The 71,445-nt window shown below is 43.7% G+C and overlaps 7 protein-coding genes across 7 annotated transcripts; 4 read left to right on the plus strand and 3 right to left on the minus strand.

Annotated features, from left to right (window-relative positions):
• Positions 1-2,083: 2,083 nt before the first annotated feature.
• On the minus strand, positions 2,084-2,464 carry LOC137356338 (histone H2B 7-like). Its single transcript, XM_068022219.1, has one exon. It carries the CDS (start codon positions 2,462-2,464, stop codon positions 2,084-2,086), a length of 381 nt encoding a protein of 126 aa, XP_067878320.1.
• Positions 2,465-26,957: 24,493 nt separating this feature from the next.
• LOC137356410 (histone H1-like) lies at positions 26,958-27,529 on the plus strand. Its single transcript, XM_068022299.1, has one exon. The coding sequence runs from the start codon at positions 27,005-27,007 to the stop codon at positions 27,527-27,529; it is 525 nt and encodes a 174-aa protein (XP_067878400.1). The 5' UTR covers positions 26,958-27,004.
• Positions 27,530-28,279: 750 nt separating this feature from the next.
• On the plus strand, positions 28,280-28,617 carry LOC137356216 (histone H4). Its single transcript, XM_068022068.1, has one exon. It carries the CDS (start codon positions 28,286-28,288, stop codon positions 28,595-28,597), a length of 312 nt encoding a protein of 103 aa, XP_067878169.1. The 5' UTR covers positions 28,280-28,285; the 3' UTR covers positions 28,598-28,617.
• Positions 28,618-28,774: 157 nt separating this feature from the next.
• Positions 28,775-30,640, minus strand: LOC137356411 (histone H2A-like). Its single transcript, XM_068022300.1, has 2 exons — positions 30,284-30,640; positions 28,775-28,876 (listed from the first exon to the last, which is right to left on the minus strand). Exons 1-2 carry the CDS (start codon positions 30,638-30,640, stop codon positions 28,775-28,777), a joined length of 459 nt encoding a protein of 152 aa, XP_067878401.1.
• Positions 30,641-31,529: 889 nt separating this feature from the next.
• On the minus strand, positions 31,530-31,946 carry LOC137356380 (histone H2B 7-like). The gene has a single exon (XM_068022265.1). It carries the CDS (start codon positions 31,944-31,946, stop codon positions 31,566-31,568), a length of 381 nt encoding a protein of 126 aa, XP_067878366.1. The 3' UTR covers positions 31,530-31,565.
• A 32,785-nt stretch (positions 31,947-64,731) lies between these two features.
• Positions 64,732-65,415, plus strand: LOC137356153 (histone H1-like). Its single transcript, XM_068021968.1, has one exon. The coding sequence runs from the start codon at positions 64,732-64,734 to the stop codon at positions 65,413-65,415; it is 684 nt and encodes a 227-aa protein (XP_067878069.1).
• A 765-nt stretch (positions 65,416-66,180) lies between these two features.
• Positions 66,181-66,498, plus strand: LOC137356235 (histone H4). The gene has a single exon (XM_068022108.1). The coding sequence runs from the start codon at positions 66,183-66,185 to the stop codon at positions 66,492-66,494; it is 312 nt and encodes a 103-aa protein (XP_067878209.1). The 5' UTR covers positions 66,181-66,182; the 3' UTR covers positions 66,495-66,498.
• The last annotated feature ends 4,947 nt before the right edge of the window (positions 66,499-71,445 follow it).

Genomic DNA, 71,445 nt, shown 5'->3' on the forward strand with positions numbered 1-71,445 from the left:
AGTTCTCCAAGTACGCCGCCTTGGCAGGGACAAATACACTGACGAAGTTTACAGGTCCTTGTAAATCTCCACAATGTACAGAAATAAAACACGAAACGCAACATCTCTTTTAAAATCAGCCGACAGCTTCTTTGAAACAACTGCCCTGAAAAAAAAAACTGACCCTGCCCGGAACTGAGTTTGAAATCAGATAACACAACGGCTCTTCAAAGAGACATCAAATTGGCAAAAGATAGAGCTGTTATCTCTTGTTGATTCCAGCACATAAACGTCTCAGAAGGATTTGACCACCCTCCTTACTGTCCACTGATAACTCTCGAAGCAGTGACCCAGATTCCTTTGTCTTCATATTGCAGCCGGGAATTTCAAGACCTTGCAGTTCTCAGTGTGAGAGCAGTGACACCATTGTATCCAAGTCATTTTATCAGAGTAGCTCATTTTAGAACTCAAGACACGCCTTACTGGTATATAAACGGTAGAATTGTGAAAAAAGCCTTACAAATATGGCAAGAGAAAATTAAAAGGCATTCCATCAGATGAGCAGATAAATGCTTGACTCCAGGACAATTCATAGCAACACAAAATAACGCGAACAGTATAACATTACCGTCTCTCAGACAGTAACCATCCCTTTCACAGATGAAGTGGGTGGCTCTGAAAAGAGCCTTTGGGTTGACAAATTCAGGTCTGGCAGCTTCACTTGCCCTTCGTGCTCGGAGTGCTGGTTTTCTTGGGCAGCAGCACGGCCTGGATATTAGGCAGCACACCGCCTTGTGCGATGGTCACCCCTCCCAGCAGCCTGTTGAGCTCCTCGTCGTTGCGGACGGCCAGCTGCAGGTGTCTGGGGATGATACGGGTCTTCTTGTTGTCCCGGGCCGCGTTGCCGGCCAGCTCGAGGATTTCAGCTGTCAGATACTCGAGCACAGCAGCCAGATAGACAGGGGCTCCGGCACCCACCCGCTCAGCATAGTTGCCCTTTTTAAGGAACCTGTGAACACGGCCCACCGGGAACTGCAGTCCAGCTCGGGAGGAGCGGGACTTGGCCTTGGACCGAGCTTTACCACTGGTCTTCCCTCTTCCAGACATTTCCACAATCTCACAAGCACTTTCACGAAGAATGTTGAGATCCGCCCACATTCCTCCTCCTTGTACCTTCTGGAGGAATGGAGTGGTGGGCACTGCTGATTGGTCACTCTGCTCTGTGCTCTTCATGTAACCAATCGGAGAGCTGCTGAATTCACCAATCAGGAGACGCCAAGGAGATGTGGGCGGAAAATAACGGCGCCAAATTGTCAGACTGCAGCCGATTTTTCAAATTTGAAAAGCCCGCCAATATATTGGGGCGGCTTCAATATAGAATATTACATTTATAGTTCTTTTTTTACGGTTAAATAAATAAAACCTTTTTCATATTGTGTTATTCTACATTTGGTAACAAGTTCCAGATTGGCTTTTACATTCTGACATCTATTCGGGTTTACTCTCTGTCCTTTTTAAAACCAGCGGGCAGAAAGTCTCTTTCACAGCATTCTCCAACCGGGCACATTTCATGTCAATTTTCATAATAATACCGCATCACTGATGAACGATTGTTTGTTATTCGTGGGAGACAACAGCGGAGTGTAGATTTTCAGTGTCAGGTGTCAGCGTGTGAGACGGAGGGTTCCGACACCACCCGGGGTTCGAGATAATGTAATTATTAATTTTTGAGGTCAAATTTGAACTAGGCAAATAAGTGACTGCGAACTGATGTATGTGCGTTAAATCAGCTTTTATTGCCGATTTACAAAAAAGGGGCCGAATATGAACAGGTCCGAGAAAAAACCTCACAAATGGTCAGTGGCCAGTAATTTATGTCCGGGACATTATTAGTTAGAGATAGAAAGATCGCACGGGCAGTGAAACTGCATTCACCAGAATCTATGGGAGTAAAACAGAGATCACAAAGGCAAGGACACTTGATATATAAATCAATAGAAGTCGATACTATACAGACAATGTTGTAGCTTTTTCAGAGGAGTTGTGGGTGGCTCTTAAAAGAGCCTTTTTGTGTTTTGGGTGTGTTTCAGTACATTGCGGATATTTACTTGGAGCTGGTGTACTTGGTGACCGCCTTTGTACCTTCCGACACGGCGTGTTTGGCCAGCTCCCCGGGCAGCAGCAGGCGCACGGCGGTCTGGATCTCCCGGGAGCTGATGGTGCTGCGTTTGTTGTAATGGGCCAGGCGGGAAGCCTCACGCGCGATTCGCTCGAAAATATCATTCACAAACGAATTCATGATGCTCATGGCCTTGGAGGAGATGCCGGTGTCAGGGTGAACCTGCTTCATCACTTTGTACACGTAGATGGAGTAACTTTCTTTCCTGGATCTTCTCCGTTTCTTGGTGCCCTTTGGTGGCGCCTTCTTCAGAACTTTCTTGGCGCCCTTCTTGGAAGGTGCTGCAGTTTTCTTCTCGTCAACCATGATCACGATCAACTTCAGACAAAGAATAACCGAAATTTCGCTCCAAGCTCGCATTTTATAGACATCCCCAGAACCCTATGCTAATGAAGGATGGGAGAAGGCCATGTTCATGATTGGCTGGTTTACAATGATGTCACTGCCTGATGTTCTGTATCTATCTGATTGGGTATCTAAAGTAACCAATCACATTTTGTGCTTCTCACAGCCACAAACTGTCGCAGCAGTCAGATCGTCCAAACCCCTTTGCCGGCCCTTATCCATCTGCATCAGTGACTTTCTGAGTCCCTCTTCCTCATCAACCATTTCTATTTTGCTAGTACGAACTCGTCTCTTTTTTCACTCTCCGTATAATTTCTCTATAGTTCCCTTCCTTATCAGGATGTAGCGCCCCTCCGCACTTCCGTCCATCAACAGGACCGAATCGTCCAGTTTAGTGAGGGTCAGAGTGGGACAAATGCGAGCATTGAAGTGCAAGTCCTTATCTCCATGTAGCGTGCCAAATAAGGTTGGTCAGCTGCAGTCACAAGTAACCACATGAAAGATTTATATGACAGCGCTTCTGATATGTCTTCCTTTTTCCTCAACCGAGGATAACCTTGTCCTCACTTTCCACCCCATCAGCCTCCACATCCAAAGAATCATCCTCCGCCATTTCTGCCACTTCCAGCGTGATGCCACTACCAAATACATCTTCCCCTCCCTTCCCCTGTCAGCATTCCGAAGGGATCGTTCCCTCTGCGACACCCTGGTCCACTCCTGCATTACTCCCACCACCTTGTCTCCTTCCCACGGCACCTTCCCCTGCAATCACAGGAGGTGTAATACCTGCCCCTTTACCTCCTCTCTTCTCACAATCCCAGGCCCCAAACACTCCTTTCGAGTGAAGCAGCGATTCACTAGTACTTCTTTCAATTTAGTACACTGTATTCGCTGCTCACAAAGTGGTCTCCTCTACATTGGGGAGACCAAACATATACTGGGTGACCGCTTTGCACAACACTTCTGCTCAGTCTGAAAGCATGACCCCGAGCTTCCGGTTGCTTGTCATTTCAACACTCCCCCCTGCTCTCATGCTCATATCTCTGTCCTGGGATTGCTGTAGTGTTCCAGGGAACATCAACGCAAGCTCGAGGAACAGCATCTCATTTACTGATCAGGCACAATACAACCTGCAAGACTGAACATTGAGTTCAATAATTTCAGAGCATGACGGGCCCCCCATTTTACTTTTATTTTTAGTTATTCTTTCTTATTTATATATATTTTTCTTGTTATTTTATTTTATATCATCTTAGTTGGTACAGTTTGCTTACCCACTTTTTTTTCCATGTTGGTACTTGTGGCTATTCAATTTTCATCCATTAACACCCTATCTGTACTAATGCTTTGTCTTTCAACACGCTATTAACATAATGTTTGCCTTTGCTCCATGACCTTCTGGTCAGATATTCTGTGACGTTGTCCTTTCTACACCTTCTCCTTTGTTATCTCGCGACCCACCCCCGCTTTACTTGCTTAAAACCTTTCACATTTCTAATATTTACCAGTTCTGAAGAAGGGTCACTGACGTGAAATGTTAACTCTGCTTCTCTCTCCACAGATGCTGCCAAACCAGCTGAGTATATCCAGCATTTCTTGTTTTCATTATGAAAGATTTATATAGTCGCAATTACATAATTCTGGCTGAAACTAGGCGAGGCAAGGGAACTTATTATTACTGGCGACAAATATTCAGGAAAGATAGGTCTGAAAAATATGGAGGATTGTGGAGTGGAAAAAAATGATCAAATAGAATATGATAACACTGGCAGGGATGATGTTTCTGAGATGTTAACAAAAGAATCTATTTGGTCATATATGTGGAATATGGCAGGAGGAAATGCATGGACATTCTGGGTCGTGAAATGTTTGTCCTTCCCTGCCGGACATGTGAGTGTGGGATTCATTCTGTGCCCATCAGTATGTGATATTTACCCATGGCTTTTACTCCGTATCTGTCAATCTATGGTCAATGATTTGGTCATTTCATTCAATAATTTCAATCTTCAATGGGTGATTCTGTTTTTTGTTTCTCTGTAACATTCAGTTTCTAAATGGGTGATTATAGGTTTTGTTCTGTACCAATGAGCTTCCACTGAGTGAGTGTGGGTTTTGTTATGCATCTGTTAATATCTGATTTTGGAGTCTGGGCATTTCTCTTTATCTGTTAATTTCTGAATTGTGAATTTGGATTTTAATCTGCACCTGTCAGTTTCTGGTATGAAAGGTTGTTTGATTTTGTCTCTGTACCTGTTAGTAAGTGGCATTTTTGTGTAGCTTTACACTGCACATGTTAATTGATGACACACCAGCGTTGTTTTCACTCGACATGTCAGTCTCTGGTTTGGAGACCTCAACTGTGTTCTGTATCCATCAGATGTCTACATATAAGGATAGGTTTTAAACTGTTCCTTTCAATCTGTTGTATGTAAGTACTGTTTATTATCTGTATCTGTAAGTTTCTGATGAATGAATGTGGACTGTATCGCGTCCCTGTCAGTGGTTCATTAAGAGATATTTTACAAGGTACCTGCCAGTTCTGATATGTGAGTGTGGGTTGTGATCTACATCTGGCCGTTTCTGGTACGGGAAATGAACAGTGTTTTCACTCTGTGTACATTAGCCTCAAGTGTCAGAAGCTGGGTTTAGTCATACATCTCATTCTCTGCTGTATGATTGTGGATTTACATCTGTACAAGTTAGTTTCGGGTACGGGCGTGTGAATTTTATTCTGTATGCCAATTTCTGGTATGTGAGTGTGTGTTCTTTCTGTCCTGTCACTTTCTGTTGAACTGTATGATGGATTTGCTTTGGATCTGTGAATTTCTGCTATGTGAATGTTGGCTTTCCTTTACATTTGTCATAGAGTTATACAGCACAGAAACAGGCCCTTTGGCCCATTGTGTCTCTGCCTCCCATCAAGCATGAATCTATTCGAATCACATTTTCCAGCACTTGGCCCATAGTCTTGTATGCTATGACGTTTCAAGTGTTCATCTAAATCCTTCTCAAATGCTATGAGGGGTCCTGACTCTACCAGCCCTTCAGGTAGTGTGTTCCAGATTCCAACCACAGTCTGGGTGAAATATTTTCTCCTCAAGTCCCCTCTAAACCTGCTGCCCATTACTTAAATCTATCTCCCCTGGTTGTTGATCCCTCCACTGAGGGAACGTTTTCTTCCTATCTGTACTATCAATGTCCCGTGTAATTTTGTATACCTCAATCAGTTCCCCCCTCAGCCTTCTCTGCTCCAAGGAAAACAACCCGAGCCTATCCAGTCTCTCTTCATAACTGAAATGCCACAGCCCAGGAAACATCCTGATGAATCTCCTCTGCACGCTCTCCATTGCAATCACGTCCTTCCTTTGCTGAGTTGACCAGAACTGTACACAGTACTCCAGCTGTGGCCTCACTAGCATTTCATTCAGCTCCCTCATAACCTCCCTGCTCTTATATTCTCATTCTCTGGTATTTGAGTTTGTGTCTTTTTATTCTGGTTAGCTGTCACACTCACTTCTCTGAAGAAAACATCTTATGAACCGTCTACAACACATTTACTTCCTTTATTAAATAAGGAGACCAAAACTGCACACAGTAATCTAGATGTGGTCTCACCAATGCCCTGTATAACTGAAGTATAACGTGATTATTTTCATTTTCAATTCCTCACGTAATACTGGATAGCATTCCATTTGCCTTCCTTCTGTCTTGCTGTAACGGCAAACTAACTTTTTTGACTCATGCACTAGAACACCTAGATCCCTCTCCAGAATTCTGCAGTCGCTCAGCACTGAAATATTTTTAAATCTTCCTGACAAAGTGAACAACTTCCCATTTTCTCACATTGTACATCATCTGCCAGATTCCTGCCCACTCACTCAACCTATCTATATTAGTCTTCAACTTCCTTATGTCCTCCTCACAACATACATTCCTACCTATCTTTGTTTCATCTGCAAATTTAGCTGCCATGTCATCACTCCCCTCATCTACGTCATTGATATAAATTGTAAAAAGTTGAGGCCCCAGCACTCGTCACATCCTGCCAATCAGAAAAGGACCCATTTCTGCATTCTGTGTGTTCTGCCAGCCAGTCAATCTTCTATCCATGCCAATATGTTACCCATGAGCTCCTACTTTGCACAATAACCTTTTATGTGGCACCTTGTCAAATGCCTTCTGGAAATCCAAGTACTGTATGTCAACCGGGTTCCCCTTTATCCACAGTGCATGTTAGTCCTTCAAGGAACTTCAATAAATAGGTTAAACATGATTTCCCCTTCACAAAACCATGCTGACTATTCCTGATGACCTTATGTTTCTCAAAATGCCCAGCTATAGCCTCCTCATTGATCAATTCTACCACCTTCCTCATGACAGGGGTTAAACTAACTGGCCTATAGTTAGTGTTAACTCTGCATCTCTCTCCACAGATGCTGCCAGACCTGCTGAGTATTTCCAGCATTTCTTCTTTTTGTTTCAAATTTCCAGCATCTGTAGTATTTTGCTTTTATATTACTATAGTTACTCTTTCTCTGCCTCCACACCTTCTCGAATAGAGGGGTTATATTTTCTACTTTCCAGTCTGATGTCACCTTTCCAGAATCTTACGAATTTTGAAAAATTAACACCACCTTCCGTAGCCACCATTTTGAAACTCCTAGGATGAAGCCCATCGGGATCTGTGGACTTGTCAGTCCGTTGCTCCATCACTTTACTCAGTACCACTTCCCTGGTGATTGTAATTTCAACAAGTTCCTCTCTTCCATCCACCTCCTGATTTACAGCTATGATGGGAATGTTTTTTGTATTTGCTACAGTGAAGATAGAAGCATTTTTTAATGTACATTTCTTCTGTCATTTCCTTATTCTCAACCTTTAACTCCTAATTTTCATTCTCTAGAGGACCAACACTCAATTCACTTACACTTTTCCTTTTCTAATACCTGTGGAAACTCTTGCTATCTGTTTTTAGATTTCTCACTAGCTTAAACCCATGCTCTAATTTATTTTTTTCCTGATTAACCTTTTAGTCATTCTCTGCCATTCTATATATTATGACCAATCATCTGACCTGCCACTCATCTTTGCTCAATTATATGCTTTTTCATTCAGTTTGATGCCTTCCTTAACTTCTTTAATCAACCATGGATGGGGGATCCTCCCCTTGGAATTTTCCTTTATAGTAGGGATATCCTTATTTTGAGTATTCTGAAATATCCACTTAAATGTCTGCCACTGCTTCTCTATTGAACTATCTCAAAGAACAAAGAACAAAGAAAATTACAGCACAGGAACAGGCCCTTCGGCCCTCCAAGCCTACGCCGATCCAAATCCTCTATCTAAACCTGTCGCCTGTTCTCTAAGGGTCTGTATCTCTTTACTTCCTGCCCGTTCATGTATCTGTCTAGATACATCTTAAAAGACGCTATCGTGCCCGCGTCTACCACCTCTGCTGGCAATGCGTTCCATGCACCCACCACCCTCTGCGTAAAGAACTTTCCAAGCATATCCCCCCTAAACTTTTCCCCTTTCACTTTGAACTCATGTCCCCTTGTAATTGAAACCCCCACTCTGGGAAAAAGCCTCTTGCTATCCACCCTGTCTATACCTCTCATGATTTTGTACACCTCAATCAGGTCCCCCCTCAACCTCCGTCTTTCTAATGAAAATAATCCTAATCTACTCAACCTCTCTTCATAGCTAGCGCCCTCTATACCAGGCAACATCCTGGTGAACCTCCTCTGCACCCTCTCCAAAGCATCCACATCCTTTTGGTAATGTGGCGACCAGAACTGCACGCAGTATTCCAAATGTGGCCGAACCAAAGTCCTATACAACTGTTACATGACCTGCCAACTTTTGTACTTAATACCCCGTCCGATGAAGGAAAGCATGCTGTGTGCCTTCTTGACCAGTCTATTGACCTGCGTTGCCACCTTCAGGGAACAATGGACCTGAACACCCAAATCTCTCTGCACATCAATTATCCCCAGGACTTTTCCATTTACTGTACAGTTTATTCTTGAATTGGATCTTCCAAAATGCATCACCTCGCATTTGCCCTGATTGAACTCCATCTGCCATTTCTCTGCCCAACTCTCCAGTCTATCTATATTGTGCTGTATTCTCTGACAGTCCCCTTCACTATCTGCTACTCCACCAATCTTAGTGTCGTCTGCAAACTTGCTAATCAGACCTCCTATACTTTCCTCCAAATCATTTATGTATATCACAAACAACAATGGTCCCAGCACGGATCCCTGTGGAACACCACTGGTCACACATCTCCATTTTGAGAAACTGCCTTCCACTGCTACTCTCTGTCTCCTGTTGTCCAGCCAGTTCTTTATCCATCTAGCTAGTACACCTTGGACCCCATGCGCCTTCACTTTCTCCATCAGCCTACCATGGGGAACCTTATCAAACGCCTTACTGAAGTCCATGTATACGACATCTACAGCCCTTCCCTCATCAATCAACTTTGTCACTTCCTCAAAGAATTCTATTAAGTTGGTAAGACATGACCTTCCCTGCACAAAACCATGTTGCCTATCACTGATAAGCCCATTTTCTTCCAGATGGGAATAGATCCTATCCCTCAGTATCTTCTCCAGCAGCTTTCCTACCACTGACGTCAGGCTCACTGGTCTATAATTACCTGGATTATCCCTGCTACCCTTCTTAAACAAGGGGACAACATTAGCAATTCTCCAGTCCTCTGGGACCTCACCCGTGTTTAAGGATGTTGCAAAGATATCTGTTAAGGCCCCAACTATTTCCTCTCTCGCTTCCCACAGCAACCTGTGATAGATCCCATCCGGACCTGGGGACTTGTCCACCTTAATGCCTTTTAGAATACCCAACATTTCCTCCCTCCTTGTGCCGACTTGACCGAGAGTAATCAAACATCTGTCCCTAACCTCAACATCCGTCATGTCCCTCTCCTCGGTGAATACCGATGCAAAGTACTCGTTTAGAATCTCACCCATTTTCTCTGACTCCACGCATAACTTTCCTCCTTTGTCCTTGAGTGGGCCAATCCTTTCTCTAGTTACCCTCTTGCTCCTTCTATATGAATAAAAGGCTTTGGGATTTTCCTTAACCCTGTTTGCTAAAGATATTTCATGACCCCTTTTAACCCTCTTAATTCCTCGTTTCAGATTGCGCCTACAATCCCGATATTCTTTCAAAGCTTCGTCTTTCTTCAGCCGCCTAGACCTTATGTATGCTTCCTTTTTCCTCTTCGCTAGTCTCACAATTTCACCTGTCATCCATGGTTCCCTAATCTTGCCATTTCTATCCCTCATTTTCACAGGAACATGTCTCTCCTGCATGCTAATCAACCTCTCTTTAAAAGCCTCCCACATCTCAAATGTGGATTTACCTTCAAACAGCTGCTCCCAATCTACATTCCCCAGCTCCTGCCGAATTTTGGTGTAGTTGGCCTTGCCCCAATTTAGCACTCTTCCTTTAGGACCACTCTCGTCTCCTGGCCCAGTAACCCAGTTCACTTCAGCCAGCTCAGCTTTCGTGCCCACATATCTGCCCTTATTTAAGTTTAAAATACTAGTCTTACATCCACTTCTCTCATTTTCAAACTGGATGCAAACCTCAATCATATTGTGATCATTGCTACCAAGAGGTGCATATACTCTGAGGTCATTAATTAATCCTGTCAAATTACACAGTACCAAGTCTAATATAACCTGCTCACTGGATGGTTCTAGAAGATACTGCTCAAAGAAACTACTTCGAAAGCATTCTATGAACTCCTCATACCGGCTTCTATTACCAATCTGATTTTTTCCAGTTTTTATGAAGATTAAAATCACCCATGATTATTTCCATCTCTTTATCACAAGCACCCATTAGTTATTCTTGTAGACTTCATCCTACATTGTGATTACTGTCTGCGGGCCTGTAGACTACTCCCACTAGTGCCTTTTTTCCCTGACTGTTCCTCATCTCCAGCCAAACCAATTCTACATCCTGATCTCCTGAACCAAGGACATGTCCAAATATTGCACTGATGCCAATCTTGATTAACAGTGCCACCCCTCCAACTTTACCTAGCTTCCTGTTCTTCTTGAATGTTTCACACCCCTCAATATTGAGGACACAATCCTTGTCATCCTGCAGCCATGTCTCCATAATGGCTATTAGATCATATTTATTTCCTTCAACATGTGCTATCAGTTTCTTTACTTTGTTATGAATGCTCTGTGCATTCACATACAGAGCCTTTAGTTTTATCTTTTTGTTATCTTTGTAACATCTAGTGTTGACTGTTGGTCAGCTCTTAGTTTTTTTTCCTCTGTGTCCCTTCCTGCCATTCTCTGGCCTTCATTTCCCCGGTTACTATTCTGTTTTCCTGCCTTGACTCTATCCCTTGATTTGTTACATCTGCTAAAGCTTGTTCCTCTACCCCTTTGTTTAGATCAAGTAACTCTCTACATCCCTAGTTATACGGTTTGCTCGAACACTGGTCCCAGTTTGGCTCAGGTATAAACTGTCCGAACGGTACAGCCTCCACTTTCCCTAGTACTGGTGCCAGTGCCCCACAAACTGAACCTGACTTCTCCCACACCAGTCTTGGTGGGTGTAAGTTTCACTGTATATCTCTCAATCCCTAGTCTACAATTTACCTCTGTCATTTTGGGATTTTGAGTGTGGCTTTATCTGTACCTGTCAGTTTGTTTTGTGTGAGTAACGTCTAATTCTGTACCTTTCAGCTTTTGGTGTGTGTGTGTTCTGGCTTGTACTTTGTCCCCATCAGTATATGGTATGTGAGTGTGGATTTGACACTTAATATTACATTCTTGTGTATATGAGTGGGAGTTCACACTTTATCTTTGATTGTCTAGTAGCCAATTTAAGGTTTAACCTGCGCCCTTAAATGTCTCATGTGTAGCTGTGGTTTTTAACCTGTCTCTGTCACTGTCTGATATAAGAGTAAGGGTTTCAGTCTGGTTTTTGAGTGTGGAATTTACACCACATCTCTACATTCTCTCGGATGTGAAGGTGAGTTTTAATCTGTACATGCCAGTTTCTGACATTTGGCTGTGAGGATTACTTTGTACATTGTCATTCTCTGATATGTGACTGCCAATTTTATTCTGAACTTGTCAGTTTATTTTCTGTCTGTGTGAGTTTTAACCTGTATCTGTCAGTGTCTGATATCTGAATCTTCTTAATTATGTGTGTGTTGTTCTGTATCTGTCAGTGTCTGAAGTGCAATTGTCAGGTTTACTTTGTACCTGTCAGTGTCTGTTGTGGATGAGAGAGTTTCACTCTCTAACTGTTAACTTCTTGCAATTCATTATGGATTTCACTCTGTGTCTGTCAGTCTCTGGTAGTTAAGTGCGGCATTTATACTGTATCTCCTCATTTCTGATATGTGAATGTAGATATTAATGTGTACCTGTTGGTTTCTCCTATGAGAGTCTGGGCTAAAATCAGTTTCTGCCAGTTTCTCATATGTGAGGGTGGCATTTATTCAGTACCTGTTACTGTCTGAATTGTGAGAAGGTTTTAATCTTTCTCTGTCAGTTGCTGGTGTGTGAAGGTGGGTTTATTTTGGATCTTTCAATTTTTGGAATTTGAGTCTGTGCTTTACCCTATATCTGTTTGTTTCTGTGAAGTGAATGAGGGATTAAATCTGTACCTGCACATTGATAGTAAATGAATGTAGTTTTTAGTCTGTACCTGTCAGTTTATGAAAAATGAAGGTGGTTTTATTTCTCTATCTGCCAGATTCTGATATGTGACTGTTGTTTTATTCTGTACCTGTTATTTTCTGGGATATGATTGCAGTTTTTGATCTGTATCTGTCAGTTTCTATTACTTGAGTAAGTTTTACTTTGCACCAGTTGTCTTCTGGTATGTGAGTGTTGCTTTTAAGCTGGACCCGTAAAGTTAAGGTAATATAGTGTGGTTTTATTCTGTATCTTTCAAACTCTAGTCTGTGACATGGGGCCTTTTTCTGAATCTGTCGATTTCAGCTCTGTAACTGTAAGTTTTAATCTGCAACTTACAGTTCCTGATAGGTGTGTGAGCACATTTTCTTTTCTTCTGCAGCTATCAATGTCTGGTACAGAGGATGTGTGTTATTCTTATCTTTCAATTTCTGTCATTGAAGAATTGCTTTTCCTTTGAACATCTCAGTCTCTGCAACGTGTCCATGGGTTTTACATGGTAACTGTCTCTGTTAAGTGACTCTGGTGTGATTCTCTATCCGACAGTCTCTTGCATGTGAGTGGTTTTATTTTCTTCTCTGTAACTGTCAGTTTCCCTTCAGTGGCTGGAGGTTTTAATCTTTACTTAAACTCTTTAATAATTTGTAAATGTGAATTTCACTCTGTGTCTGTCTGTTTACATTCTATGAATTTTGTAAACATCAGTTTCAGGTTTGTGAGGGTGAGATTCTCTGTCTCCAGGATGCGTCCCTCTTGTGAGATTGACAGAGTGCATTTTAATCTGATAGTGGGTTCTGCTTTTGAACTTTACCTAACTTTCAGCAGTATTGATTTGGAATTGATTGGATACAATGTCTCTCTCTTCTGTTTTGTTTGATTGCTGAATTGGAAATGTGTCTCTGAACTTGGGATCAGTGAGAGTTTGACTACATCTGCTCCTTGTGACTCTGGCATGAACTGAAGGCCTATGGGAGTGGTACTGTACCTTGTCTGTGATGGAAGGAGCCGACTGCACTTTCCCTTGTTCCTGGGAATCATCACATTCATTCTGCTCCCTTGAACTATTCACCGACAGTAAGGAAGAAAACTATGTATTGTAAGTCACGAGCAGTTGAGGTGGAAGCTAGAAAAGAGATTAATGTAACATTTCAATTAATAACCATTATGACTAATCACAAATGCTAACCAGAAATACAAAGAATATCACTGTCTGATTCCACTGCAGCTCTCAGCATCTGCTGACGAGGTGTCTTGGCAGTTTCACAGCAATTTTGGGACATCCAGAAACAAGCCAACATCTACACTGCTCCAAGGTTGGAACGACCTGATCGAGCAGGGATATTTGTGCAGGTCAGGTTTCTATTTCCATCTGGCATTATAATGTAATAACCTAAGAACTAGGAGCAGGAGTCAGCCATTCAGCCTCTCGCGCCTGATCCACCATTCAATAAAATCATGTCGGATTTGATCTTGGCTTCATTTCCATCATCCTGCCTGGCCAAAAACCCATTCCTCCCTTGTAGATCAAAAGTTTAACTCATCCTTGAATATATTTCATTTTCCAGCCTCCACTACTCTCTGGTGCAGAGAATTCCATAGATTAATGATGCTTTGAGAGAAGAAATTCTCCCTTACCTCTGTCTAAAATGGGAGACCCCTTATTCTAAAACTGTGCAACGTGGTTCTTGATTCCCTCAAGAGGGGAGATATCTTCTCAGCATCTACTCTATCAAGACCCCTCAGAATCTTACACTTTTCAATAAGATTAGCTCTGATTATTACTAATTCCAATGTTTGTAACACAAACTGCTCAACCTTTTGCTCATAAGACAGCCTCTTCATCTCAGGAACCAACTGAACGAATCTTGCCTGAACTGCATCCAATGCACGTATGCACGAAGGAGACCACAACTGTATCCACTATTCCAGGTAATGTCTCACCAACACCCCGCAAATTTGTAGCAAAACATTCCTCCATTTATATTCCAGCCCCCTTGCAGTTAATGCCAAAAGTCCAGCTCTGTTTTCACTATTCACTTTTCAATAACAACAAACAGCGTGAAACTGGAGCTAAACCAGGAACAAGCATTACAGGTTTGAGAAGCAATTTTTTTGTTCATTACTTCTGCCATTTCCTTATTACCAAACTTGAACTTCCAATTTTCATTCTCTCGAGGACCAACACTCACTTTACTTACACTTTTCCTTTTCAAATGCCTGCAGAAACCCTTGCTATCCGTTATTGCATTTCCAGCCAGCTTACTCCCATGCTCTAATTTCTTTTCTCCTGATTAAACTTTGGTCAGAATATATAGAATGGCACAGAATGACTCAATCATCTGACCTACCACTCATCTTTGCACAATTCTCTGCCTTTTCATTCAGGTTGATGCCTTCCTTAACTTCTTTAATCAACCTTGGATGGAGGATCCTCCCCTTGGAATTATTCTTTACAGTAGGGATATACTTATTTTAAAGTATTCTGAAATATCCACTTAAATGTCTGCCACTGCTTCTCAATTGATCAATTGATCCCAGTTCACTTCAGCTAGCTCAGCTTTCATGCCCACATAGTTGTCCTTATTTAAGCTTAAAATATTAGTCTTAGACCCACTCCTCTCACTTTCAAACTGGATGCAAACTTCAATCATATTGTGATCATTGCTACCAAGAGGTGCATTTACTCTGAGGTCATTAATTAATCCTGTCAAATTGCACAATGCCAAATCGAGCAAGTTCTAGAACATGCTGCTGGAAGAAACTATCTCGAAAGCACTCTGTGAACTCCTCATACAGGCTTCTATTACCAATCTCATTCTTTCCAGTTTATAATTATTTACTTCAGACATACAGCACTGAAACAGGCCCTTCAGTCCATCGAGTCTGTGCCAACCATCAACCACCCATTTAGACTAATCCTACATTAATCCCATATTCCTAACCCATCCCCACCTTTCCTCAATTCTCCTACCACCTACCGAAACTCGGGGCAATTTATAATAGCCAATTTACCTATCAACCTGCAAGCCTTTGGCTGTGGGAGGAAACTGGAGCACCCGGCGAAAACCCACAGAGTCACAAGGAGAACTTGCAAACTCCGCACAGGCAGTACACAGAATTGGACCTGGGTCGCTGGAGCTGTGAAGCTGCGGTGCTAACCACTGCACCACTGTGTTGTTTAAAAACACCTGTGATTCTTTCCATCTCATTATCACAAGCACCCAATAGATATTCTTGTATCCTTCATCCTAAATTGTGATTACTGCCTGGGGGCCTGTAGACTATTCCGACTAGTGCCTCTTTCCCTGACTATTCCTCATCTCCACTCAAACCGATTCTACATCCTGATCTCCTGAACCAAGGTCATGTCTAACTATTGCACCAATACGATCCTTGATTAACAGTGCCAAACATCCACCTTTACCTAGCTTCCTATTCTTCTTGAATGTTACATATCCCTCAATATTGAGGACCCAATCCTTGTCATCCTGCAGCCATGTCTCCATAATGGCTATTAGATCATATTTATTTACTTCAACGTGTGCTATCAGTTCCTCTACTTTGTTATGAATTCTATGTGCATTCACATAAAGGGCCTTTGGTGTTATCTTTTTGTTATCTTTGTCACATCTAGTGTTGACTGTTGGTCTGCTCTAAGGTTATTTTTCTCTGCCCCTTCCAGCCATTCTCTGGCCTTCATTTCCCCTGTTACTATTGTGTTCTCCTGCCTTGACTCTACCCCTTGATTTGTTACATCTACAAAAGCTTGATGCCTCTACCACTTTGTTTAGATCAAGTACCTCTCTACATCCCTAGTTATATGGTTTTCTCGAACACTGGTCCCAGCTTGGTTCAGGTGTAGACTGTCCAAACGGTACAGCCTCCAGTTTCCCTAGTACTGGTACCAGTGCCCGACGAAGCGATCCTCACTTCTCCCACACCAGTCTTGGCGGGTGGAGTTTCACTGTATATCTCAATCCCTGGTCTACAATTTACCTCTGTCGGTTTCAGTTTTGGAATGTGGCTTTATCTGTACCTGTCAGTTTGTTTTATGTGAGAAATGTCTTATTCTGTACCTTACAGCTTCTGGTGTATGCGTATCTGGCTTATACTTTGTCCCCATCAGTATATGGTATGTGATTGTGGATTTGACACAATATTACATTCTTGTGTATATGAGTGGGGGTTCACACTTTATCTTTGATTGTCTAGTATGCCAATTTAAGGTTTAACCTGTGCCCTTAAAGTCTCATGTGTAGCTGAGGCCTTGAACCTGTCCCTGTCTGGTATAAGAGTAAGAGTTTCAGTGTGGATTTTACATCACATCTCTCCACGCTCTCGGATGTGAATGTGATTTTTAATCTGTACATGCCAGTTTCTGACACTGGCTGTGAGGTTTACTTTGTATATTGTCATTCTCTGAAATGTGACTGCCAATTTTATTCTGAACCTGTCAGTTTTTTTTCTCTGTGTGTGAGTTTTAGCCTGTATCTGTCAGTATCTGATATATGAATGTTCTTAATTATGTGTGTGTTGTTCTGTATCTATCAGTGTCTGAAGTGCAATTGTTAGGTTTACTTTGTATCTGTCAGTGTCTGTTGTGGATGAGAGACTTTCACTCTCTGTCAATTTCTTGCAATTCACTATGGATTTCACACTGTGTCTGTCAGTCTCTGGTAGGTAAGTGTGGCAGTTATACTGTATCTCCTAATTCCTGATATGTGAATGTAGATTTTAATGTGTACCTGTTGGTTTCTCCTTTGTAAGTCTTTTTACAATCTGTTTCTGCCAGTTTCTCATATGTGAGGGTGGCATTTATTGTGTACCTGTTACTTTGCGAAATGTGGGAGGATTTTAATCTTTCTCTGTCAGTTGCTGGTATGTGAATGTGAGTTAATTCTCGATCTTTCAATCTTTGGAATTTGAGAACATGCTTTACCCTATATCTGTTTGCTTCTGTTAAGTGAATGAGGGATTAAATCTGTACCTGTCCATTGATAGTAAATGAATGTAGTTTTTAGTCTGTACCTGTCAGTTTATGGAAAATGAAAGTGGATTTATTTCACTATCTGACAGATTCTGATATCTGACTGTTGTTTTATTCTTTACCTGTTATTTTCTGGGATATGATTGTGGTTTTTGATCTGTACCTATCAGTTTCTGTTACTTGAGTGAGTTTTACTTTGCACCAGTTGTCTTCTGGTATGTGAGTGTCAGTTTTAAGCTGCACCTGGATGATAGGTTAAACCTTAAGGTTTGATGTTGTGGGTTTATTCTGTCTCTTTCAAACTCTATTCTGTGACATGGGGCCTATCTCTGAATCAGTCGATTTCTGCTCTGTAACTGTACGTTTTAATATGCAGCTTACAGTTCCTGATAGGTTTATGAGCATATTTTCTTTGTCTGCAGTTATCAATGTCTATTACATGAGTATGTCTGTTATTCCTAGATTTCAATTTCTGTTATTGAAGAATTGATTTTCCTTTGTACTTCTCTGTCTCTGCAATGTGTCATGTCTGTTACTGGTAACTGTCTGTCTCTGTTAGGTGACTCTGGTTTTATTCTCTATCGGACAGTCTCTTGCCTGTGAGGGGTTTTATTTTCTTCTCTGTATCTGTCAGTTTCTCTTCTGTGGCTGAAGGTTTTAATCTTTACTTAAACTCTTTAATAATTTGGAAATGTGAATTTCACTTTGTGCCTGTCTGTTTACATTATATGAATGTGTTTATTTTTATTTTGTCAACATCAGTTTCAGGCATGTGAGGGTGAGATTCACTGTCTCCAGGATGCACCCTCTTGTGAGATTGACAGAGTGTCTTTTAATCTGATAGTGGGTTCTGCTTTTGAACTTTACCTAACTTTCAGCAGTATTGATTTGGAATGGATTGGATACAATGTCTGTCTCTTCTGATTTGTTTAATTACTGGATTGGAAATGTGTCTCTAAACTTGGGATCGGTGAGAGTTTGACTACATCTGCTTCTTGTGACAATGCCATGAACTGAAGGCCTATGGGAGTGGTACTGTACCTTGTCTGTGATGGAAGGAGCCGACTGCACTTGCCCTTGTGCCTGGGAATCATCACATTCATTCTGCTCCCTTGAACTATTCACCGACAGTAAGGAAGAAAACTATGTCTTGTAAGTCACGAGCATTTGAGTTGGAAGCTAGAAAAGAGATTAATGTAACATTTCAATTTATAATCATTATGACTAATCACAAATGCTAACCAAAAATACAAAGAATATCACTGTCTGATTCCACTGCAGTTCTTAGCATCTGTTGACGAGGTTTGTTGGCAGTTTCACAACAATTTTTGGACATCCAGAAACAAGCCAACATCTACACTGCTCCAAGGTTGGGATGACCTGATGGAGCAGGGATATTTGTGCAGGTCAGGTTTCTATTTCCATCTGGCATTATAATGTAATAACCTAAGAATTCGGAGCAGGAGTCAGCCATTCAGCCTCTCCAGCCTGATCCACCATTCAATAAAATCATGTCTGATTTGATCTTGGCTTCAGCTCCATTATCCTGCCTGGCCAAAAACCCATTCCTCCCTTGTAGATCAAAAAATTAACTCATCCTTGAATATATTTAATCATCCAGCCTCCACTGCTCTCTGGAGTAGAAAATTCCATAGATTAATGACGCTTTGAGAGAAGAAAGTCTTCCTTACCTCCGTCTAAAGTGGGAGACCCCTTATTCTGAAACTGTGCGGCGTGGTTCTTGATTCCCTCAAGAGGGGAGATATCTTCTCAGCATCTACTCTGTCAAGAACACTCAGAATCTTACACTTTTCAATAAGATTCGCTCTGATTATTACAAACTCCAATGAGTGTAACACAACCTGCTCAACCTTTTCCTCTTAACGCAACCTCTTCATCACAGGAAGCAACGGAACGAACCTTGCCTGAACTGCATCCATTGCACGTATATATCCCTCATGAGCGAAGGAGACCACAACTGTATCCAATACTCCAGGTGAGGTCTCACCAACAACTGACGTTTATATTCCATCCCCCTTGCAATAAATGCCAACAGTCCGGCTCTGTTTTCACTATTCACTTATCAATAACAACAAACAGCGTGAAATAGGAGCTAAACCAGGAACAAGCATTACAGGTTTGAGGATAAAAACAGCCATGAATTTCAACAGCAGCTTCTTCACGTTTTGTCTCACTTACTCAGTGCAGACGCAGCCCAAGAAATGCCTCTGCCTTCCGCCGCTCACTCCATGTTACCGGATCACTTCCTGCCTCACTCTGTCTCTTGCAAACAACTCGCAACCCTCCTGAACTTGCCCCAAAGTCAATGACGATCTCTGAGCCAGATTGCGGACAAGTTTCCCCAAACAAAGTGCTGCTGGAAGGAGACTGCTGTTTGCTGACTTACCCCGATACTGTAATATCTCCATTCCCTCTGTTAAAAACAAACCCTTTCCCCTCTTTGAATAAATGCCGTTCAATAGCTTTGCAGGCACAGGGGAGCGCATGCGCTCAGTCAGTCAACAACTCTCAGAGGTGTGGGCGGGGCTTTACCGCGCATGCGCTTCTTTCGGCAACGCTTTGAAAAACAAAAATACAAACAATTGGAACTTTATTCAGTTCAGTTTTTTCACATTTTGAGCAATGGAACAGGGGCTGCGGGTAAGATAGAGAAGGTTCCCATCTGGGAGATTACCCCTTTATAAAGTTCAATTTGAGATTATTCTCTGCAGTATGTTTGCCCAGTTTCTCAAAGCAATCCTTGGAGGGAGTCGGTGTGTTTGCTGGGATCGCGCAGGATTTAATATCTGACAATAACAGTCCTAGATTCATGTAATCACATTGAAAATGTCGGTCACTGAGTGTCACAGCGAACGGTTCGAGCTGAAACATTGCAGAGACCTCAACAGGGCAGAAAAAAAGTTACATTTGGGACATTGTGTGACTCACTTTCGGACACGTCCTCAGATTGTGAGATTAATAATGTGGCTGCTTGTGGCACCATATAAGTGAGAGATAAGTTTGTATCGTCGGTCTCCCCGGGTGGATCTTTCGAGATAAAACGAATCTGACATTTCAGCCCACAACTCAATAATTACAGGTCAGTCAGTCTAACCTCAGTAGTGAGCAAAATATTGGAATCATTCTGAGAGACAGGATAAACTGTCACTTAGAAAGGCATCGATTAGTCAAGCATCGTCAGCGTGGATTTGTGAAGGGAAGATGTCGTCTGACCAACTTGATCGAATTTATTGAATTAATAACAAGGAAGTTGGATGAGGGCACTGCAGTTGATGTGGTCTACATGGAGTTTAACAAGGATTTTGACAAGTTCCCACATGGCAGACTGTTTCAAAAAGTAAAATCCCGGGGGATCCAGGAAAATACAGTAAGCTGGATGTAAATTAGGTTCAGTGGCAGGCAATAAAGGGTAATTATTAACGGGTGTTTTTGCGATTGGAGGGCTGTTTCCATTGGCGTTCCGCTCAGTACTGGGTCACCTGCTCATTGTGGTATATATTAATGATTTGGACGTAAATGTAGGGGAAATGATCAAGAAGCTTACAGACGACACAAAAATTGGTCGTGTGATAGAAAGCGAGGAGGATTGCTGTAGGCTGCAGGAAGATATTGATGGTCTGGACATATGGGCAAAAAAATGACAAATGGAATAAAATTCGGATAAGTGTGAGGCGATGCATTTTGGGAGGTCAATCAAGGCAAAGGAATACATGATTAATGGGAATATACTGAGTTGTGTAGAGAATGTGAGGGACCTTGGAGTAAATGTCCACTGACCCAGAAGGTAGCAGGACAGGTCTACAAGGTGGTTAAGAAGTCATGTAATTGCTTTCACATGCGTTCAAGTCCTCGGAAGAAGGAATTTTCCTCCACACAAGATCAGGGGGCAGGTTGTTCAACCTTGCCCGTCTAAGAGCGAAGTCCAAAGTACGGAAAGTCCTCATCAGGGAACTCCTCTTTGCTGACGATGCTGCTTTAACATCTCATACTGAAAAGTGCCTGCAGAGTCTCATCAACAGGTTTGTGGCTGCCTGCAATGAATTTGGCCTAACCATCAGCCTCAAGAAAACGAACATCATGGGGCAGGACGTCGGAAATGCTCCATCCATCAATATTGGCGACCACGCTCTCTAAGTGGTTCAAGAGTTCACCTACCAGGCTCAACTATCACCAGTAACCTGTCTCTAGATGCAGAAATCAACAAGCGCATGGGAAAGGCTTCCACTGCTATGTCCAGACTGGCCAAGTGAGTGTGGGAAAATGGCGCACTGACACGGAACACAAAAGTCCGAGTGTATCAGGCCTGTGTCCTCAGTACCTTGCTCTATGGCAGCGAGGCCTGGACAACGTATGTCAGCCAAGAGCGACGTCTCAATTCATTCCATCTTCGCTGCCTCCGGAGAATACTTGGCATCAGGTGGCAGGACCGTATCTCCAACACAGAAGTCCTCGAGGCGACCAACATCCCCAGCTTATACACACAACTGAGTCAGCGGCGCCTGAGATGGCTTGGCCATGTGAGCTGCATGGAAGATGGCAGGATCCCCAAAGACACATTGTACAGCGAGCTCGCCACTGGTATCAGACCCATCAGCCGTCCATGTCTCCGCTTTAAAGACGTCTGCAAACGCGACATGAAATCCTGTGACATTGATCACAAGTGGTGGGAGACAGTTGCCAGCGTTCGCCAGAGCTGGCGGACAGCCATAAAGGCGGGGCTAAAGTGTGGCGAGTTCCTGCAGTTGGCAGGAAAAAAGACAGAGGCACAAGGGAAGAGCCAACTGTGTAACAGCCCCGACAATCAATTTTTTCTGCAGCACCTGTGGAAGAGCCTGTCACTCTAGAATTGGCCTTTATAGCCACTCCAGGCGCTGCTCCACACACCACTGACCACCTCCAGGCACTTACCCATTGTCTGTCGAGATAAGGAAGCCAAAGAAGAATTGCATTATAGAGGGTACAGAGGAGATTTACAAGGATGTTGCCGGGACTGGAAAAAATGCAGCTATGAGGAAAGATTGGGTGGGCTGGGACTGTTCCCCTTGGAACAGAGAATGGTAGATCTGATTGAAATGTATAACATTTTGAGAGGCCTGGATAGAGTGGATGTCAAGGGCCTATTTGCCTTCGCAGGGAGGTCAGTGACGAGGGGACAAAGACTGAAAGTGTTTGGTAGAAAGATTAGAGGGGAGATAAGGGAAAGTTTTCCTCACCTAGCAATGCAAAACTGAGCATCCATGAGGCTCTGTGGGCCATTCGGATTAATGTGTACAGTACTGGTCTCCTTATTTAAGGAACGGTGTAATGCGTTGGAGGCAGCACAGAGAAGGTTTACTAGGCTAATGCCTGGAATGGACGGGCTGTCTTACGAGGAAGGATTGGACAAGCTAGGCTTGTATCCACTGGAATTTAGAAGAGTAAGATGTGACTTGATTGAAACATATAAGATCCTGAGGGGCCTTGACAGGGTGGATGTGGAAAGGATGTTTCTCCTTGTGGGAGAATCTATAACTAGGGGTCACTGTTTAAAAATCAGGGGTCGCAAATTTAAGACAGAGATAAGGAGATTTTTATTTTCTTTCGGAGGCTCATGAGCCTTTGGAATTCTCATCCTCAAAAGGCGATATAAGCGGAGTCTTTGAATATTTTTAAGGCAGTGTAAATAGTTTCTTGACGAGCAAGGGAGTGGAGGATTACCGGGGGGTGGTGGAAATGTGAAGTAATCAGTAGAGACAAAAACTTATTGAATGGCATGGCAGAGCAGGCTCGAAGGACCGAGTGGCCTACTCCTGATCATAATTCGTATGTTCGTACATGAGGATCGAGTTACCAACAACAGTAGAATTGCACTCAACTGCAAACTGTAATTTCATGGCCCGGCATATCCCCCAGTCTACCATTACCATCAAGGTAGGTGACCAAACGTGGTTCAATGAAGGGGACAGCAGGGCATGCCTGGAGCAGCACCAGGCATACCTCAAAATGAGGTGTCAACCTGGGGAAGCTACAATACAGGATTATTTGGGGGCCAAACTGCATAAGTAGCATGCGATAGACAGAGTCAAGTGATCTCAGAACCAACAGATCAGATTTAAGCTCTGCAGTCCTGTCACATCCAGCCATGAATGGTGGTGCACAATTAAAAGACTAACTGAAGGAGGTGGCTCCACAATTATCCCCATCTTCAATGATGAGGGAGCCCAACACATCAGTGTGAAAGATAAGGTTAAAGCATTTGCAACAATCTTCGCTCGAGGTGCCAAGTTGATGATTCATCTCGGACTCCTCCTGAACGCATCAGCTATTTCGATTCACTCCGTGTGACATCAAGTAACGACTGCAGGCACTGGAGACTGCAAAGGCTCTGGGCTCCGACAATGTTCTGGCAATAGTTCTGAAGACCTGTTCTCCAGAACTTGATCTGCCCCTAGCCAAGTTGTTCCAGTACAGCTACAACATTGGCATGTACCTGACAATGTGGAATATTCCCCAAGTATGTCTTTGACACCAAAAGCAGGTCATGTCCAAGCTGGACAATCAGCCTACTCTCAATCATCATAAAAGTGATGGAAGATGTCATCAACAGTGCCATCAAACGGCATTTGCTTTGTAATAACCTGCTCAGTGACGCTCAGTTTGGGTTGCTCCAGTGCCACTCAGCTCCTGACCACATTACAGCCTTAGTTCAAACATGGACAAAAGAGCTGAATTCAAGAAGTGAAGAGAAAGTGACTGCCCTTGACATCAAGGCAGCATTTGACCGAGTATGGCATCAAAGAACCCTTGCAAAACTGGGGTCAATGGGAATCAGTGGGAAAACTCTCCGCTGGCTGGAGTCATACCGAGTGCAAAGGAAGATGGTTGTGGTTGTTCGAGGTCAATCATCTGAGCTCCAGGACTTCACTGCAGGAGTTCATCAGGGTAATGTCCTCGGCCCAACCATCTTCAGCTGATTCATCAATGACCTTCCTTCAATCATAACGTCAGAAGTGGGGATGTTCACTGATGATTCTCCAATGTTCAGCATGATTCGTGACACCTCAGCTACTGAAGCAATCCGTGTCGAAATGCAGCAAGACCTGGACATTATCCAGGCTTGTGCTGATAAGTGGCAAGTAACATTCGTGCCACACAAGTGCCAGGCAACTACCATCTCCAACAAGAGAGAATCTAACCATCTCCCCTTAACATTCAATGGCAATTAGCATCGCTGAATCCCCCACTATCAATATCCCAGGAGCTACCATTGACCAGAAACTGAACTGGAGTAGCCATATAAATACCGTGGCTACAAGAGCAGGTCAGAGGATAGGAATCCTGCGACGAGCAAATAACCTGCTGACTCCCCAAAGCCTGTCCACCATTTACAAGGCAGAAGTCTGGAGTGTGATGTAATACTCATCACTTGCCTGGATGTGTGCAGCTCCAGCAACACTCAAGAAGCTCGACAGCATCCAGAACAAAGCAGCCCACTTGATTGCAACCCCATGCACAAACATTCACTCCCGCCACCACCGGCACACAGCAGAGCAGTGTGTGACATCTACAAGATGCACTGCAGCAACGAACCAAGGCTCTTTAGACAGCACTTTCCAAACCCGCGACCTCTACCAACTAGAATCTCAAGGGCAGCTGATGCATGGGAACACCACCACCTGCAAGTTCCGCTCCAAGTCACACATCATTCTGACTTAGAATTATATTGCTGTTCATTCACTGTCACTGTGTCAAAATCCTGGAACTCCCTTCCTAACAGCACTGTGGCTGTACCTACCTCACATGGAGTGCAGCAGTTCAAGAAGCCATTTCACCACAACCTCCTCAAGGGCAGTGAGGGATGGGCAATAAATGCTGGCCGAGCCAGCAAAACCCACATCATATGAATGAATTTGAAAAAAAGTGTGGCGGTGTTCTGGAACTCACTGCCTGAAAGGGTAGTTGAGGCATAAACCTTCAACTCATACAAAAGAGGTCTGGATATCCATCTCAAGTGCCGTAATCTGCGGGTTACGGACCAAATGCTGGCAGCTGGGATTAGAATAGGTGGAATTCTTTTCGGCTGGCACAGACACGATGGGCCAAGTGGCTTCTTTCTGTGCCATAAAATTTCGATGCTTCTGTGATTCTAAGTGAATACATATCTCTCTATCTCACCATCCTCCAAGCCTCTCCCCCAATCCAGATCTTTCTCTCTCTCTCTGCCTTTTTCTCGCTATTGATGCTGTCTCTCTCCCTCTGCCTTTGGTGCTGTATCTATGTTGGAGATACAGTTACTGAGTGTTATATGTATGCATTCAATTGTAGAACTGATAGTCTCTCTCTCTGAATATTCAGGTGAAGGTGAAATACTGTTATTCAGTGTGAAAGGGACACACAGTTGGAAATTGTAAGACTGAAACGGTCTGTCTCCCTCCCTCTCTCACCCCTCACCCTCTTTCACTCTCCTTTTCTCTGTTGCTCTGTTGTTGTATATGAAAGAGGAATGAAGTTATTGAGCGTGTTATGGATACGCTGAAGAGACGTACGGTATTGGAACAGTGAACACGCCACCAATGCCGCAGGTGAGACGGTCACTGTCACTTCTCCGCTCGTATGTTCGAATCTGACGGTGTATTTATCCATCTTCAGTCCTGAATCTAAGCACGGAGAGAACCAGCCTGTCACTGCCTGGAACAAAATAAAAACACTGTGTATGAATGTGGGATTATTGTGCAACTGGACGTCTCTCCTTGAGAATGGGATGTCTAGGACACCTAGAAAAAAATATGGATGGAATGTAGGGACAGACAGGGCATAATTTGTATTTTCACCGTCAGGAAACATGCTTGTGTGTGATCAATATAATAACATCAAAGCCGACAATGGTTTGAACACATTCAAAGCTGTGATTGGCTCTTGACGCCAAATCTGGGAAACAGACAACATTCGCAGCGCCAGTCTCCGAGTGTTTGTCACTTACTGAGTCCAGAAAATACAAATACCCACCGTGAATCCGCAGCACAGGCCGAAAGGAGAGGAAATCCTGTCCTGGAAACGCTAAATTTAACGAACATTTCGGCCTGAGATTGTGTGGATGTGAATATTGTGGAAGAGAGTGTATTGAAGGGACGGGCGCGTTAGTCTAATGCCACTGTGTTTGTGGGTCTGGTCTCATCGCCGGATTTCCGAATCCCTCTTGTGTAAAATAACAAGATTCTTCAGTCAAAGAAGCACTTTGCTCCCCTTCTAATCCTCAAAGTGGGAATTCAGTGTTGTTTGTTTGTTGATTTCAAGATTTTAGTCGAAAAGTATGGAACATGTCAGCGATCGGCTGAGAGAGAGTCATCAGTGCAGCAATGAAACGGGTTTCAGTCGAAAATGGAGTCTTTACTTCAAGTGAAACCTTTGTGACAGCAAACATTCTGATGTCAGAGACAGGAAGGATCTAGCCTGGGACTCTGGAATACCCGAATTTCAGTGGAATTGGAGAGTTTCGGACCAGAGAGAAACACAGAGAGGCAGCAGGAGCCGGGAGCTGACAGCAGGTTGTCTCCGCCCCGTCCGCTCACTGCCTTTAAGTTGCTCAGTGCCGCCACCACCAGCTTCATTTCTGACCCAGTTCTGACTGACAGAGAGACTTTGTGCAGATTCCTGGACATGACCGATACTGCAGCCGCCGAAACGGCTCCTCCAGCCGCCGCCGCTCAAGTCAAGACTCCCAAGAAGAAGAAGGCGGCTCCCCGGAAGGGGTCAGGCGGTCCCAAGTTGGGCGAGCTGATCCTCAAGACTGTGGCGGAATGCAGTGTCCGCAGTGGGATGTCACTGCAGGCAATAAAGAAGGCTCTGCGTGTTAAAGGTGTCGATGTGGAGAAGAGCAAGTTCCCAATCAAGCAAAGTATCAAGCGGCTTGTGGCGAAAGACTTCCTGGTGCAGACGAAGGGCACGGGGGCCTCCGGCACCTTCAAAATCGCGAAACAGGAAAAGAAGGGAAATGTGGTGAAGAAGATTAAGACAGGAGCAGCCAAGAGATCTTTAGTGAAGAAAACAGCTGCCAAGAAACAGATCACAAAGAAAACAGCCAAGAAATCCCCAGGGAAGAAAATAGTCGCCAAGAAAGTGAGCAGCAAGAAGACAGCAGCCAAGAAAGTGAGCAGCAAGAAGACAGCAACGCCAAAGAAGGCGGTAAAGAAAGCAACGCTTCCAAAAAAATCTCCAGCGAAGAATGCCAATAAAACCAAGAGGGCCACGGGCGGAAAGCCGCCCAAGAAAGTCCAATCGTCAAGGGGCGGGAAGAAGCCGAAAGCAGCAAAGGCTCAGAAAGCAGCTCCTGGAAAGAAGTGAAACAGCACGGGAAACTTGTAGACATCTGAACCCAAAGGCTCTTTTCAGAGCCACCCACGTCTCTCAGGAAAGAGCTGATCCCCCGATCAAATGATCCCTGTCCCGCAGTCGTGTGCACATTTCACCTAGAAATGATTTGAAGTAAATCCAAGTTCCCTGGTGACTCTCAACCCAGCCCTTCCTCACTCTCTGCAACAAATCAGGGATGTCCGGGCCTCACTGTACCGGGGTATATGTTCGGTGAAGTCTCAGTTCATGCTCGTTTCAGGGCGACAGCCTGTCACACAGTAACACGGGCGAGATACCCCGCGTCACATCTCAAACCCCAATACATGATTTTGTATAATTCAGCTGGGGTTCGGTTTCAGTAAACTGCTCAATCCGTCTGGGAGGAGAGGTGTGCCGAAACAGGTTGGCTTGTGATCGGAAGCACTGTACTTATTACTAACTTTTATTTGTTACAGATCCGTATTTAGACCGCCGGTTTTTGTTATCAGTGACTATCAATGCCGAATCTCCATGTTTTATGCTGAGCTCTAATGTCGAGAATTGTTTTTTGTTTGAATTGGCGGTTCGAGCAAGTGGGAGGCGGAGCGAGAGGATCAAAGACATTTCTCTGCTCTGTCTGTCACTCAGTTTCCTCCAGACCCGCCTCTGGCTCTCTGTCTCTTTCTCAGTCAGGTCGGGGCAGGCTGTATAAAAAGGCAGCAGAAACTGCTCGTTTCTCATTCACAACGATTTGTTCGAAGAAGCGTCATGACAGGAAGAGGTAAAGGAGGCAAAGGACTGGGCAAAGGCGGAGCAAAGCGGCACCGCAAAGTGCTTCGTGATAACATCCAGGGCATCACCAAGCCAGCAATTCGCCGGCTGGCTCGCCGTGGCGGAGTGAAGCGCATCTCGGGTTTGATCTATGAGGAGACCCGCGGGGTGCTGAAGGTTTTCCTGGAGAATGTGATCAGAGATGCGGTCACCTACACTGAGCACGCCAAGCGCAAGACGGTCACCGCCATGGATGTGGTGTACGCTCTGAAACGCCAGGGCCGCACTCTCTATGGATTCGGCGGCTGAACAAATCCACCTTGTCTACCAAAAACAAAAGGCTCTTATAAGAGCCACCCAAAACCTCATATAGAGATAAGTGACCTTGAAACTGCAGCGGGGATGTCTTGGGATGTGAAATTGTTGGAGCTCATCCAATGTTATGTGGACTTTATCAGATCAGTATTGCATTCTCTTATAGTCACTTTACGTCTCGCACATTTTTTCACTGTCTTCTTCTGTTCCATGTTTAATAACCGCGTCATGAATTAAAAGGTTGCATTTGATAATGTCCATTGCCGACCTGAACTGCCGGGAAAGATGTAGAAAAGGATTTACTCCCGTTAGAGTAAGAAATGGCCGGAGCTTTATTCCCGCCTGAGACCGAACAAGGAATGAACCCCTATTCAAACCGTATTGGAAGAAACGGAGGGGGAATCGAGGGCCGAAAAATGAAGCTCCAAGCAATGAGATTTTATAATTGTTCCCGCCGAATTAGGTTTTATTTAATCTTTGAGTATTTTGCTAATTTGAAATTGGCGGGCTTTTTGAAATTGATGAAATTTCAGTTGCAGTTCAACCAATCAGGGAGCAGCAATTCCCACCGCCCTTTTCCATCGTTTCAAATTGGATGATGGACGGGGTTTCATCCAATCACAACATTAGGGCGGTCGTTCGACTGTCTTAAATAGGCAGTCCCTGAGCAGCTTCAGCATTAAACGTGACATTGTGTAAGGTCTCCGTAGATAATGGCCAGAACCAAGCAGACAGCGCGCAAATCGACCGGAGGGAAAGCTCCCCGCAAGCAGCTGGCTACCAAAGCGGCCCGCAAGAGCGCTCCAGCCACGGGCGGAGTGAAGAAGCCTCACCGTTACAGACCCGGCACTGTGGCTCTGAGGGAGATCCGCCGCTACCAGAAATCCACCGAGCTGCTCATCCGCAAACTGCCCTTCCAGCGCCTGGTGCGGGAGATCGCACAGGACTTCAAGACAGACCTGCGCTTCCAGAGCTCTGCCGTCATGGCCCTGCAGGAGGCCAGCGAGGCTTACCTGGTGGGGCTCTTTGAGGACACCAACCTGTGCGCCATCCACGCCAAGCGAGTCACCATCATGCCCAAAGACATCCAGCTGGCACGCCGCATCCGCGGGGAGCGAGCCTAAACTGACCCTGCCCGGAACTGAGTTCGGCATCAAATACCACAACGGCTCTTTTAAGAGCCACCAAATCGACAAAAGGAAGAGTTGTGATCTCTTGTTCATTCCAGCACATAAACGTCTCAGAAGGTTTTGATCACTTATTTACTCAAAGCCGGGAGACACAAATACTTTTGTCTGCATCCGGCAGCTGGAGATTTCATGACGTGGCAGTTGTAAGATCGAGAGTCGCGATACCAATGTGCACAGCGCATTTTAATAGACCGGCGATCGTTTTAGGACTGAACAAATGTTTGTGGTACATAAAGGGTAGAATGGTAAAAGTGCCTTTCTAATAGGGTCTGAGGGAATTAGAATGTATTTCATCTGATGAGCAGCTAAATACCAAAATCCAGTACACTTCATTCCAACACAAAACAATGATAACAGTATAATATTACAGTCTTTCAGACAGTAACCAGCCCTTTCACAGATAAAGTGGGTGGCTCTGAAAAGAGCCTTTGGGTTCACAGATTCAAGTCAGGCCGCTTCACTTGCCCTTCGTGCTCGGAGCGCTGGTTTTCTTGGGCAGCAGCACGGCCTGGATATTAGGCAGCACCCCGCCCTGAGCGATGGTCACCCCTCCCAGCAGCTTGTTGAGCTCCTCGTCGTTGCGGACGGCCAGCTGCAGGTGCCTGGGGATGATGCGGCTCTTCTTGTTGTCCCGGGCCGCGTTGCCGGCCAGCTCGAGGATTTCAGCTGTCAGATACTCGAGCACAGCAGCCAGATAGACCGGGGCTCCGGCACCCACCCGCTCAGCATAGTTCCCCTTTCTGAGGTGGCGGTGAACACGGCCCACCGGGAACTGCAATCCAGCCCGGGAGGAGCGAGACTTGGGTTTGGCCCGAGATTTACCACCGGTCTTCCCTCTTCCAGACATTTCCACAATCTCACAAGCACTTTCACGAAGAATGCTGAGATCCGCCCACATTCCTCCTCCTTGTACCTTCTGGAGGAATGGTGTTGGGGACACTGCTGATTGGTCAGTCAGCACTCGGTGTCATTGTGCTGTACATGTAACCAATCAGAGAGCTGCTCAATTCACCAATCACAAGAAGACAGTGAGTTGAGAGCGGAAAATAAGAGCGCGAAATGGTCAGGCTCCCAACGATATTTCACATTTGAAAAGCCCGCCAATATATTTGTAAAACAAGGGGCGGCTTCAATATAGAATATCACATTTATAGGTTATATTGTTTTACAGAAAACATTGGAAAAACATTTTCATTTTTTTATTCCACATTTTGTCCCAGATTCGCTTTTGTAATCCGCCATGTATTCTGCTTTATTCTTTTTCATGATACAGTCTAACCAGCGGCTGAAAGACTCATTCACAGCATTTTGTAACCGGACACATTTCAGGTCAATCTTCGTAATTATACTGTATCACTGATTCTAGATTGATCCCTTTTCGTGGGAGACAAAAGCGGAGTATAGATTTTCAGTGTCACGGGTTAGAGACTGAGGGTGCCTAAACCAACGAGGTTTCTTAACAATGTACTTATTCATAAAGATAGCCGAACTTCAACACGGCAACCAAGTAACTGAGAACATCTTTAAATCATGCGTTAAATCAGCTTTCATTTTCGAAATATAGCAAAGGGGCCAAAATGAATCTGCATTAACCTGAACTGAACGGATTTAAACAGAGATTTACAACCGCCATCAAAAATGTGCAGAGTGTTCGTATTAACATAAAAAGAATTCGATAATCATGATGATGTTGTAGCTATTTCAGAGAAATTGTGGGTGGCTCTTAAAAGAGCCTTTTTTGCATATTGTGTTTTTCAGTCCATGATGGATATTTACTTGGAGCTGGTGTACTTGGTGACCGCCTTTGTACCTTCCGACACGGCGTGTTTGGCCAGCTCCCCGGGCAGCAGCAGGCGCACGGCGGTCTGGATCTCCCGGGAGCTGATGGTGCTGCGTTTGTTGTAATGGGCCAGGCGGGAAGCCTCACCCGCGATTCGCTCGAAAATATCATTCACAAACGAATTCATGATGCTCATGGCCTTGGAAGAGATGCCGGTGTCAGGGTGAACCTGCTTCATCACTTTGTACACGTAGATGGAGTAACTTTCTCTCCTGGATCTTCTCCGTTTCTTGCTGCCCTTTGGTGGCGCCTTCTTCTGAACTTTCTTGGCGCCCTTCTTAGAAGGTGCTGCTGTTTTCTTGTCGTCAACCATGATCACGATCAACTTCAGACACAGAATAACCGAAATTTCGCTCCAAGCTCGCATTTTATAGACATCCCCAGAACCCTATGCTAATGAAGGATGGGAGAAGACCATGCTCATGATTGGCTGGTTTACAATGATGTCACTGCCTGATGTTGGGCGGCGCAGTGGTTCGCACCGCAGCCTCACAGCTCCAGTGACCCGGGTTCAATTCTCGGTACTGCATGTGTGGAGTTTGCAAGTTCTCCCTGTGTCTGTGTGGGTTTCCTCCGGCTGCTCCGGTTTCCTCCCACATGCCAAAGACTTGCTGGTTGATAGGTTAATTGGCCTTTATAAAATTGCCCCTAGTATAGGTAGGTGGTAGGGAAATATAGGGACAGTTGGTGATGTGGTAGGAATATGGAATTAGTATCGGATTAGTATAAATGGGTGGTTGATGGTCGGCACAGACATGGTGGGCCGAAGGGCCTGTTTCAGTGCTGTATCTCTAAAACTAAAACTAAAAGCTAAATCTGTCTGATTGGATATCTAAAGTAACCAATCACACTTCATGCCTATCACAGCCACAAACTGACGCAGCAGTCAGATCGTCCAAACTCCTTTGCCCGCCCTTAACCATGACTTTCTGAGTCCCTCTGTCTCTTCAACCATTTCCATTTTGCTGGTACGAACACGTCTATTTTTTCACTCTGTACATATAATTTCTCAACACTTCCATTCCTTATCAGGATGTACCGGCCTGCTGCACTTCCCTCCATCACCAGGACGGAACCGTCCAGTATAGTTGGGGTCAGACATGGGCAAGTGCAAGCATTGAAGTGCAAGTCTTTAAATCTATGTTGCGTGCCAAATAAGGTTGGTCAGCTGCAGCCACAAGTAACCACATGAAAGATTTATATAGTGGCAATTACATAATTCTGGCTGAAACTAGGCGAGGCATGGGAACTTATTATTACTGGCTACAAATATTCAGCAAGACATGTCTGAAAAAATATGGAGGGTTGTGGAGTGGAAAGAGTTGATCAAATATAATATGATAACACTGGCAGCGATGATGTTTTTGAGCTGTTAACAAAAGAATCTATTTGGTCATATATACGGAATATGGCAGGAGGAAATGCATGGACATTCTGGGTCGTGTCATGTTTGTCTTTCCCTGCAGGGCATGTGAGTGTGGGTTTCATTCTGTGCCTATCAGTATGTGATATTTAACTGTGGCTTTTACCCCGTATTGGGCAATCTATGGTCAATGATTTTGTGATTTAATTCAGTAATTTCAATCTTCAATCGGTGATTCTGTTTTTTCTTTCTCGGTAACATTCAGTTTCTAAGTGGATGATTATGGGTTTTGTTCTGTACCTATGAGCTTCTACTGAGTGAGTGTGGGTTTTGTTATGGATCTGTTAATATCTGATTTTGGAGTCTGGGCGTTTCTCTTTAACTGTCAATTTCTGAATTGTGAATTTGGATTTTAATCTGCACCTGTCAGTTTCTGGTTTGAAAGGTTGTTTGATTTTGTCTCTGTACCTGTTAGTAAGTGACATTTTTGTGTAGCTTTACACTGCACATGTTAATTGATGACACGTCAGCATTGTTTTCACTCTGCATGGCATTCTCTGGTTTGGAGGCCTCACCTGTGTTCTGTACCCATCAGACGTCTTCATATAAGGATGGGTTTTAACCTGTTCCTTTCAATCTGTTGTATGTAAGTACTGTTTATTATCTGTATCTGTAAGTTTCTGATGAATGAATGTAGTCTGTATCACGTCCCTGTCAGTGGTTCATTAAGAGATATTTTACACTGTACCTGCCCGTTCTGATATGTGAGTGTGGGTTGTGATCTACGGCTGGCCGTTTCTGGTATGAGACATGAGCATTGTTTTTACTCTGTGCATGTTAGCCTCAAGTGTCAGAAGCTGGGTTTAATAGTACAGCTCACTCTCTGCTGTATGATTATGGATTTTCATCTGGACAAGTTAATTTCTGGTACGGGCATGTGAATTTTATTCTCTATGCCAATTTATGGTATGTGATTATGTGTTCTTTCTGTTCTGTCAGTTTCTGCTGAACTGTATGGTGGGTTTGCTTTCAATCTGCCAAGTTCTGCGATGTGAATGTTGGTTTTACTTTGTATTTGTCATCGAGAGATAGAGTCATAGAGTTATACAGCACAGAAACAGGCCCTGAGACACATTGATGGCCGGCACAGGCACAATCAGTGATCTATTCTAATCCCATTTTCCAGCACTTGGCCCATCGCCTTGTATGCTATGGCCTTTCAAATGTATATCTAAATACTTCTTAAGTGTTGTGTGGGGTCCTGCCTCTACCACCCCTTTCAGGTAATGTGTTCCAGATTCCAACCACCATTTGGGTGAAAATGAAATTTAAAAAAAAATTCTCAAATCCACTCTGAACCTCCTGCTTCTTACATTAAATCATGGCTGATCTGTTTCTGACTTGAATTCCACACTCCTATCTCCTCCCAATAATCTTTGATTCCCTTGCCTGACAAGAATCTATCAATACCTGACTGAAAAATAATATATTCATTGACACCGCCTCCACCACATTCCAAGGCACTGAATTCCAAAGTCTCACAAACCTCAGAGGGAAAAAAATCTCCTCATCTCGGTCCTAAAAGAGTGACCCATACTTTTAAAGCAGCACCCCCGATTTCTGAACTCATCCACAAGAGGAAACATCCTTTCCCCATCCACCTTGTCAAGACCATTCAGGATCTTATACACTTCAATCAAGTCTCCCCTCACTCTTCTAAACTCCAGTGAAAACTAACCCAGTCTGTCCAACCTTTCCTCATAAGACATCCACTCATTCCAGGTATCAATCTAATAAACCTCCTCTGAAACACCTCCAACACATTTACTTCCTTCCTTAAATATGGAGACCAAAACTGCACACAGTATTCGAGCTGTGGTCTCACCGAAGCCCCGTATAACTGAAGCATAACATCCTTCGATTAATTTTCAATTCCTGTTGTAATAAAGGATAACTTTCCAATTGCCTTTGTGATTTGCCATACCTGCATACTAACGTTTTGTGACTCAAGCACAAGAACACCTGGATCCCTCTGCACCTCAGAATTCTGCAGTCATTCTCCACAGATACTCAGCAGGCCTGCCAGCATCTGTGGAGACAGAAACAGAGATAACCATTCAGGTCAATGGTCTTTCATCAGAAAGGTCCGTTCTGATCGAAGGTCATTGACCTGAAATGTTAACTCACTTTCTCTCTCTACAGGTGCTGCCAGACTTGCAGATTATTTCCAGCATTTTCTGTTTTCATTTCCACTGTACATCGTATATTCTGGCAAATGAATGTGTGATCAATCTTTAACCTTTGGTTTCTGATCTGTAAATGTGGGTTTTACCGAGCATGTTGTCAGTTACTGCAATGCAAATATCTGTTTTATTCTGTAACATTTTGTTTGTGGTAATTGATTGTGGGTTTTACTCTGCATCTGCCACTCTCTGTAATGTGAATGTGGCTTTTGGCTGTGCATGATTTGTGAGTATGTGTTTTACTTTCCCTGTATGTTTCTGAATGTGGATTTTGCTATGTACCTCAGTAACTTTATGTGTATATGTTGTATTCTGTTTCTATGCATGTATGGTGAGTGTAACATTTCCCCTGTATCTATCAGAATCACTCTTGTGAGGATGGTCATTATTCTGTACTTGTTGGTTTATGGTAGTGCTTGATTTACACTTTTACGGTCACTCTCTGATATGCTACTATACAGTTTACTCTGCACTTGTCAGATTCTGCTATGTGATATTATCTTTTATCTATCTGTCTGTGTCTGGTATCCTATTGCAAGTTTTACTGTATACCCATCAGCTTCTGGTATTTAAGTATGAGGTTCACATTGTTGTTCTGTGTGAATCTGCTTCTGCCTTGAACTGACAGTTACTACTCTGAGTGTACATTTGAAGGGTGCTTGTTAACTTCTGCTAAATAGATGATAGTTTTACTCTGTGCATGTCAGTCACTGCAATGGGAAGTTGGGATTCATGCTGTATCTGCCATTTGATTTATTGATCTCTTCTGGTTTTTGGCTGGCCCACAGAAGACAGAGGGTGGTAGTAGATGGAAAGTATTCAGCCTGGAGCTCGGTGACCAGTGGTGTTCCACAGGGATCTGTTCTGGGACCTCTGCTCTTTGTGATTTTTATAAATGACTTGGATGAGGAAGTGGAAGGCTGGGTTAGCAAGTTTGCCGATGACACGAAGATTGCTGGAGTTATGGATAGTGTGGAAGGCTGTTGTAGGTTGCAACGGGACATTGACAGGATGCAGAGCTGGTCTGAGAAGTGGCAGATGGAGTTCAACCTGGAAAAGTGTGAAGTGATTCATTTTGGAAGGTCGAATTTGAATGCAGAATACAGGCTTAAAGACAGGATTCTTGGTAGTGTGGAGGAACAGAGGGATCTTGGGGTCCATGTCCATAGATCGCTCCAAGTTGCCACCCAAGTTGATAAGGGTTGTTAAAAGGCGTATGGTGTGTTGGCTTTCATTAACTGGGGGATTGAGTTTAAGAGCGGCGAGGTTATGCTGCAGCTCTATAAAGCCCTGGTTCGACCACACTTGGAATATTGTGTTCAGTTCTGGTCGCCTCATTATAGGAAGGATGTGGAAGCTTTAGAGAGGGTGCAGAAGAGATTTACCAGGATGCTGCCTGGACTGGAGGGCATGTCTTACGAAGAAAGGTTGAGGGAGCTAGGGCTTTTCTCATTGGAGCAAAGAAGGATGAGAGGTGACTTGATAGAGGGGTACAAGATGATGAGAGGTATAGATAGAGTGGATAGCCAGAGACTTTTTCCCAGGGTGGAAAGGGCTATCGCCAGGGGGCATAATTTTAAGGTGATTGGAGGAAGGTTTCGGGGAGATGTCAGAGGTAGGGTCTTTACACAGAGATTGGTGGGTGCGTGGAATGCACTGTCAGTGCTGGTAGTAGAAGCAGATACATTAGGAACATTTAAGCGACTCTTGGATAGGTACATGGATGATAGTAGAAAGAAGGGTATGCAGGTAGTTTGATCTTAGAGTAGGTTAAAGGTTCGGCACAACATCGTGGGCCGAAGGGCCTGGACTGTTTAGTTTAGTTCAGAGATACAGCACTGAAACAGGCCCTTCGGCCCACCGAGACTGTGCCGACCATCAACCACCCATTTATACTAATCCTACACGAATCCCATATTCCTACCACATCCCCACCTGTCCCTATATTTCCCTACCACCTCCCTATACTAGGGGCAATTTATAATGGCCAATTAACCGAGCAACCTGCAAGTCTTTGGCATGTGGGAGGAAACCGGAGCATCCGGAGAAAACCCACGCAGACACAGGGAGAACTTGCAAACTCCACACAGGCAGTACCCAGAATTGAACCCGGGTCGCTGGAGCTGTGAGGCTGCGGTGCTAACCACTGCGCCACTGTGCTGGACTGTTCTATACCCCGTATCCTGAGACTGTGAGCCCTGGTTCTGGACTCCCCAGCCATCGGGAACATCCTCCCTGCATTCAGCATGAATCCTGTTAGAATTTTATAGGTTTCTATGAGATCCCCTCTCATTCTTCTAAACCAAAGTAAATGTAGGCCTACTTGACCCAATCTCTCCTCGTACATCAATCCTGCCATCCCAGGAACCAAGGCAAGAACAAAATTCCTAAGATAAATAAGATTTATATAGTGGCAATTACATAATTCTGGCTGAAACTAGGCGAGGCAAGGGAACTTATTATTACTGGCTACAACCATTCAGGAAAGATAGGTCTGAAAACATATGGAGGATTGTGGAACGGAAAGAATTGATCAAATATAATATGATAACACTGGCAGGGATGACGTTTTGAGTTGTTAACAAAAGAATCGATTTGGTCATAGATGCGGAATATGGCAGGAGGAAATGCATGGACATTCTGGGTCGTGAAATGTTTGTCCTTCCCTGCAGGACATGTGAGTGTGGGATTCATTCTGTGCCCATCAGTATGTGATATTTACCCGTGGCTTTGACTCCATATCTGCCAATCTATGGTCAATGATTTGGTCATTTCATTCAATAATTTCAATCTTCAACAGGTGATTCTGTTTTATTTTTCTCCGTAACATTCAGTTTCTAAGTGGGTGATTATGGGTTTTGTTCTGTACCTATGAGATTCTACTGAGTGAGTGTGGGTTTTGTTATGTATCTGTTAATCTCCTCTTTTGGAGTCTGGGACTTTCTCTTTATGTCAATTTCTGAATTGTGAATTTGGATTTTAATCGGCACCTGTCAGTTTCTGGTATGAAAGGTTGTTTGATTTTGTCTCTGTACCTGTTAGTAAGTGGCATTTTTGTGTAGCTTTACACTGCACATGTTAATTGATGACACACCAGCGTTGTTTTCACTCGACATGTCAGTCTCTGGTTTGGAGGCCTCACCTGTGTTCTGTACCCATCAGATGTCTACATATAAGGATGGGTTTTAACCTGTTTCTTTCAATCTGTTGTATGTAAGTACTGTTTATTATCTGTATCTGTAAGTTTCTGATGAACGAATGTGGACTGTATCGTCTCCCTGTCAGTGGTTCATTAAGAGATATTTTACAAGGTACCTGCCCGTTCTGATATGTGAGTGTGGGTTGTGATCTACATCTGGCCATTTCAGGTGTGAGACATGAGCATTGTTTTCACTCTGTGTACGTTAGCCTCAAGTGTCAGAAGCTGGGTTTAGTCATACATCTCATTCTCTGCTGTATGATTGTGGATTTACATCTGTACAAGTTAGTTTCTGGCACAGGCTTGTGAATTTTATTCTGTATGCCAATTTCTGGTATGTGAGTGTGTGTTTTTTCTGTCCTGTCACTTTCTGCTGAACTGTATGATGGATTCGCTTTGGATCTGTGAATTTCTGCTATGTGAATGTTGGCTTTCCTTTACATTTGTCATAGAGTTATACAGCACAGAAACAGGCCCTTTGGCCCACTGTGTCTTTGCCTCCCATCAAGCATGAACCTATTCGAATCACATTTTCCAGCACTTGACCCATAGTCTTGTATGCTATGACGTTTCACGTGTTCATCGAAATCCTTCTCAAATGCTATGAGGGGTCCTGCCTCTACCAGCCCTTCAGGTAGTGTGTTCCAGATTCCAACCACACTGCGTGAAATATTTTCTCCTCAAGTCCCCTCTAAACCTGCTGCCCACTACTTAAATCTATCTCCCCTGGTTGTTGATCCCTCCGCTGAGGGAACGTTTTCTTCCTATCTGTACTATCAATGTCCCGTGTAATTTTGTATACCTCAATCAGTTCCCCCCTCAGCCTTCTCTGCTCCAAGGAAAACAACCCTAGCCTATCCAGTCTCTCTTCATAACTGAAATGCCACAGCCCAGGAAACATCCTGGTAAATCTCCTCTGCACGCTCTCCATTGCAATCACATCCTTCCTTTGGTGAGTTGACCAGAACTGTACACAGTACTCCAGCTGTGGCCTAACTAGCATTTCATTCAGCTCCCTCATAACCTCCCTGCTCTTATATTCTATGCCTCGGCTAATAAAGACAAGTATCCCACATGCCTTCCTAACCACCTTATCTACCCGTGCTGCTGCCTTCAGTGATCTATGGACAAGTACACCAATGTCCCTCAGACCGTCTGTACATCTTAGGATCTGCCCATTCATTGTATATTCTCTTGCCTTGTTAGGCCTCCCAAAATGCATCACCTCACATTTTCGCACTTCTCTGGATTAAATTCCATTTGCCACTGCTCCACCCATCTTACCAGCCCATCTATATCATCCTGTAATCTAAGGCTTTCCTCCTCACTATTTATGACACCAATTTTCGTGTCATCTGTGAACTTACTGATCATATCTACTACATTCACGTCTAAATCATTCATGTACACTACAAACAGCAATGGTCCCAGCACCGATCGCTGTGGTACACCACTGGTCACAAACTTTAACTCACAAAAACAACGCTCGACCATCACCCTCTGCCTCCTGCCACTCAGCCAATTCTGAATCCAATTTACCAAATTGCCCTGGATCCCATGGGCTCTTACCTTCTTAACCAATCTCCCATGTGGGACCTTATCTGAAGCCTTACTGAAGTCCATGTAGACAACATCAACTGCCTTACCCTCATCTACACATCGAGTCACCTCCTCAAAAAATTCAATCAACTTAGTTAGACACTATATTTTTTCAAGTCACCTCCTCTCTCTGCTAATTATTCTTATTTTTTTTCAAGTGCCACACCGAACCCCACCCCCTTACATTTTCTGTACTCCTCTCGGGCCTCCGCTGTTTTCTGTCCAAAGCCTCTTTTTTTACTTCTCCAATCCTCTATATCCCTTGACATCCAGGGTTCCCTGGATTTGTTGGTCCTACACTTCACCTTTATGGGAACATGTTGGCCCTGAACTCTCATTATTTCCTTTTTGAATGACTCCCACTAGTCTGATGTAGACTTTCCTATAAGTAGCTTCTCGCAGTCCACTTTGGCCAGATCCTGTTTTATCATATTGAAATCGGTCTTCCCCAAATTGAGTACATTTATTTCAGGTACCTCTTTGTCCTTTTCCATAACTACCTTAAATATTACAGAGTTATGGCCACTATCCCCGAAATGCTCCCCCACTGACACTCCTACCACTTGTCCGGCTTCACTCCCTAGGATTAGGTCGAGCACGGCTCCTTCTTTTGTAGGACTTTCTACCTGCTGGCTCAAAAAGATCTCCTGTATGAACTGAAGAATTCTGCATCCTTTAAGCCATTTGCACTAAGACGATCCCAGTTGATATTGGGTAAGTTGAAATCCCCTACAATTATTTCCCTATTATTTTTACACCTCTCTGAGATTTGCCTACATATCTGCTCTTCTATCTCTCCCTGACTGTTTGGAGGCCTGTCGATCACTCCCAGCCAAGTGATTACCCCCCTTTTTGTATTTATGTTCTACCCATATGGATCATTTGAGGAATGTGTGAAGATATCATCCCTCCTTATACAGTAATTGACTCCTTGATCAACAGTGCACTGCCACCTCCTATGTTATACCCTCCCCTGTCATGCCTGAAGTTTCTGGACCCTGGAATATTGAGCTGCCAGTCCTGCCCTTCCTTCAACCATGTCTCCGTGAAAACAATAATATCATATTTCCATGTGTTAATAAATGGCCTCAATTCATCTGCCTTACTAGTAAGATTCCTTGCGTTAAAATAGATGCAATCCAGCCTTGCATTGTTAGCTTGTGTCTTAACATGTCTGCCTTTTCTCTGCCTTGCAGACTGACTCAGTTTCTCTTCTATATTTGACTGTACATCAACCCTTACTGCACGTCCCCTCTGTATCCCACCCCCTTGCCAAATTAGTTTACAACCACCACCCACCCCTCACCCCCCTCCCCCAAAAGCACGTGCAAACCTCCCAGCAAGGCTGTTGGTCCCGATCCAGTTCAGGTGCAATCTGTCCAACTTGTACAATTCCCACCTTGGCCAGAAACAGACCCAGTGATCCAGGAAATTAAAGCCCTCCCTCCTGCACTATCTCTTCAGCCACACATTCATCTGCTCTATCCTCCTATTCCTATACTCACCTGCAAGTGGCAGCGGGGGTCATCCAGCGATTACAACCTTTGCGGACCCCTTTTCTTTAATCTGCTACCGACCTTCCGAAGTTCATGTTGCATGTCCTCATCCCTCTTTGTACCTGTCAGTTTCTGGTATGGAATAAAGATCTTTACTCTGTACCTGCTAGTTGCTGGCAAGTAATTGTGGCATCAATCCATATCTGTCAGAGTGTGATGTTACTTCAGATTTTACTCTTCAGCTGTCAGTTTCTGACATGTGAATATGGATTTTCCTCATTCTGGTCACTTACTGCAATGTAAGTCACTCCTTTATTCTGTGCCTGTCAGTTTCAGGTCTGGAAGAAAGATTTTTTTCATTACCTTTTATAATCTGGCAAGTGAATGTGAGATCACCCTGTATCTGTCAGTTTGTGACATATTACTGTGACTTTTACTCTTCACTTGTCAGTTTCTGATACGTGAATGTGTATTTTATTCTGGGTACCTGTCAGATACTAAAATGCAAGTATGTATTCTATTCTGTTCTTGTTTGTTACTTGTAATTAATTGGAGTGTTTACTCTTGATCTGTCAGTCTCTGGAATGTGAATGTGGCTCTTACTCTGTGTCTGTCTGTATTGGATTTGCCAGCAAGTGTTTTTCTTTCCTTTCTGTTCCTGATATGTGAATGTGAATTTTACTATGTACCTCTCAGTTACTGGTATGTGATTGTGGTTTTATTCTGTCTCCATGAGCCTATGATTAGTGTTTGCAGCTTGTGTCCAAGGCATGTCAGTATCTTGTTTGCACATGCCCATTCTTATGTGCATGTTGCTTTATGGGAATTGACTATAGGATTTACTCTTTTTTCTGCCATATTACTTCTATGGCTTCAAGGGCTGGTCAGAGACTGGGAATTCTATGATGAGCAACTCATGTCCTAACTTAGTTTAGTTTAGAGATACAGCACTGAAACAGGCCCTTCGGCCCACCGAGTCTGTGCCGACCATCAACCACCCATTTATACTAATCCTCCACTAATTCCATGTTCCAACCACATCCCCACCTGTCCCTATATTTCCCAAACACCTACCTATATTAGGGGCAATTTATAATGGCCAATTTACCTATCAACCTGCAAGTCATTGGCATGTGGGAGGAAACTGGAGCACCCGGAGAAAACCCATGCAGACACAGGGAGAACTTCCCAAAGTCTTTCCACCACCTACAAGCCACAAGTCAGAATTCTGATGGATTACTCTCCACTTGCTTGGTTGAGTGCAGCTCTAAAAACACTGAAGAAGCTTGATACCATCCAGGACAAATCAGCAGGCTTGATTATCTTACCATTCACCAGGTTATGCATTTACTCCCTCCACCACCAGTACACAGTGTGTCCCATCTAAAAGATGTACTGCATCAACCTGAGGAAGTACCGGACAACAACACCTTCCAAACCCATGACATCTGCTACTGACTGGAACATGGGCAGCAAGCTTCTAAGAACATTACCACCTGCAATTTCATCTCTAGTTTGCACAACATCCTGACTTCAAAATATAACACCATTCCTTCATCATCACTCAGCCCAAATTTTGGAACTCCCACTTTTATGAATGACATTCATTCTGTAGCTGTTCATCAATGGTACAGTCTGAGTGTAGAACTTATTCTGCATCTGCCACTCTGAAAGACAGGATCTGTTTGTTTATATTTAAGTAACAATGAAGGAGCTCTTACACACCTAGATCTGTCCAAATATCTGTCCCTCTTTGTATGGTATGTGTGTGAGGGATTCATTCTTTATCTCAGAATGTGGAATGTGACTATATTTATCTCTGTCACTTACTGATATGTGCATGTGCACTTTTCACTCTACCAGCCAGCTTCTGATGTGAGTGGATTTTTTTATGTACCTGTCATTTACTGATGAATTGAACGGTGGTTTTGGTTTGAATCGCTCACTTTCTGTTACGTGAATATGAGTATTCCTTCGTACTTGTCAATTACTGGAATTGAAGTAAGATCTTTAAACTGCACCGAATACAAAGCAAAATACTGTTAATGCTGGAAATAAAAGCAGAAAATTCAGTAAATACACAGCAGGACTGCCAGCATCTGTGGAGACAGAAACAGAGTTAGCCTTTCAGGTCAATGACATTTCATCAGAAAGGTCTGTCCTGATCAAAGGTCATTGACCTGAAATATGAACTGAATTTCTCTCTCCACAGGTGCTGCCAGATTTGCAGAGTATTTCCAGCATTTTCCATTTTCATTTACACTGTACATGGTGATGTACATTTTCTGGCAAGTGAATGTGGGATCAATATTTAACCTTTCAGTTCTGATACGCAAATGAGGATTTTACCCAACATGTTGTCAGTTCCTGCAGTGCAATTATCTGATTTATTCTGTAACTTTATGATTGTGGTAATTGATTGTGGGTTTGACCCTACATCTACCAGTCTCTGTAATGTGAATGTGGCTATTACTCTGTATTTATCGGTGTACAATTTGTGAGTGTGTGTTTTGCTCTCTGTGTCTGTTTCTGACATGTAAATGTGGATTTTGCTATGTACCTCAGTTACTTTATGTGTATGTGTTTTATTCTGTTTCTGTGCATCTGTGGTGAGCTTCACATTTTCCCTGCACCTATCAGCATCACACTTCTTTGTATGGCCATTATTCTGCACTTGTTGGTTTATGGCACTGCTTAAATTACTCTTTCCCTCTCATTCCCTGATATGCTACTGTAAATTTTCCTCTGTACTTGTAAGATTCCACTCTGTGATAATGTTGTTTCTCTGTCTGTCTGCGTCTGGTATGCTATTGTAAGATTTACTGTGTGCCCATCAGGTTCTGGTATTTAAGTATGAAGTTCACATTGTAACATTCAATTTGATCTGTGTGAATCTGCTTCTGCCTTGAACTGACAGTTTCTATTCTGTGAGTGTACATTTACAAGTGCACTTGTTAATTTCTGCTAAATAACTGTTTGTTTTAATCTGTGCATGTCAGTTGCTGCAATGGGAAGTTGGGAAAGGTTTTTAATTCTGAAAATGGCAATTACTGATAAGTAAATGTGGGTTTTACTCAGTAACTCTCATTCTCTGGTATTTGAGTTTGTGTCTTTTTATTCTGGTTAGCTGTCACACTCACTTCTCTGAAGTAGGAGACCAAAACTGCACACAGTATTCTAGATTGGTCTCAGCAATGCCCTGTATAACTGAAGTATAACATGCTTATTTTCATTTTCAATTCCTCACGTAATACTGGATAGCATTCCATTTGCCTTCCTTCTGTCTTGCTGTAACTGCACACTAACTTTTTTGACTCATGCACTAGAACACCTAGATCCCTCTCCAGAATTCTGCTGTCGCTCAGCACTGAAATATTTTTAAATCTTCCTGACAAAGTGAACAACTTCCCATTTTCTCACATTGTACATCATCTGCCAGATTCCTGCCCACTCACTCAACCTATCGATATCAGTCTTCAACTTCCTTATGTCCTCTTCACAACATACATTCCTACCTATCTTTGTTTCATCTGCAAATTTAGCTGCCATGTCATCACTCCCCTCATCTACGTCATTGATATAAATTGTAAAAAGTTGAGGCCCCAGCACTCGTCACATCCTGCCAATCAGAAAAGGACCCATTTCTGCATTCTGTGTGTTCTGCCAGCCAGTCAATCTTCTATCCATGCCACTATGTTACCCATGAGCTCCTACTTTGCACAATAACCTTTTATGTGGCACCTTGTCAAATGCCTTCTGGAAATCCAAGTACTGTCTGTCAACCGGGTTCCCCTTTATCCACAGTGCATGTTAGTCCTTCAAGGAACTTCAATAAATAGGATAAACATGATTTCCCCTTCACAAAACCATGCTGACTATTCCTGATGACCTTATGTTTCTCAAAATGCCCAGCTATAGCCTCCTCATTGATCAATTCTACCACCTTCCTCATGACAGGTGTCAAGCTAACTGGCCTATAGTTAATGTTAACTCTGCATCTCTCTCCACAGATGCTGCCAGACCTGCTGAGTATTTCCAGCATTTCTTGTTTTTGTTTCAAATTTCCAGCATCTGCAGTATTTTGCTTTTATATTACTATAGTTACCCTTTCTCTGCCTCCATACCTTCTCAAATAGAGGGATTATATTTTGTACTTTCCAGTCTGATGTCACCTTTCCAGAATCTTACGAATTTTGAAAAATTAACACCCACAAATCTATTACTTCCGTAGCCACCATTTTGAAACTCCAAGGATGAAGCCCATCGGGATCCGTGGACTTGTCAGCCCGTTGCTCCATCACTTTACTCAGTACCACTTCCCTGGTGATTGTAATTTCAACAAGTTCCTCTCTTCCATCCACCTCCTGATTTACAGCTATGATGGGAATGTTTTTTGTATATGCAACAGTGAAGATAGAAGCATTTTTTTAATGTACATTTCTTCTGTCATTTCCTTATTCTCAACCTTTAACTCCTAATTTTCATTCTCTAGAGGACCCACACTCAATTTACTTGCACTTTTCCTTTTCTAATACCTGTGGAAACTCTTGCTATCCGTTTTTAGATTTCTCACTAGCTTAAACCCATGCTCTAATTTATTTTTTTCCTGATTAACCTTTTAGTCATTCTCTGCCATTCTATATATTATGACCAATCATCTGACCTGCCACTCATCTTTGCTCAATTATATGCTTTTTCATTCAGGTTGATGCCTTCCTTAACTTCTTTAATCAACCATGGATGGGGGTTCCTCCCTTTGGAATTTTTCTTTATAGTAGGGATATCCTTATTTTGAGTATTCTGAAATATCCACTTAAATGTCTGCCACTGCTTCTCTATTGAACTATCTCAAAGAACAAAGAACAAAGAAAATTACAGCACAGGAACAGGCCCTTCGGCCCTCCAAGCCTACGCCGATCCAAATCCTCTATCTAAACCTGTCGCCTATTATCTAAGGGTCTGTATCTCTTTACTTCCTGCCCATTCATGTATCTGTCTAGATACATCTTAAAAGAAGCTATCGTGCCCGCGTCTACCACCTCCGCTGGCAATGCGTTCCCTGCACCCACCACCCTCTGCGTAAAGTACTTTCCACGCATATCCCCCCTGAACTTTTCCCCTTTCACTTTGAACTCATGTCCCCTTGTAATTGAAACCCCCACTCTGGGAAAAAGCTTCTTGCTATCCACCCTGTCTATACCTCTCATGATTTTGTACACCTCAATCAGGTCCCCCCTCAACCTCCGTCTTTCTAATGAAAATAATCCTAATCTACTCAACCTCTCTTCATAGCTAGCGCCCTCCATACCAGGCAACATCCTGGTGAACCTCCTCTGCACCCTCTCCAAAGCATCCACATCCTTTTGGTAATGTGGCGACCAGAACTGCACGCAGTATTCCAAATGTGGCCGAACCAAAGTCCTATACAACTGTAACATGACCTGCCAACTTTTGTACTCAATACCCCGTCCGATGAAGGAAAGCATGCCGTATGCCTTCTTGACCACTCTATTGACCTGCATTGCCACCTTCAGGGAACAATGGACCTGAACACCCAAATCTCTCTGCACATCAATTTTCCCCAGGACTTTTCCATTTACTGTACAGTTTATTCTTGAATTGGATCTTCCAAAATGCATCACCTCGCATTTGCCCTGATTGAACTCCATCTGCCATTTCTCTGCCCAACTCTCCAGTCTATCTATATTGTGCTGTATTCTCTGACAGTCCCCTTCACTATCTGCTACTCCACCAATCTTAGTGTCGTCTGCAAACTTGCTAATCAGACCTCCTATACTTTCCTCCAAATCATTTATGTATATCACAAACAACAGTGGTCCCAGCACGGATCCCTGTGGAACACCACTGGTCACACGTCTCCATTTTGAGAAACTCCCTTCCACTGCTACTCTCTGTCTCCTGTTGCCCAGCCAGTTCTTTATCCATCTAGCTAGTACACCTTGGACCCCATGCGCCTTCACTTTCTCCATCAGCCTACCATGGGGAACCTTATCAAACGCCTTACTGAAGTCCATGTATACGACATCGACAGCCCTTCCCTCATCAATCAACTTTGTCACTTCCTCAAAGAATTCTATTAAGTTGGTAAGACATGAACTTCCCTGCACAAAACCATGTTGCCTATCACTGATAAGCCCATTTTCTTCCAGATGGGAATAGATCCTATCCCTCAGTATCTTCTCCAGCAGCTTCCCTACACTGACGTCAGGCTCACCGGTCTATAATTACCTGGATTATCCCTGCTACCCTTCTTAAACAAGGGGACAACATTAGCAATTCTCCAGTCCTCTGGGACCTCACCCGTGTTTAAGGATGTTGCAAAGATATCTGTTAAGGCCCCAACTATTTCCTCTCTCGCTTCCCACAGCAACCTGGGATAGATCCCATCCGGACCTGGGGACTTGTCCACCTTAATGCCTTTTAAAATACCCAACACTTCCTCCCTCCTTATGCCGACTTGACCTAGAGTAATCAAACATCTGTCCCTAACCTCAACATCCGTCATGTCCCTCTCCTCGGTGAATACCGATGCAAAGTACTCGTTCAGAATCTCACCCATTTTCTCTGACTCCACGCATAGCTTTCCTCCTTTGTCCTTGAGTGGGCCAATCCTTTCTCTAGTTACCCTCTTGCTCCTTATATATGAATAAAAGGCTTTGGGATTTTCCTTAACCCTGTTTGCTAAAGATATTTCATGACCCCTTTTAGCCCTCTTAATTCCTCGTTTCAGATTGCGCCTACATTCCCGATATTCTTTCAAAGCTTCGTCTTTCTTCAGCCGCCTAGACCTTATGTATGCTTCCTTTTTCCTCTTCGCTAGTCTCACAATTTCACCTGTCATCCATGGTTCCCTAATCTTGCCATTTCTATCCCTCATTTTCACAGGAACATGTCTCTCCTGCATGCTAATCAACCTCTCTTTAAAAGTCTCCCACATATCAAATGTGGATTTAACTTCAAACAGCTTCTCCCAATCTACATTCCCCAGCTCCTGCCGAATTTTGGTGTAGTTGGCCTTCCCCCAATTTAGCACTCTTCCTTTAGGACCACTCTCGTCTCCTGGCCCAGTAACCCAGTTCACTTCAGCCAGCTCAGCTTTCGTGCCCACATATCTGCCCTTATTTAAGTTTAAAATACTAGTCTTACATCCACTTCTCTCATTTTCAAACTGGATGCAAACCTCAATCATATTGTGATCATTGCTACCAAGAGGTGCAGATACTCTGAGGTCATTAATTAATCCTGTCAAATTACACAATACCAAGTCTAATATAACCTGCTCGCTGGATGGTTCTAGAAGATGCTGCTCAAAGAAACTACTTCGAAAGCATTCTATGAACTCCTCATACCGGCTTCTATTACCAATCTGATTTTTTCCAGTTTTTATGAAGATTAAAATCACCCATGATTATTTCCATCTCTTTATCACAAGCACCCATTAGTTATTCTTGTAGACTTCATCCTACATTGTGATTACTGTCTGCGGGCCTGTAGACTACTCCCACTAGTGCCTTTTTTCCCTGACTGTTCCTCATCTCCAGCCAAACCAATTCTACATACTGATCTCCTGAACCAAGGACATGTCTAACTATTGCACTAATGCCAATCTTGATTAACAGTGCCACCCCTCCAACTTTACCTAGCTTCCTATTCTTCTTGAATGTTTCACACCCCTCAATATTGAGGACACAATCCTTGTCATCCTGCAGCCATGTCTCCATAATGGCTATTAGATCATATTTATTTCCTTCAACATGTGCTATCAGTTTCTTTACTTTGTTATGAATGCTCTGTGCATTCACATACAGAGCCTTTAGTTTTATCTTTTTGTTATCTTTGTAACATCTAGTGTTGACTGTTGGTCAGCTCTTAGTTTTTTTTTCCTCTGTGTCCCTTCCTGCCATTCTCTGGCCTTCATTTCCCCGGTTACTATTCTGTTTTCCTGCCTTGACTCTATTCCTTGATTTGTTACATCTGCTAAAGCTTGTTCCTCTACCCCTTTGTTTAGATCAAGTAACTCTCTACATCCCTAGTTATACGGTTTGCTCGAACACTGGTCCCAGTTTGGCTCAGGTATAAACTGTCCGAACGGTACAGCCTCCACTTTCCCTAGTACTGGTGCCAGTGCCCCACAAACTGAACCTGACTTCTCCCACACCAGTCTTGGTGGGTGTAAGTTTCACTGTATATCTCTCAATCCCTAGTCTACAATTTACCTCTGTCATTTTTGGATTTTGAGTGTGGCTTTAACTGTACCTGTCAGTTTGTTTTATGTGAGAAACGTCTTATTCTGTACCTTTCAGCTTCTGTTGTGTGTGTGTTCTGGCTTGTACTTTGTCCCCATCAGTATACGGTATGTGAGTGTGGATTTGACAGTTAATATTACATTCTTGTGTATATGAGTGGGAGTTCACACTTTATCTTTGATTGTCAAGCAGCCAATTTAAGTTTTAACCTGTGCCCTTAAATGTCTCATGTGTAGCTGTGGTTTTTAACCTGTCTCTGTCACTGTCTGATATAAGATTAAGGGTTTCACTCTGGTTTTTGAGTGTGGATTTTACACCACATCTCTACATTCTCTCGGATGTGAATGTGAATTTTAATCTGTACATGCCAGTTTCTGACATTTGGCTGTGAGGTTTACTTTGTACATTGTCATTCTCTGATATGTGACTGACAATTTTATTCTGAACTTGTCAGTTTATTTTCTATCTGTGTGAGTTTTAACCTGTATCTGTCAGTGTCTGATATATGAATCTTCTTAATTATGTGTGTGTTGCTCTGTTTCTGTCAGTGTCTGAAGTGCAATTGTCAGGTTTACTTTGTACCTGTCAGTGTCTGTTGCAGATGAGAGTTAACTCTCTAACTGTTAACTTCTTGTAATTTATTATGGATTTCACTCTGTGTCTGTCAGTCTCTCGTTGTTAAGTGCGGCATTTATACTGTATCTCCTCATTTCTGATGTGTGGATGTAGATATTAATGTGTACCTGTTGATTTCTCCTATGCAAGTCTGGGCTAAAATCTGTTTCTGCCAGTTTCTCATATGTGAGGGTGGCATTTATTCAGTACCTGTTACTGTCTGAATTGTGGGAAGGTTTTAATCTTTCTCTGTCAGTTGCTGGTATGTGAATGTGGATTTATTCTGGATCTTTCGATCTTTGGAATTTGAGTCCGTGCTTTACCCTATTTTGCTTCTGTTAAGTGAATGAGGGATTAAATTTGTCCCGGCGCATTGATAGTAAATGAATGTAGTTTTTAGTCTGTATCTGTCAGTTTATGAAAAATGAATTTGGTTTTATTTCTCTGTCTGCCAGATTCTGATATGTGACTGTTGTTTTATTCTGTACCTGTTATTTTCTGGGATATGATTGTGGTTTTTGATCTGTATCTGTCAGTTTCTATTACTTGAGTGAGTTTTACTTTGCACCAGTTGTCTTCTGGTATGTGAGTGTTGCTTTTAAGCTGGACCCGTAAAGTTAAGGTAATATAGTGTGGGTTTATTCTGTATCTATCAAACTCTAGTGTGTGACATGGGGCCTTTCTCTGAATCTGTCGATTTCAGCTCTGTAACTGTAAGTTTTAATCTGCAACTTACAGTTCCTGATAGGTGTGTGAGCACATTTTCTTTTCTTCTGCAGCTATCAACGTCTACTACATGAGTATGTGTGTTATTCTTATCTTTCAATTTCTGTCATTGAAGAATTGCTTTTCCTTTGAACTTCTCAGTCTCTGCAATGTGTCCATGGGTTTTACATGGTAACTGTCTCTGTTAAGTGACTCTGGTGTGATTCTCTATCCGACAGTCTCTTGCATGTGAGTGGTTTTATTTTCTTCTCTGTAACTGTCAGTTTCCCATCAGTGGCTGGAGGTTTTAATCTTTACTTAAGCTCTTTAATAATTTGTGAATGTGAATTTCACTCTGGGTCTGTCTGTTTACATTCTATGAATGTGTTTATTTTCATTTTGTAAACATCAGTTTCAGGTATGTGAGGGTGAGATTCTCTGTCTCCAGGATGCATCCCTCTTGTGAAATTGACAGACTGCCTTTTAATCTGATAGTGGGTTCTGCTTTTGAACTTTACCTAACTTTCAGCAGTATTGATTTGGAATGGATTGGATACAATGTCTGTCTCTTCTGATTTGTTTGATTGCTGAATTGGAAATGTGTCTCTGAACTTGGGATCAGTGAGAGTTTCACTACATCTGCTCCTTGTGACTATGGAATGAAATGAAGGCCTAAAGGAGTGGTACTGTACCTTGTCAGTGATGGAAGGAGCCGACTGCACTTTCCCTTGTTCCTGGGAATCATCACATTCATTCTGCTCCCTTGAACTATTCACCGACAGTAAGGAAGAAAACTATGTCTTGTAAGTCACGAGCAGTTGAGGTGGAAGCTGGAAAAGAGGTTAATGTAACATTTCAATTAATAATCATGATGACTAATCACAAATGCTAACCAGAAATACAAAGAATGTCACTGTCTGATTCCACTGCAGCTCTCAGCATCTGCTGACGAGGTGTCCTGGCAGTTCCATAACAATTTTGAGACATCCAGAAACAAGCCAACATCTACACTGCTCCAAGGTTGGAACGATCTGATGGAGCAGGGATATTTGTGCAGGTCAGCTTTCTATTTCCATCTGGCATTATAATATAATGACCCAAGAACTAGGAGCATGAGTAAGCCATTCAGCCTCTCGCGCCTGATCCACCATTCAATAAGATCATGTCGGATTTGACCTTGGCTTCATTTCCATTATCCTGCCTGGCCAAAAACCCATTACTCCCTTGTAGATCAAAAGTTTAACTCATCCTTGAATATATTTCATTTTCCAGCCCCCACTACTCTCTGGTGCAGAGAATTCCATCGATTAATGATGCTTTGAGAGAAGAAATTCTTCCTTACCTCTGTCTAAAATGGTAGACCCCTTATTCTGAAACTGTGCGGCGTGGTTCTTGATTCCCTCAGGAGGGGAGATATCTTCTCAGCATCTACTCTGTCAAGACCCCTCAGAATCTTACACTTTTCAATAAGATTAGCTCTGATTATTACTAATTCCAATGTTTGTAACACAAACTGCTCAACCTTTTGCTCATAAGACAGCCTCTTCATCTCAGGAACCAACCGAACGAATCTTGCCTGAACTGCATCCAATGCACGTATGCACGAAGGAGACCACAACTGTATCCACTATTCCAGGTAAGGTCTCACCAACACCCCGCAAATTTGTAGCAAAACTTTCCTCCATTTATATTCCATCTCCCTTGCAGGTAATGCCAAAAGTCCAGCTCTGTTTTCACTATTCACTTTTCAATAACAACAAACAGCGTGAAACCAGAGCTAAACCAGGAACAAGCATTACAGGTTTGAGAAACTATTTTTTTGTTCATTACTTCTGCCATTTCCTTATTACCAAACTTGAACTTACAATTTACATTCGCAACACTCACTTTCCTTGCACTTTGCCTTTTCAAATGCCTGCAGAAACCCTTGCTATCCGTTATTACATTTCTAGTTAGCTTACTCCCATGTTCTAATTTCTTTGCCCCTGATTAACCTTTGGTCAGAATATATAGAATGGCACAGAATGACTCAATCATCTGACCTGCCACTCATCTTTGCACAATTCTCTGCCTTTTCATTCAGGTTGATGCCTTCCTTAACTTCTTTAATCAACCATGGATGGGGATCCTCCCCTTGGAATTATTCATTACCGTAGGTATATACTTATTTTAAGTATTCTGAAATATCCACTTAAATGTCTGCCACTGCTTCTCAATTGATCAATTGATCCCAGTTCACTTCAGCTAGCTCAGCTTTCATGCCCACATAGTTGCCTTTATTTAAGCTTAAAATATTAGTCTTAGACCCACTCCTCTCACTTTCAAACTGGATGCAAACTTCAATCATATTGTGATCATTGCTACCAAGAGGTGCATTTACTCTGAGGTCATTAATTAATCCTGTCAAATTGCACAATGCCAAATCGAGCAAGTTCTAGAACATGCTGCTGGAAGAAACTATCTCGAAAGCACTCTATGAACTCCTCATACAGGCTTCTATTACCAATCTTATTCTTTCCAGTTTATAATTATTTACTTTAGACATGCAGCATTGAAACAGGCCCTTCAGTCCATCGAGTCTGTGCCAACCATCAACCACCCATTTATACTAATCCGACATTCATCCCATATTCCTACCCCATCCCCACCTTTCCTCAATTCTCCTATCACCTACCGAAACTCGGGGCAATTTATAATAGCCAATTTACCTATCAACCTGCAAGCCTTTGGCTGTGGGAGGAAACTGGAGCACCTGGCGAAAACCCACAGAGTCACAGGGAGAACTTGTAAACTCCGCACAGGCAGTACCCAGAATTGGACCTGGGTCGCTGGAGCTGTGAGGCTGTGGTGCTAACCACTGCACCACTGTGTTGTTTAAAAACACCTGTGATTCTTTCCATCTCATTATCACAAGCACCCAATAGATATTCTTGTATCCTTCATCCTAAATTGTGATTACTGTCTGGGGGCCTGTAGACTGTTCTGACTAGTGCCTCTTTCCCTGACTATTCCTCATCTCCACTCAAACCGATTCTACATCCTGATCTCCTGAACCAAGGTCATGTCTAACAATTGCACCAATACGATCCTTGATTAACAGTGCCAGCTCTCCACCTTTACCTAGCTTCCTATTCTTCTTGAATGTTACATATCCCTCAATATTGAGAACCCAATCCTTGTCATCCTGCAGCCATGTCTCCATAATGGCTATTAGATCATATGTATTTACTTCAACATGTGCTATCAGTTCCTCTACTTTGTTATGAATTCTATGTGCATTCACATAAAGGGCCTTTGGTGTTATCTTTTTGTTATCTTTGTCACATCTAGTGTTGACTGTTGGTCTGCTCTTTGGTTATTTCTCTCTGCCCCTTCCTGCCATTCTTTGGCCTTCATTTCCCATATTACTATTGTGTTCTCCTGCCTTGACTCTACCCCTTGATTTGTTACATCCACTAAAGCTTGATGCCTCTACCACTTTGTTTAGATCAAGTACCTCTCTACATCCCTAGTTATATGGTTTTCTCGAACACTGGTCCCAGCTTGGTTCAGGTGTAGACTGTCCGAATGGTACAGCCTCCACTTTCCCTAGTACTGGTGCCAGTGCCCCACAAACTGAACCTGACTTCTCCCACACCAGTCTTGGTGGGTGGTGTTTCACTGTATATCTCTCAATCCCTGGTCTACAATTTACCTCTATCAGTCTCGTATTTTGAGTGTGGCTTCATCTGTACCTGTCAGTTTGGTTTATGTGAGAAACGTCTTATTCTGTACCTTTCAGCTTCCGGTGTCTGTGTATCTGGCTTGTAATTGGTCCCCATCAGTATGTGGTATGTGATTGTGGACTTGACACAATATTACATTCTTGGGTGTATGAGTGGGGGTTCACACTTTATCTTTGATTGTCTAGTATACCAATTTAAGGTTTAACCTGTGCCCTCAAATGTCTAATGTGTAGCTGAGGCCTTGAACCTGTCCCTGTCTGGTATAAGAGTAAGAGTTTCAGTGTGGATTTTACACCACATCTCTCCATGCTCTCGGATGTGAATGTGATTTTTAATCTGTACATGCCAGTTTCTGACACTGGCTGTGAGGTTTACTTTGTACATTGTCATTCTCTGAAATGTGACTGCCAATTTTATTCTGAACCTGTCAGTTTTTTTTCTGTGTGTGAGTTTTAACCTGTATCTGTCAGTATCTGATATATGAATGTTCTTAATTATGTGTGTGTTGTTCTGTGTCTATCAGTGTCTGAAGTGCAATTGTCAGGTTTACTTTGTACCTGTCAGTGTCTGTTATGGATGAGAGACTTTCACTCTCTGTTAACTTCTTGCAATTCACTATGGACTTCACACTGTGTCTGTCAGTCTCTGGTAGGTAAATGTGGCATTTATACTGTATCTCCTAATTTCTGATATGTGAATGTAGATTTTAATGTGTACCTGTTGATTTCTCCTATGCGAGTCTTTTTACAATCTGTTTCTGCCAGTTTCTCATATGTGAGGGTGGTATGTATTCTGTACCTGTTACTTTGCGAAATGTGGGAGGATTTTAACCTTTCTCTGTCAGTTGCTGGTATGTGAATGTGAGTTTATTCTCGATCTTTCAATCTTTGGAATTTGAGAACATGCTTTACCCTATATCTGTTTGCTTCTGTTAAGTGAATGAGGGATTAAATCTGTACCTGTCCATTGATAGTAAATGAATGTAGTTTTTAGTCTGAACCTGTCAGTTTATGGAAAATGAAAGTGGTTTTATTTCACTATCTGACAGATTCTGATATCTGACTGTTGTTTTATTCTTTACCTGTTATTTTCTGGGATATGATTGTGGTTTTTGATCTGTACCTATCAGTTTCTGTTACTTGAGTGAGTTTTACTTTGCACCAGTTGTCTTCTGGTATGTGAGTGTCAGTTTTAAGCTGCACCTGGATGATAGGTTAAACCTTAAGGTATGATGTTGTGGGTTTATTCTGTCTCTTTCAAATTCTATTCTGTGACATGGGGCCTATCTCTGAATCAGTCGATTTCTGCTCTGTAACTGTACGTTTTAATATGCAGCTTACAGTTCCTGATAGGTTTATGAGCATATTTTCTTTGTCTGCAGTTATCAATGTCTATTACATGAGGATGTGTGTTATTCCTAGATTTCAATTTCTGTTATTGAAGAAGTGATTTTCCTTTGTGCTTCTCTGGCTCTGCAATGTGTCCATGGCTGTTACTGGTAACTGTCTGTCTCTGTTAGGTGACTCTGGTTTTATTCTCTATCGGACAGTCTCTTGCCTGTGAGTGGTTTCATTTTCTTCTCTGTATCTGTCAGTTTACTTTCTGTGGCTGAAGGTTTTAATCTTTACTTAAACTTTTTAATAATTTGGAAATGTGAATTTCACTTTGTGCCTGTCTGTTTATATTATATGAATGTGTTTATTTTTATTTTGTCAACATCAGTTTCAGGCATGTGAGGGTGAGATTCACTGTCTCCAGGATGCACCCTCTTGTGAGATTGACAGAGTGCCTTTTAATCTGATAGTGGGTTCTGCTTTTGAACTTTACCTAACTTTCAGCAGTATTGATTTGGAATGGATTGGATACAATGTCTGTCTCTTCTGATTTGTTTGATTGCTGAATTGGAAATGTGTCTCTGAACTTGGGATCAGTGAGAGTTTGACTACATCTGCTTCTTGTGACAATGCCATGAACTGAAGGCCTATGGGAGTGGTACTGTACCTTGTCTGTGATGGAAGGAGCCGACTGCACTTTCCCTTGTTCCTGGGAATCATCACATTCATTCTGCTCCCTTGAACTATTCACCAACAGAAAGGAAGAAAACTATGTCTTGTAAGTCACGAGCAGTTGAGGTGGAAGCTAGAAAAGAGGTTAATGTAACATTTCAATTAATAATATTTATGACTAATCACAAATGCAAACCAAAAATACAAAAAATATCACTGTCTGATTCCACTGCAGCTCTCAGCATCTGCTGACGAGGTGTCTTGGCAGTTTCACAACAATTTTGGGACATCCAGAAACAAGCCAACATCTACACTGCTCCAAGGTTGGGACGACCTGATGGAGCAGGGATATTTGTGCAGGTCAGGTTTCTATTTCCATCTGGCATTATAATGTAATAACCTAAGAACTAGGAGCAGGAGTCAGCCATTCAGCCTCTCCAGCCTGATCCACCATTCAATAAAATTATGTCTGATTTGATCTTGGCTTCAGCTCCATTATCCTGCCTGGCTAAAAACCCATTACTCCCTTGTAGATAAAAAAAAAACTCATCCTTGAATATATTTAATCATCAGCATCCACTGCTCTCTTAGGTATAAAATTCCTTAGATTAATGACGCTTTGAGAGATGAAATTCTTCCTTACCTCCGTCTAAAATGGGAGACTCCTTATTCTGAAACTGTGCGGCGTGGTTCTTGATTCCTTCAAGAGGGGAGATATCTTTGCAGCATCTACTCTGTCAAGACCCCTCAGAATCTTACATTTTTTCGATAAGATTAGATCTGATTATTACAAACTCCAATGAGTGTAACACAACCTGCTCAACCTTTTGCTCATCACGCAACCTATTCATCGCAGGAAGCAACCGAACGAACCTTGCCTGAACTGCATCCGATGCACGTATACATCCCTCATCAGCGCAGGAGACCACAACTGTATCCAGTAATCCAGGTGAGGTCTCAACAACACCCTGCAGAGTTGTAGAAAGACTTTCCTACATTTATATTCCATCCCCCTTGCAATAAATGCCAACAGTCAGGCTCTGTTTTCACTATTCACTTTTCAATAACAACAAACAGCGTGAAATAGGAGCTAAACCAGGGACAAGTATTACAGGATGAGGAGAGAAAACAGCCATGAAATTCAACAGCAACTTCTTCACCTTTTGTCTCACTTACGCAGTGCACACGCAGCCCGAAAAATACCTCTGCCTTCCGCCGCTCACTCCATGTTACAGGATCACTTCCTGCCTCACTCTGTCACTTGCAAACAAATGACGTTCAGCAGCCGAGCTGGCGGAAGGGAGCGCATGCGTTCTCAAGGTTCGCAAGAATCAGCGGTGTAGGCGGGGCTATGCCGCGCATGCGCTTCTTTCGGCAAGGTTGTGAAATTCAATAAAATCAATTGGAACTTTATCCAGTTCAGTTTTTTTCACATTTTGAGCAATGAAACCGGGGCTGTGGGTAAGATAGTGATGTTTCCCTTCTGGGAGATTACCCCTTTGTGAAGTTCAACTTGAGATTATTCTCTGCAGTATGCTTGCTGTCCTTCAGCCCGGCTTCTCAAAGCAATCCTCTGAGGGAGTCGGTGTGTTTGCTGGGATCGCGCAGGAGTTAATATCTGACAATAACAGTCCTACATTCATGTCAGCAGATTTAAACTGTCGGTCACTGAGAGTCATAGCGAACGGTTTGAGCTGAAAGATTGCAGAGAGCTCAACAGGGCAGAAACAAGTTAAATTTGGGACATTGTGTGCCTCACTTTCGGACACGTCCTCGGAATGTGAGATTAATAATGTGGCTGCCTGTTGCACCATATCAGTGAGAGATGAGTTTGTATCGTCGCTCTCCCCTGGCGGAACTTTCGAGATGAAACAAATCTTACAGTTCAGCCTACAACTCAATAATTACAGGCTCAGTCGTGGGCAAAATATTGGAATTCATTCAGAGAGACAGGATAAACTGTCACTTAGAAAGGCAAAGATTAATCAAGCACAGTCAGCGTGGATTTGTGAAGGGAAGATCTCGTCTGATCAACTTGATCCAATTTTTTGAAGAAGTAACAAGGAAGTTGTATGATGGCACTGTAGTTGATGCGGTCTAGATGGATTTTAGCAAGGATTTTGACAAGGTCCCACATGGCAGACTGGTTAAAAAAAATAAAATCCCGCGTGATCCAGGAAAATGCAGTAAGGTGGATGCAAATTAGGTTTAGTGGCAGGCAATAAATGGTAATTGTTAACGGGTGTTTTTTGCGATTGGAGGGCTGTTTCCATTGGTGTTCCGCTTGGCTCAGGACTGGGTCACCTGCTCATTGTGGTATATATTAATGATTTGAACGTAAATGAACGGAACATGAATAAGAAGCTTACAGATGACATAAAAATTGGTCGTGTGATAGAAAACGAGGAGGACTGCTGTAGGCTGCAGGAAGATGTTGATGGTCTGGACATATGAGCAAAAAATGGCAAATGGAATTCAACCCGGATAAGTGTGAGGCGATGCATTTTGGGAGGTCAAACAAGGCAAAGGAATACACGATTAATGGGAATATACTGAGTTGTGTCGAGAATGTGAGGGACCTTGGAGTAAATTTCCACTGACCCAGAAGGTCGCAGGACAGGTCGACAAGGTGGTTAAGAAGGCATATGGAATCCTTCCCTTTATTAGCTGAGGTATAGAATATAATAGCAGGAAGGTTATCCTGGAAATATATCAATCATTGGTTAGGCCACAAATTGAGTACTGTGTGCAGTTCTCATCACCTCATTATAGAAGTGATCTAATTGCATTAGAGAGGGTACAGAGGAGATTTACGAGGACATTTTCGGGACCTAAAAATGGAGCTATGAGGAAAGATTGGGTGGGCTGGGATGTTCTCCTTAGAACAGAGAAGGGCAGATCTGATTGAGATATATCACATTTTGAGAGGCCCGGATAGAGTGGAGGTCAATGGCCCATTTACCTTCATCGAGAGTGACTCGGGGGCAAAGACTTAAAGTGCTTGGTAGAATGATTAGAGGGGAAATAAGGGAAAGTTTTCCTCACCTAGCAATGCAAAACTGGGCATCCATGAGGGTCTGTGGGCCATTCGGATTAATGTGTACAGTACTGGTCTCCTTATTTAAGTAAGGGTGTAAATGCGTTGGAGGCAGTACAGAGAAGGTTTACTAGGCTAATGCCTGGAATGGACGGGCTGTCTTAGGAGGAAGGATTGGACAAGCGAAGCTTGTATCCGCTGGAAGAGGAAGATGTGACTTGATTGAAACAATAAATATCCTGAGGGGTCTTGACAGGGTGGATGTGGAAAGGATGTTTCCCCTTGTGGGAGAATCTATAACAAGGGGTCACTGTTTAGAAACAAGGGGTCGCACATTTAAGACAGAGATGAGGAGATTTTTTTTATCAGAAGGTCGTGAGACTTGGGAATTCTCTTGCTCAGAAGGTGAAGGAAGCAGAGACTTTGAATATTTTTCAGGTCCAGGTAAATAGATTCTTGACAAGAAAGAGAGTGTAGAAAACCGGGTCATGCTGGAAATGTGGATTAATCAGTTCAGAAATAAACTTATTGAATGGCAGAGCAGGCTCGAAGGGCTGAGTGGCCTACTCCTGCTCCTAATTCGTATGTTCGTATAAGATGAGTGAGGTACCAACAGCAGCAGAATTGTACTCAACCCCAATCTTTAAGCTCATTGCCCGTCATATCCCTCACTCTAAAATTAACATCAAACCAGGAGACCAAACGTGATTCAATGAAGAGTGCAGCAGGGCATGCCAGAAGCAGCACCAGGCATACCTCAAAATGAGGTCTCAACCTGGTGAAGCTACAACACAGGATTACTTGCATGTCAAACTGCGTATGCAGCATCCGATAGACAGAGCCAAGCAATTTCATAACCAATGGATCAGATCTAAGTGCTGCAGTCCTGTCACATCCAGCCGTGAATGGTGGTAGACAACTAAACAACTAACTGGAGGAGGTGGCTCCACAAATATCCCCATCTTCAATGATGAGGGAGCCCAGCACATCAGTGCAAAAGATAACGTTGAAAGTTTTACAAAAATCTTTGCTAGAAGTGCCGAGCTAATGATTCATCTCAGACTATTCCTGAAGGCCCCAGCATCACAGATGGCAGACTTCAGCCAATTCGAATCACTCCGTGTGACATCAAGTAATGACTAAAGGTGCTGGATACTGCCAAGGCTCTGGGTTCTGACAATGTTCTCCAATAGGACTGAAGACCTGTGCTCCAGAACTTGCTGCGCCCAAGGCCAATCTGTTCCAGTACAGCTACAACACTGACATGTACCTAGAAATGTGGAATATTCCCCAGGTATGTCTTGGACACCAAAAGCAGGACAAGTCCAAGCTGGCTAATTAGACCCCATCAGTCTACTCTCAATCATCAATAAAGTGATGGAACGTGTCATCAACAGTGCCATCAAACAGTAGTTGCTCAGTAATAACCTGGTCAGTGACGCTCAGTTTGTGTTCCGCCAGTGCCACTCAGCTCCTGACCACATTACAGCCTTGGTTCAAACATGGACAAAAGAGCTGAACTCAAGAGTGAGAAGAAAGTGACTGCCCTTGACATCAAGGCAGCATTTGACCAAGTATGGCATCAAGGAACCCGAGCAAAACTGAGGTCAATGGGAATCCGTGGGAAAACTCTCTGCTGGTTGGAGTCATACCTAGTGCAAAGGAAGATGGTTGTGGTTGTTCGAAGTCAATCATCTGAACTCCAGGACATCACTGCAGGAGTTTGTCAGTGTAGTGTCCGAGGCCTAATCATCTTCAGCTGCTTCATCAATGACTTTCCTTCAATCATAAGGTCAGAAGTGGGATGTTCACTGATGATTGCACAAGGTTCAGCATGACTCGTGACTCCTCAGCTACTGACGCAGTCTGTGTAGAAATGTAGCAAGACTTGGACAATATCCAGGCTTGTGCTGATAAGGGGCAAGTAACATTCATGCCACACAAGTGCCAGGCAACTACCATCTCCAGCAAGAGGGAATCTAACCATCTCCCCTTAACATTCAATGGCAATTAGCATTGCTGAATCCCCGCTATCAATATCCTAGGGTCTACCATTGACCAGAAACTGAACTGGAGTAGCCATATAAATACCGTGGCTACAAGAGCAGATCAGAGGATAGGAATCCTGCGACGAGCAAATAACCTGCTGACTCCCCAAAGCTTGTCCACCATTTACAAGGTGGGAGTCAGGAGTGTGATGGAATACTCTCCACTTGCCTGGATGCGTTCAGATCCAACAACACTCAAGAAGCTCGACACCATCCTGGACAAAGCAGCCCACTTGATTGCCACCCCATGTACAAACATTCACTCCCTCCACCACCGACACACAGTAGCAGCAATGCGTACCATCCACATGATGCACTGCAGCAACACACCAAGGCTTTTTAGACAGCACCTTGCAAACCTGCGAACACTACCAACTAGAAGCACAAGGGTAGTAGATGCATGGGACCACCATCACCTGCCAGTTCCCCTCCAAATCACACATCATCCTGACTTCGAACTATATTGCCATTCCTTCACTGTCACTATGTCAAAATTCTGGAACTCCCTTCCTAACAACACTATGATTGTTCCTACCTCACATGGAGTGTAGTGGTTCAAGAAGCCATCTCACTACAACCTCCTCACGGGCAGTTATGGATGGGCAATAAATGCTGGCCAAGCCAGCAACACCCACATCATATGAATGAATAAATCAAACAGGGTGGTGGTGGTCTGGAACTCACTGCCTGAAAGGGTAGTTGAAATATAAACCTTCAAATCATTCAAAAGAAGTCTGGATATGCATCTCAAGTGCCGTAATCTGCCGGGTTACGGACCAAATGCTGGCAGGTGGGATTAGAATAGGTGGAAATTTTTTCGGCTGGCACAGATACGATGGGTCAAGTGGTTCCTTTCTGTGCCATAAACGTTCAATGTTTCTATGATTCTGAGTGAATGTATATCTCTCCTTCTCACCATCACCCAAGCCTCTCGCCCACTCCAGATCTTTCTCTCTCTCTCTGCCTTTTTTTCGCTATTGATGCTGTCTCTCTCCCTCTGCCTTTGGTGCTGTATCTATGTTGGCGATACAGTTACTGAGTGTTATGTGTATGCATTCTATTGTAGTACTGATAGTCTCTCTCTCTCTCTCTCTCTCTCTGATGATACAGGTGAAGGTGAAATACTGTTGTTCAGTGTGATATGGAAACACAGTTGGAAATTATAATAATAAAAGCAAAATACTGCGGATGCTGGAAATCTGAAATAAAAACAAGAAATGCTGAAAATACTCAGCTTGTCTGGTAGCATCTGTGGAGAGAGAAGCAGAGTTAACGTTTCGTGTTAGTGACCTTTCTTCGAACCCCTTCACCTCTATGTCACCTTCACCTGTATCATCAGAGAGAGAGAGACAGACAGACAGACATAGAGCGAGTGAGAGACTATCAGTACTACAATAGAATGCATACATAAAACACTCACTAACTGTATCGCGAACATAGATACAGCACCAAAGGCAGAGGGAGAGACACAATTACGAAGAAAGAGTCACTGACCCGAAACGTTAACTCTGCTTCTCTCTCCACAGATGATGCCAGACCTTTTGGAAATGTAAGACTGATACACTCTCTCTCTCCCTCTCTCACCCCTCTCTCTCTTTCACTCTCCCTCTCTCTGTCCCTCTGTTGCTGTATATTAAAGGGTAATGGTGTTATTGAGTGTGCTATGGACACGCTGAACAGACGTGCAGCACTGCAACAGTGAACTCTCCTCCGGTGCCGCGGGTGAGACGGTCACTGTCACTTCTCCGCTCGGTCCGTTCGAATCTGACGGTGCATTTATCTGTCTTCAGTCCTGCATCGAAGGACGGAGAGAACCAGCCTGTCACTGCCTGGAACAAAAAAAAACACAGCGTCTGAATGTGGGATTATTCTGTAACTGGACATCTCTCCTTGTTGACAGTGGGATGTCTGGGACACCTGGAAAAATATGGATAGACTATAGGAAGAGACAGTCGATAATTTGTATTTTCACCGTCAGGAAACATGTTTATGTGTGCGATCAATAACATCAAACCGGACAGTAGTTTGAACACATTCAAAGCTGTGATTTGCTCTTGCCGTCGAACCTAATAAACAGACAACATTCGCAGCGCCAGTCTCAGAGTGTTTAACACTTACTGAGTCTAGAAAATACAAATACCCACCGTGAATCCGCAGCACAGGCCGAGCGGAGGGGAAATCCTGTCCTGGGAACGCTAAATTGAGCAAACAGTTCGGCCTGAGATTGTGTGGATGTGAATATTGTGGAAGAGAGTGTATTAAAGGGGCGGGCGCGTTAGTCTAATGCCACTGTGTTTGTGGGTCTGGTCTCATCGCCGGATTTCCGAGTCCCTCTTGCGTAAAATAACAAGATTTCCCAGTCAAAGAAGCACTTTGCTCCCCTTCTAATCCTCAAAGTGGGAATTCAGTGTTGTTTGTTTGTTGATTTCAAGATTTTAATCGAAAAGTATGGAACATGTCAGCGATCGGCTGAGAGAGAGTCATCAGTGCAGCAATGAAACGGGTTTCAGTCGAAAATGGAGTCTTTACTTCAAGTGAAACCTTTGTGACAGCAAACATTCTGATGTCAGAGACAGGAAGGATCTAGCCTGGGACTCTGGAATACCCGAATTTCAGTGGAATTGGAGAGTTTAGGACCAGAGAGAAACACAGAGAGGCAGCAGGAGCCGGGAGCTGACAGCAGGTTGTCTCCGCCCCGTCCGCTCGCTGCCTTTAAGTTGCTCAGTGCCGCCACCACCAGCTTCATTTCTGACCCAGTTCTGACTGACAGAGAGACTTTGTGCAGAGTCCTGGACATGACCGAGACTGCAGCCGCCGAAACGGCTCCTCCAGCCGCCGCCGCTCAAGTCAAGACTCCCAAGAAGAAGAAGGCGGCTCCTCGGAAGGGGTCAGGCGGTCCCAAGTTGGGCGAGCTGATCCTCAAGACTGTGGCGGAATGCAGTGTCCGCAGTGGGATGTCACTGCAGGCAATAAAGAAGGCTCTGCGTGTTAAAGGTGTCGATGTGGAGAAGGGCAAGTTCCAAATCAAGCAAAGTATCAAGCGGCTTGTGGCGAAAGACTTCCTGGTGCAGACGAAGGGCACGGGGGCTTCCGGCAGCTTCAAAATCGCGAAACAGGAAAAGAAGGGAAATGTGGTGAAGAAGATTAAGACAGGAGCAGCCAAGAGATCTTTAGTGAAGAAAACAGCTGCCAAGAAACAGATAACAAAGAAAACAGCCAAGAAATCCCCAGGGAAGAAAATAGTCGCCAAGAAAGTGAGCAGCAAGAAGACGGCAGCCAAGAAAGTGAGCACCAAGAAGACGGCAACGCCAAAGAAGGCGGTAAAGAAAGCAACGCTTCCAAAAAAATCTCCAGCGAAGAATGCCAAAAAAGCCAAGAGGGCCACGGGCGGAAAGCCTCCCAAGAAAGTTCAATCATCAAGGGGCGGGAAGAAGCCGAAAGCAGCAAAGGCTCAGAAAGCAGCCCCTGGAAAGAAGTGAAACAGCACGGGAAACTTGTAGACATCTGAACCCAAAGGCTCTTTTCAGAGCCACCCACGTCTCTCAGGAAAGAGCTGATCCCCCGATCAAATGATCCCTGTCCCGCAGTCGTGTGCACATTTCACCTAGAAATGATTTGAAGTAAATCCAGGTTCCCTGGTGACTCTCAACCCAGCCCTTCCTCACTCTCTGTAACAAATCAGGGATGTCCGGGCCTCACTGTACCCGGGTATATGTTCGGTGAAGTCTCAGCTCATGCTCGTTTCAGGGTGACAGCCTGTAACACAGTAACACGGGCGAGATACCCCGCGTCACATCTCAAACCCCAATACATGATTTTGTATAATTCAGCTGGGGTTCGGTTTCAGTAAACTGTTCAATCCGTCTGGGAGGAGAGGTGTGCCGAAACAGGTTGACTTGTGATCGGAAGCACTGCACTTAGGCTTGTATATTACTAACTTTTAATTGTTACAGATCCGTATTTAGACCGCCGGTTTTTGTTATCATTGGCGATAAAGGCCGAATCTCCAGGTTTTATGCTGAGCTCGAATGTCGAGAACTGTTTTTTCTTGAATTGGCGGTTCGAGCAAGTGGGAGGCGGAGCGAGAGGATCAAAGACATTTCTCTGCTCTGTCTGTCACTCAGTTTCCTCCAGACCCGCCTCTGGCTCTCTGTCTCTTTCTCAGTCAGGTCGGGGCAGGCTGTATAAAAAGGCAGCAGAAACTACTCGTTTCTCATTCAGAATTAGGTTTGTCTGAAGAAACATCATGACAGGAAGAGGTAAAGGAGGCAAAGGACTGGGCAAAGGCGGAGCAAAGCGGCACCGCAAAGTGCTTCGTGATAACATCCAGGGCATCACCAAGCCAGCAATTCGCCGCCTGGCTCGCCGTGGCGGAGTGAAGCGCATCTCGGGTTTGATCTATGAGGAGACCCGCGGGGTGCTGAAGGTTTTCCTGGAGAATGTGATCAGAGATGCGGTCACCTACACTGAGCACGCCAAGCGCAAGACGGTCACCGCCATGGATGTGGTGTACGCTCTGAAACGCCAGGGCCGCACTCTCTATGGATTCGGCGGCTAAACAAATCCACCTTGTCTACCAAAAACAAAAGGCTCTTATAAGAGCCACCCAAAACCTCATATAGAGATAAGTGACCTTGAAACTGCAGCGGGGATGTCTTGGGATGTGAAATTGTTGCAGCTCATCCAATGTTATGTGGACTTTATCAGATCAGTATTGGGTTGCATTTGATCATGTCCATTGCCGACCTGAACTGCCGGTAAAGATGTGGAAACGGATTTACTCCCGTTGAGTAAGAAATGGCTGGAGCTTTATTCCCGCCAGAGACCGAACAGGGAATGAATCCCAATTCAAACCGTGTTGGAAGACACAGAGGGGGATCCAGGGCGGAAAAAAATCACGCTAAAAGCAATGAGATTTTATAATTGTTCCCGCCGAATTCGGTTTTATTTAATCTTTGAGTAGTTTGCTAATTTGAAATTGGCGGGCTTTTTGAAATTGATGAAATTTCTGCTGCAGTTCAACCAATCAGGGAGCAGCAATTCCCACCGCCCTTTTCCATCCCAGTCATCGTTTCAAATTGGATGATGGACGGGGCTTCATCCAATCACAACATTAGGGCGGTCCTTCGACTGTCTTAAATAGGCAGTCCCTGAGCAGCTTCAGCATTAAACCCGACATTGTGTAAGGTCTCTGGAGATAATGGCGAGAACCAAGCAGACAGCGCGCAAATCGACCGGAGGGAAAGCTCCCCGCAAGCAGCTGGCTACCAAAGCGGCCCGCAAGAGCGCTCCAGCCACGGGCGGAGTGAAGAAGCCTCACCGTTACAGACCCGGCACTGTGGCTCTGAGGGAGATCCGCCGCTACCAGAAATCCACCGAGCTGCTCATCCGCAAACTGCCCTTCCAGCGCCTGGTGCGGGAGATCGCACAGGACTTCAAGACAGACCTGCGCTTCCAGAGCTCTGCCGTCATGGCCCTGCAGGAGGCCAGCGAGGCTTACCTGGTGGGGCTCTTTGAGGACACCAACCTGTGCGCCATCCACGCCAAGCGAGTCACCATCATGCCCAAAGACATCCAGCTGGCACGCCGCATCCGCGGGGAGCGAGCCTAAACTGACCCTGCCCGGAACTGAGTTCGGCATCAAATACCACAACGGCTCTTTTCAGAGCCACCAAATGGACAAAAGAAAGAGTTGTGATCTCTTGTTCATTCCAGCACGTGAACGTCTCTGAGATTTGACCTCTTATTTACTCAAAGCCGGGAGACACACATTATATTGTCCGTCTCCGGCAACTGGAGATTTCATGACGTGGCAGTTGTAAGATCTACAGTAGCGATACCAATGTGCACAGCGCATTTTAATAGACCGGCGATCGTTTTAGGACTGAACAAATGTTTGTGGTACACAAAGGGTAGAATGGTAAAAGTGCCTTTCCAATAGGGTCTGAGGGAATTAAAATGCATTTCATCTGATGAGCAACTAAATGCCAAAATCCAGTACACTTCATTCCAACACAAAACAATGATAACAGTATAATATTACAGTCTTTCAGACAGTAACCAGCCCTTTCACAGATAAAGTGGGTGGCTCTGAAAAGAGCCTTTGGGTTCACAGATTCAAGTCAGGCCGCTTCACTTGCCCTTGGTGCTCGGAGCGCTGGTTTTCTTGGGCAGCAGCACGGCCTGGATATTAGGCAGCACCCCGCCCTGAGCGATGGTCACCCCTCCCAGCAGCTTGTTCAGCTCCTCGTCGTTGCGGACGGCCAGCTGCAGGTGCCTGGGGATGATGCGGCTCTTCTTGTTGTCCCGGGCCGCGTTGCCGGCCAGCTCGAGGATTTCAGCTGTCAGATACTCGAGCACAGCAGCCAGATAGACCGGGGCTCCGGCACCCACCCGCTCAGCATAGTTCCCCTTTCTGAGGTGGCGGTGAACACGGCCGACCGGGAACTGCAATCCAGCTCGGGAGGAGCGAGACTTGGGTTTGGCCCGAGATTTACCACCGGTCTTCCCTCTTCCAGACATTGCCACAATCTCACACGCACTTTCACGAAGAATGCTGAGATCCGCCCACATTCCTCCTCCTTGTACCTTCTGGAGGAATGGTGTTGGGGACACTGCTGATTGGTCTGTCAGCACTCGGTGTCATTGTGCTGTACATGTTACCAATCAGAGAGCTGCTCAATTCACCAATCACAAGAATTGAGAGCGGAAAATAAGAGCGTGAATTTGTCAGCCTCCCAACGATATTTCACATTTGAAAAGCCCGCCAATATATTTGTAAAACAAGGGGCGGCTTCAATATAGAATATCACATTTATAGGTCATATTGTTTTACAGAAAACATTGTAAAAACTTTTTATTTTTTTTATTCCACATTTTGTCCCTGATTGTTCCAGATTCGCTTTTGTAATCCGCCATGTATTCTGCTTTATTCTTTTCTTTTTATGATACTGTCTGTAACCAGCGGCTGAAAGCCTCATTCACAGTATCCTGCAACCGGACACATTTCAGGTCAATTTTCATAATAATTCTACATCACTGATTATAGATTGATCCCTTTTCGTGGAGGACAAAAGAGGAGTAGAGATATTCTGTGTTATGTGCCAAAAAACCGATCTGCCGACATCCCTGACCTTCTGACTCCCTCTGTTACTGTCTCTTCAATTATTTCCATTTTGTTGGAACTGGCCCGTTACTTTTTCATCCTCTACCTATCATTCCACCGCACATCTATTTAGGCCCAGGCAGACTCGGTGGTCGGGTGGTGAACGCGATTGACAACTAATTCATTGAGCTCTGCCTGCGTGGCTTCAAATCATTTGTCTGTGAAATGTTTCTCTTAGCTGGTTGTCACTGAAGAGCACCGACTTCAGATGTCTTTTTAAGAATGTGCTGGGTCTTTCATTCTGAACAAGAACAAAGAACAGTACAGCACAGGAACAGGCCCTCCAAGCCTGCGCCGATCTTGATGCCTGCCTAAACTAAAACCTTCTGCACTTCCGGGGTCCATATCCCTCTATTCCCATCCTATTCATGTATTTAATTAAAAGCAAAATACTGCGGATGCTGGAAATCTGAAACAAAAACAAGAAATGCTGGATTCACTCAGCAGGTCTGGCAGCATCTGTGGAAAGAGAAGCAGAGTTCCGAAGAAGGGTCACTGACCCGAAACGTTAACTCTGCCTCTCTTTCCACAGATGCTGCCAGACCTGCTGAGTGAATCCAGCATTTCTTGTTTTTGTTTCTATTCATGTATTTGTCAAGTTGCCTCTTAAACGTCTCTATGGTACCTGCTTCCACCACCTCCCCCGGCAACAAGTTCCAGGCACTCACCACCCTCTGTGTAAGGATCTTGCCTCGCACATCCCCTCTAAACTTTGCCCCTCTCACCTTAAACCTATGTCCCCAGGAAATTGACTCTTCCACCCTGGGGAAAAATCTTCTGATTATCCACTCTGTCCATGCCACTCATAACTTTGTAAACCTCAATCCTGTCGTCCCTCTACCTCCGTCGTTCCAGTGAAAACAATCCGAGTTTATCCAACCTCTCCTCATAGCTAATGCCCTCCAGACCAGGCAACATCCTGGTAAACCTCTTCTGTACCCACTCCAAAGCCTCCACGTCCTACTGGGAGTGTGGCGACCAGAATTGCACGTGTGGCCTAACTAAAGTTCTGTACAGCTGCAGCGTGACTTGCCAATATTTATACTCTATGCCCCGAATGATGAAGGCAAGCATGCTATATGTCTTCTTGACTACCTGATCCACCTGCTTTGCCACTTTCAGTGACCTGTGGACCTGTACGCCCAGATCTCTCTGCCTGTCAATACTCCTAAGGGTTCTGCCACTTACTGGATAATTCCCACCTGTATTAGATCTTCCAAAATGCATTACCTCACATTTGTCTGGATTAAACTCCATCTGCCATGATGGAATACGAGAAAGAACTTTTTATGTACTGAATGGTAATGACCTGGAACTCACTGACCACAAGGGTGGAAGAAGCTGAGGCAGTTAATGACGTCAAGAGGATATTGGGATGGCATCTGAAGGAAATAAACTTGCAGAGCTACAAGGATCGTGTGGGGAAATGAGTGTGACTGGATTCATCTATGGAGAGCTGGCATGGAGTCGATGGGCCCAATGGCTTCCTTCTGTGCTGGAAATATCTGTATGTTTACTATTTGTTTGTGACTGAAACCTGATTATTTTAAAGGCTTTTTCAATATATAGTAGCCATAAAAAGAAACCACAGGTCCATTTTATGTGAGAACTGCATAGATGATGAGAATTTTATCAATTGCTCTGACATTTTTAGATAGTTTAATTCAAGTTCCAGAATTAAAGCCTGACATTCAACAGGGCAATAAAGATGGTCATTGTGATGGCCAGGAATCAAAACTAACTCAACTGCTTGGAAAGCAGCTTTGCTCACCAATATAACAAGATTGCTTCTGGAAACAGGCCCCTCAGGCTTCATTTATGGAGCAACTACACACAATAGCCTTCTGATTAATCAAATGCTTTGCAAGCATTTTAATCTGAAACTTTTAGTTTATGTTGATCAAAAACAAAATACTGTGGATGCTGTAAATTTGAAATAAAAACAGAATGTAATGTAAATACTCTGATGTAAGATCACAGACCTGAAACGTTAAATCTGTTGCTCTCTCTGCAGGTGCTGCCAGCCCTGATGGGTATATCCAGCACTTTGTTTTCATTAACACGTTTATGTTACCATTGAAGGATAGAATCATTGAATGGTTGCATCACAGAAAGAGGACATTCGGCCCATTCTGTCTGGGCCAGGTTTCTGCAAGAGTATCTCACCTAGTCCCACTCCACGGCCTTTTCTCCATAGCTTGGTAATTTTGATTTACTCTTCATATCATTCTCCAATTCTCTTTGGAAGGGCTCTATTGAATGTGTCTCCACCACACTCTTGTTATTTCTCTCCAATTAAAATAGTTACAAATGAATGGTTCTCTCGTTGCACAACTCACTTTCG

The sequence above is a fragment of the Heterodontus francisci genome, chromosome 45 (assembly GCF_036365525.1).
Source record: "Heterodontus francisci isolate sHetFra1 chromosome 45, sHetFra1.hap1, whole genome shotgun sequence".
In the NCBI taxonomy this organism is placed as follows: domain Eukaryota; kingdom Metazoa; phylum Chordata; class Chondrichthyes; order Heterodontiformes; family Heterodontidae; genus Heterodontus; species Heterodontus francisci.

Coding starts and splice junctions, on each gene's coding strand:
- LOC137356380 (XM_068022265.1), bottom strand. CDS start 31,946: ATGGTTGACGACAAGAAAACAGCAGCACCTTCTAAGAAGGGCGCCAAG.
- LOC137356153 (XM_068021968.1), top strand. CDS start 64,732: ATGACCGAGACTGCAGCCGCCGAAACGGCTCCTCCAGCCGCCGCCGCT.
- LOC137356338 (XM_068022219.1), bottom strand. CDS start 2,464: ATGGTTGACGAGAAGAAAACTGCAGCACCTTCCAAGAAGGGCGCCAAG.
- LOC137356411 (XM_068022300.1), bottom strand. CDS start 30,640: ATGTCTGGAAGAGGGAAGACCGGTGGTAAATCTCGGGCCAAACCCAAG. Junction 28,877..30,283: donor AGGCCGTGCTGCTGCCCAAG/AAAACCAGCGCT, acceptor CTTTCCCGGCAG/TTCAGGTCGGCAATGGACAT.
- LOC137356410 (XM_068022299.1), top strand. CDS start 27,005: ATGTCACTGCAGGCAATAAAGAAGGCTCTGCGTGTTAAAGGTGTCGAT.
- LOC137356216 (XM_068022068.1), top strand. CDS start 28,286: ATGACAGGAAGAGGTAAAGGAGGCAAAGGACTGGGCAAAGGCGGAGCA.
- LOC137356235 (XM_068022108.1), top strand. CDS start 66,183: ATGACAGGAAGAGGTAAAGGAGGCAAAGGACTGGGCAAAGGCGGAGCA.